Source organism: Callospermophilus lateralis, chromosome 16 (genome assembly GCF_048772815.1).
Source record: "Callospermophilus lateralis isolate mCalLat2 chromosome 16, mCalLat2.hap1, whole genome shotgun sequence".
Lineage (NCBI taxonomy): Eukaryota > Metazoa > Chordata > Mammalia > Rodentia > Sciuridae > Callospermophilus > Callospermophilus lateralis.
This window is the reverse complement of record NC_135320.1, coordinates 86882286-86954374: the sequence shown is the minus strand read 5'-3', so window position 1 is coordinate 86954374 and position 72089 is coordinate 86882286.

The window sequence follows — 72089 nt, the reverse complement described above, 5'->3', positions numbered from 1 at the left end:
ACAGATGGAGCCCTCCATATTCCTTCTAGGAGATGTACCGTCACCCAGACACACAGTACTGGTGGGATTGTGGGTCCAGGTGCCATTCCTATCATGGCCAGGGGGTGGGATTATGATCCAAGGGGCAGTTGATTGTCCTGCTAATACTAGGACATCAGATTGTAATGCCAGGAAGAGGACACTTACAATTAACATTATAGCTGTTATTTAACCTCTGCTCTGGACAGTCAACAGCTGTCCTGGCTTTCATCCTTTTGCTCATTCATTCATTTGCTAACACCTCCACAGCCCTTCCCAAATTCCAGCTGCTGTTTAGCTGCCTTGTATCTTCTATCACCTTGTATCTTTTCTTCATTCCTTCCTTGTTAGAACTGACCCTCTCTTCCCCTTACAATTTCCCAAGCTGGTGTCTTGTCACCAGCAACTAAACAATCACATTTAAAGGTAAATAAACTGGCACTGAAATTGATCTGTGCACCTCTTTTTATCCCTACCATTTCAATCATCTTGAAACAGAGACACAAAGGATAGGGGAAAAAGTCAGACACTGGTGCAGATGAACCACAGATTGGCAGAGCTAGCTGAGCCCAGGAAGGGAGCTGGGCTCTACAACCACTGTTTACCCAGTGTGCGCAGCTGGTCTGCACTGGTATGGGCCACAGGGCAGAGCCTTGACCCTGCATCAGCTGGACGAAACTCAAACCAATTTGGTTAATTCTGAGACAATAGACCTGGGAGTAAGAACTCAGCTCAGTAAAATAAATGAGTACAAAGGGACCGAGGATTTGACTAAGCCTGGGTCCTGGTACCTGAGTCTACCAGGAAACTCACTTCGTTTCCCTCGCTGCAGAATGAAAGCAGTTGGGGTCTTCACTATGGCCTATGATACTATGATTTCATGATTTTTATTTCAAGAAAAAGTAGATACATTAGAGAAGTGAGGGCCAATGTGACTCACTGTGGATCTGGACATTTATTTAGTATCTTATGTTTTACAAACCCCTCCTCATGAACCACATTATGATGGCCTTGTGACCCTCTGGGGTCCCCAGATCATGGAGCAAATTGATTGTAGTTGATGAAATAATAGACCATAGTAAGCTTTCAAGGAGTGTTTCTTTTCTTTCAAGTGCACAGTATCTGAGAAGAAGAGCAGGAGTTCTGGGGAAGAAGTGTGGAGGGGCTTGCCTACAAAGCGCAGATCTTTATACCTATGTCAAGGCCCACAGAGGGGCATGTACCACAGGAAGCACTGGAAGACCTAGAGGGCAGGATACACAACCCCAGTGGATGCTGACCACCGTTGCTCTTAGCAACCCTTAGGTTGTCATGTAGGGTTCCAAACACAGTGTAGCCCTGGTGACAGGAATGAGCCAACAGCATGGGTTCCCCTGGCTATAGCAAATGTAGCACCAGCTGCTACTGAATTCTTCATCTTTCAGAGACCAAGGTTGAGCCCCAGGAATGGTGCAGTGATGAGGGGTCCCAGTGAGGTACTTGGGACAAGTTGATTATACACCTTATGGATCATTGCAATAGTTTTCCTTTTACACTGAGTGGAGTAGAAAGCCTTTTGGGGTTTGGAGCAAGGAAGTTAACAATCTGATGTGTTTTGGAGGGATGCATCTTAGCTGATTTGTTAAGTGTAGATTATAGGAAATAGCTTTGAATGAAGAAAAGTAGTGAAGAGGTTCCTGACATGATTTGGGTAGATATTTAGGGTTGTGAATTAGTGGTGGAAATGGTAATATCATATTCTGTGTATATTTTGAAGATAAAGAGGAATTGTTGTCAGATAAGTTTGGGGATTTGAAAATTAGAGATAAATTAGTGATGATTTGATTTTTATTCCTGGCTTGATTTCATAGAAGAATGTAATTCTCATCAAACTGGATGGGAATCTAAAGAAGAGACAGCTTTAAAGAATAAAGTTTAAAGTTTAATTTTAGGCAGATTAAGTGTGTGATGCCTCTTCGACATGGTTGGAGATGCCGAGTGGCCAGTGGATGTATGATCAGTAATTCAGGGCAAGGTCTAAAATGAGGATATGATTTTAAAATACCCAAATCCATGATAATGACATTAGGAGTAATAATATAATTTTTAAATTCAAATGGATAAGAACACTGGGAGATGTGATACTCCAATACTTTAAGATTATGAAATAAGAGGAAACCCAGGGTGTAAAAATAGAGTGTCCAGGGAGGTAGAAGGTAAGCCAGGGAAATGTGATGTTGGGGAAATTAAATGCAAGCATTATTTTAAAGGGCCAGATATTGCTGAGAGGGCAACTAATGTGAAGACTGAGCCCTTAGCTGATGGGTTTAACAAAGTGGAAATCACTGGGAACATTGAGAAGAACAGGTTGGTAGAGAAGGGGAAAAGGCTGATTGGAGTAGATTAGGAAAGTATGAGAGGAAATAACATCTTACTGCAAAGCAGAAGAGATGGGGTGAGTTGCAGGTTGATAAGAACAGCACTGAGGGTTTCTACTTCAAGACAGGGGAGATGAGAGAATGCTTTCATATGATAGATATGATTCATTAGGATCATTGGAAAATGGGAAAAAATACTGAGGATGAGTAGATGATAATTGCTGGAACAACGCCTTCAAATAAGTAATGTGAAACTTTTCTGTTTTTTAATGCATCAAATTCGATGAATGGTGCTTCTGTGGCACATCAAATTCTCCTGTGTTGGCTACACAGTGTCTCCCACTATGCACCATTTTTGCAGTTTGATTTTTTAACAACTGATCCAGAGATGAAGCCCATCATGTGGTTTCTGTGCTTTCTTTGACCAGTGGTACACAGCGGAAGTCACACTCAGAGAGTCCCAGACAGTCCTTAATTAGACTGGCAGTATCCACACCCTGGCTCTTGGAACATTTGTTCTTAGGAAGTTCCAGCTCAGAACCCATCCTTTCTATGGCCAGAAGCTCCAGCGCATCCAAGCTGACCATTCAGCAGACCTTGCTTAGTTGAAGCCAGCACAGAACAAATGACATTCCAGGTTCAGCCACGAAGCCATCAGAAGACTCCAGCTAGTATATAAGCAACAAGGCATAAAAGGCCCAATGCAAACCAAATTTGCCAGAGCTCAGGTGGCCTACCTGATCATGAGAAAGACAAAAATCATGATTTTAAGCCACTAGGTTTGGGGTGCTTTGTACACAACGATAGTTGATGGCACTGAAGGTGAAAGGAGATACTGGGGCAACAGGAACTTCAGTCAGGCAGATGTGGATTCAGGACTGGGTGGAAGGTCTGCAGACTGGCCACTAGTGTGGCCTGGAAGGCAGTGAGATGATTGCAGTAGTGGCTGGGACAGCACAGTATTGGGTCCTGGAAGGTGGAGAAATACTCTGCTCATGCCATCATGAAGCACACACCATAGGAACAGTGTGAAAGACCAGGAGACAGGAAGCATCAAGTCTTTGAGTCACACATAAGGCACAGGCAAACAGGAGTTAAAAAGAGCTGTTCAGTTTTCAAACAGTATTTAAAAGGAACCTAAAGGTCCCAGGACATGCCAAATTCAAAAAATAAAACTGTTTTCTTAACTAGCTCTTTGCAGAGCACAAAATACTACAAAGACAGAAACGGCTGCTAGCAGAGATCCTCTCAAGTGTATGGCTACAAAATCCTTGTCAGCATTAAAAGAAAGTACAGAAATTATTCACAGGACCCTCAACCAAAAATAAATCCTTCTAATAATTTAAAGTCATTTTTTATAGCACGCCAATTTTAAGACCGAGGCAGGAAGAGGAGTCTAACAAGGGAGTATTTGTGTGGATAAACTCTTTCTAAGAGAATGAACTAGAATAAATTCATTGTGAACACACAATGTTGATGAGACATATCCTCATTATACCATCATAAACTCTCTTGAGATGACCAATTCACAGAAGTAACCCAGAATGGAAAGAAGCTTCTAGACCTTGGACATCATCTGACAGGCAAGAGGCTGGAAAAAATGCTCAGCTGAGTTCAAGGCTATTTCTTGTGGAGGATGCATGGGTGGCTCAGAAAGTGGAGCCAAGGCCCGTAGAGCAACCTGGGCACTGGGTCTAGTCTCCCATCAAATCCCTGACAACAGGTGTCCAGCTAGATTTCAGAACTGCCATGGACCAGTGATTGCCAACCTCCCCGTGCAGATCCTCTTCACAGGACGTTGGGGAAGGTGTTCTCCCTGCCCCTGAGGGTTAGATGACGTCCGCCTGTGCTTCTCAGTTCTTCAGATGTAGAGAAGCTGTGCTCCCAAAGTTGATTTAATACCCTCCCCTAGTGACTTGTGAATCAGCTGGTACTGATGAGACCCTGTACTTCAGGGTAATGGGACGACCTGGGACCTGGATTCCTTGGAGAAGCAGCAAGCACAGTTTGCATGTGGAAGACCCGTGAGTGGTAGAGGACGGTGGTGTTTTCTCCCCAAGGTGCCAGCAGCATGTCCCACCCTGTGCTGTCACAACATGGTGTCCATGTGCTGTCTCATGGAGTCTGAATTAGCTGGAGGGTTGTTTTGGCCAACAAAACTCAGGAGGGCAGCAGTAGATCAGTCCCAGTGGACTCCCTTAAGAGGCCTAGCATCTTGCACCCCCTTCCTCATGGAACGCTCTCTGCTGGGCCACATTCTTCCTGGACCCAGACATCATGCTGTAAGAAGCCCCAGTTGCTTGGAAATGCCTTGCACAGGTATCTGACGCTGCCATCCACAAGAACCAACGTGGTAATAACTCCCCTGGGCATCGGTCCAGTTTAGATCCTCAGAGGACTCTGCATGGCTTCCGTCTCACTGTCATCCCATGAGAGTCCCTGGGAGGATCCTCCAGTCAAGCCCAGTCAATGTGCGATGGTGATGGAAAAGCAATGTTGTGTCAGCCAATAAGTTTAGGGTAGTAGGTATACTTCTTCTTGATGACAGAAGGGAGACTTCAGCTGTTGATGACAGAAGACGGAGATTTAGCTTCCTTGCTATAAGCAGAAGTTCATTAATAGGAATTAACTCAGTATAATAATTCAGTACAGTCCACAAATGGAACCTATTGTTGTCCCACAGCACAGTAGGAGATAACTGAACAGTCGCCCCACTGTGTCACACAGGCGGTTGGTGAGTGAACAGATGTTCCTGTCCTGACACAAAGCAATAGGTTTATTCTTTCCTCTTCAGTTCAGGTAAAGTTGAGTTGAAAGAAAACCAAGTGTGATATTGGAAAAGCCTTAGTGATGTACATTTCTTTTTTAATATCTAGCTTCTGCTCAATGAAAAATTTCCCATTCTAGCAATTAAAAAAAAAGAGAAATGGGAATAAAGTTCTCCCATGTCTCTTGAAGGTGCCACACCTCATGACTTACTCAGCAGTGCGTCACCATCACTTATGATGGGTTCTTTAATGAGGTATCCAATATCATGCACTCTGTGGTACTCTCAGGACACGTGGGGAATGTTACATTCAATGGAAAATAAACACTGGAAAAAAAATAAATCGACTTAATACCAGAAAGGAAACTTTCAGTTGTGTGCTGTATTTATTACAGATTGAGATTCAGGTTTCTTGTTATAAGTATGGCTTATTTATAAAAAGTAAAAAGTTCACTCAAATATTTATAGTAATTTAATGCAATTTGCAAATAAGACCTTTGGTGGACAGTTCCGTCCACCCATTAACTCTTCACAGTCAAGTACTTATCACCCTAGATCAAACACCGAGTGTGTGATGAGTTTCCCATCCATACCCTGCACCGCAGAGCAAGATTCAAGTTCTGAAAAGCACTAGTGCAAACAATCAAATTGATCCTTTCTATTTGCAGCTGTTTTTTGCTCAAGCTCAGGGGAAGTGTCTTCATTGCTTGCACATCTGCATGCTGACAACCTGCATAAGCTCATGTAGACCAGGGTCCACATGTGCGAGGGGCCTCCTACCACCTCTCCAAGCTGATTCAGTATGCCCTCACTTCTGGGCAAAAGTGTCTGATGAAACCACACTGGTTAAACCTGGGGCTCCTGGTTACTGTCAGTAATTATGGTGGAGATTGAGCTCAGCTCTGCGGTATTGGGATGCTCCCTAGCATGCAAGCCACTGGGGGGCAGCAGAGGGCCGTGTTCCTGAGCAGGCAGCCGGCAGCGCTGTCCTGAATTTCCACTCTCATTTATCTTTGTCCCTGTTGGTGTCTGGATATCAGGATGGAGCAATTCCTTGTCTGATCCAGTCTGTAATTCTCAGGATTTCTCCTTTTACCTCAATCTAGTCTGTTTTTGAATAGACTTGTCCCGTTTTGTTTCTCCATTCATTCTTGATGTACCTACCTTCTGTGTTCTGGGCACTAGAACACAGAATGTGAATGTGACTAGAATGTGACCAGAAAACACATTTGACTGAGTCCTTTCCTGTAAATCCCTGCTAGGCTAGTTGCGAAGACTATGTGACTTATAGGAAAGGCACGTGTAGAAGATCAAGTCCCACTGTGCCCAGCCATGCCTGATGGCATCCCTGAGCGTGTCATCTCTCAGAAGTCTGAACTCTGGAACATCCAAGGTCCGTACACTGCCTACTTCCTGCCTGCATGTGCTCTCATCAGCATCCAGCAGTGGCCACGGCCAGGTTTCTACGGCTTCTGAGGCCAGGGTGTGGGATGCTTACCATACTTGTTCATCAACAGTAGGAGCTTCTCTCTGCTTTTAGTTGTCGGACTCTCTAAAGTGCCCACTGTGTGCTGGACCTGGATCCAGGTGCTGACCGAGGCAACGGAGGACCTGCCCTGATGACAGCTGGATTCTAGATTTATGAGGACAATACCAAGTGCAGGTGAGTGGATCAGGTGACATGTGCTGTGAACAGAGCAGAGTTAGGAAGACAGAGCAGAGAGGAAACTTCCAATCATTGTAGCTAAAATTTTACAAGCTTATCTGAATCCACAATTCATTATAATCAACAGAGTGGTGCATCAATAGGGCTGGGTTTCCCTGCTACCCCCAAACCACAGGGTAAATATGTGAGTCTTTCCAAACAGGACAGCGTGCAGGTGAGTGGGGGATGCTCCAACAGACTTTGAAATTGACTTTCCAAGCAGTAGGAATTCACTATATAGAGATTGAAGCAAGGTGGAGGTGTGGTCTCTGAGTAGCTGGGCTGGCAGGGACGTGTGAGAGCCCAGTGTCCCTGCACAATGGCTGTAGTCTGATAGGGAGGGGATGGAAGCCCACCCTGTGAGAGCCAGCCATGTGTGCCATTCACAGTGGGCACTGTGTTGCCTGTTTCACACCCCAACTCATTGGAAGCTGCTCATGGCTTCATAAGGTGGATGTTGTCTAAATTTCAGGCGCATTTGATTTTATGTGTAATAAAATATAAAAGATATTGTCTATCCCTCCTTAACAGGAATGTCTGCTAATGCCTTCTTCAGAGGAAGATGTATCGTGAGCTTGGCTGTATCATGCTGTCCAGGTAATGATGGCCCATGTGGCATGATTGGTATTCCTCAATATTTCTGTAGGCTCCTTGCAGTCTCTCTTGCCCACCTAAAATCAGGGAACCTTTTAGATAACACCCACCTGGCCTGGTTGGTGCCACTCCAGAGTCCCCTGACATATCCCCTGGCTCAGTCTCCACTTGCAGCTAATCTTCAAAGCTTCCTCTGATGCTTTTCCGCAAAGAGAATTTTAAGGAAGGAGCACGCTTGGTTTCATTGTGCAGAGCATGGAGCATGTGCTTCAGCAGGGGGAAGAGGAGACGTCTTTCAGAGAGCATCCAGCCAGGTAGAACAGGACACAAGAGGACATGGCCAAGCGTCACTGGCCTGGTGACTTCCTGATGCACACACTTGTTGATCATATGTGTGTTCCTTCATGAGGTGGCATTTGTGTAGCCCCCAGGGACACCGAGACAAAGGGACATATCATATTTTCTGTCTTGAAGAATTCAAAATCTACCTGCAGAAATAGCAGGTAAATAGATAATTATGAATTCTGCTGGATAACATTTTTTAAAATTTAGCATTTATGTAAAATTTGATTATGTTGCTTTGGGAAATTTATTTTGCATCTTTGTGCCTCAGTTTGCTTTACTACAACAATGGAGAAAACAGTAGTGGCTATTTCAAAAGATTATTATTAACATTAAACAAGATAATACAAATGAAGTATTGGACTGACTTTATTACACAGCTGGGGCAAAAGGACTATGATGATTATTATTGATGGTTTGTTCTCTCTCTCTCACACACACACAAGCTCCAGAAATCTAGAATTATGGAAGATACAAAAGAGCAACTTCATGGTGACCATTTTCTCTGAGGAAAAAGGGAGGGGAAGAGGCTTGGGAGGAATTCCAATTAAAATATATCTGTAATATTTATTTTTTAATGAAAAGTTCTGCAGTAAATGAGGTCATGTCGTCAACAGCTGCTAACCTGACATGACAGGTGCAAGAGTGTTAATTAAAGAATTATATCTGTCCCGTTCTGCATGTTTAAATTTTCTTTAAGTTTTAAAAAATACACAAAAGAATGATGCTGGGATGTTGTAGTTGTGGTGCTTCATAGCCAGGTCAGCCTGGATTACAGCTGGGCTGACCCAATGCAGATATAGGAAATGCGTGTCTGGAAGAAGGGAGCAACTCACTATTTAAATCCTCCTCCATGCAGTGTACGGTGCTGGTCTCTTTTTTGTTTGAACTTAGCTTTAATAAAAACTATTGCAAAGGTGGAAAAACGTGCACAGCTCAAGTGTCTATTCAACCAGTTCTTGTGGCATGGACTTTATAGCCAGCCAGGGGTGATCAGATGAGGGAGATTTTGCACCTTAGGGCAAAGTTGAGACTCTTGGTTTTCGCCGTCAAGGGGAAGGATGCTACTGACCTCTAGTAAGAAGAGGTCAGAGGTGCTGCTCCATTCCAGCACCACACAGGCCAACCCACTCTGTAGGACTGTCCAGCCCCAAAGCCAATAGTTCTGGAGTTGAGAAACTCTAATATCCAGCAGCACCCAGTCAAGATTTGGATGCCAGGGACTCAACAACAGCCCACATTTCTCTTCCAAAGCACCAAACCTCTCCTCACTGTCCTCCTCCGCCCACTCCCAGGCTGACTTCACTGTGGATTCCATTCTTACTTTTCTTTGGTGTTCCCCTACCTTAGTCTATACACCTACCTGTCTAGATCTGATCTAGACTCTTCTGCCAACACATCAGGTGGTCTTGGACCAGCCCCTTCAGCTCTCCATGGGATTGGCTTCATCTGTGAAGTTGGGACACGGACAGTGCTCACCTCTTGGCACCAGTGTCATCTGTGCAGCCCCGCCAGTGGCAGACCCATGGGAGGCTCCTGTCTTCCCTGAGAGTGTGCTACCAGGGATGTCTACCAGGAGAGAGAACCATAGCTCCACGTGTGGGCTACTGGTCCGGCTTGCCGTTATCAGTGCTGAGAGAACTGTCTCTCTACAGTTTCAGAACACGAGCCGGCCCGTTGGAAGGACCCGGAAGACCCAGCCGGCCTGGTGCACACTGTAGCATGCTGGCTGTGGTCCTACTGCTGAGCCTGTCTCCCTGCTTGCACTCCCGGGGGGCGGTCAGCCTCCCTGACCAGCATTGCCTCTCTCTCCTATGCCATGATGGATGTGGGCTTTTCAATTCATTGGGCTTTTTTGTCAGAAAGAGGGCAGATGACAAATTGGATCAACTGAAAGAGGCTCTCCATCATGCAGGAGATTTTGACCCCAAGGTGGCCCCTCCACACCTCCTCTTGGTCTGCTGCAGCGGGTGCTTTCTTCTTGCACTTTCCCTCAAGGGCTACAAAGACACGTGGGGCATCGTCTGTCCTTAATACCAGAACCTCTTTCCACTTTTCGATGTTACTGCCCTGCCTCTGCCTGCTGGTGGGAGTACATGAGCTTTCTCTCAGACCTCTAAGCCATCAACTTTATGCAAATAGAAAACACGTTTTATGAAAAGGGATTGGCGGTGACCAGGGTCATGTTTTATGAGGTGACTCCCCAAGTGACATGCAATGGGAATGCCTTGGGTGACTGGCCTTTTTCTCCTGGGAAACTCAATCCTCTGCCCTCGCCTCCATAGTCCTCACCCAGATGATGCCTGCTCACTGCCTAGAGGCTCTCCTGGGGCCTCTCCAGGTGTAAAATACAGTGGGAAGGAGGCTGTGGCTCCTGTGGGTGGCACCTGCTCACCACGTGTGGCTGAGTGCTTTCCTGGAAACCACACTTTCCCCAGGGGAACTGTGGCACCTGTTGGCATGTCCCTTTCCCAGCAGTGACCCCTACTAGTGGACAGCTGTGCGGAGTATACAGAAGTCCTTGTCCTTGCCTCACATTCAGACAACAATACAGCCCATCCTGGCTGCTCAACGCCCCCATGATCAGCATTGGTCTCTGTAGCCACGGCTCATGGTTCCATTTCTGCTTCCTTTCCTCATGTCAGTGCTCTGGGGAGCTCTTCACTTCCTCCATGCAGACCCAGCTACCAGGGGAACTCATAGAATCAGTCAAGGAAGCAGATCAAAATGGAACTTGGAACTGGATCATCTGGGGCAGGAAGTGCAGATCATATTGCAGTGATGGGGGAGTACGACTGGCCCCTGAGATTCAGGATCTTTCCTATAACTGCCACCCGTGTGAACTGAGGTGGGGAAACACTAAAACACTAAGAGGGGATGTACCAGCAGGTGGGACATCTCAGGGGTTGGAGAGATGGGGGTGTGGAAATGAACAATTAAGCATGTGAAACTCTAGTTAGAGACATGAAAGCCTGAGCCGATTAGCCACTAATTGAACATTGAAAGTGAGATGTCTTCCTTGGAAATCTACATAGACACTTATTCTCTAAGTTTAAGGGCAGGAAAGTGGGGAGGTCCAGGGGTTCATTGTAAGGGTGACTGTCCTCCAGAATGACTATATTCTCAATTTCAGCAGAACTGTGAGGTTAAAGTCAAGGTCCTCACTGAAAAGAAGAAGGACTCTGAGACTCGGGGTGGTAACATTTAGATCAACACAGTGAAAGCTGAAACCATGGATGCCTGTGAACTCTCTTGTCCTGAGACAGGACCCAGCCCTTTCTGCTCTGTTATTGCTTGAAGGCATGCAGATGCTTCATCTTGAAGACAGTATGTAGCTCCCCCAGGGCACAGCTTGTCAATTCTGGGAATAAACCCAAAAGCAAAAATCAAATCATAGTGCACACACCTGGTGAAAGTGCTGGGTCCATTGTCCAGGTGGAGATCAACCCAGAGGGGCCATAAGGCATAGCCGGCATGTGCCTGCAGGACCTGGGAGAACACATCTGGATGTCTGGAGGCACTGCATGGAGGTGGGCAGGAGCTGCAGGCCTGATAAGGGAGAGTTTGGCCACGTGGGGGCATGTCTGTGGAACAGAATGCTCATGGGCTGCAAGGGTCCTCTGAGATGCTATGCGTGGGTGTCACAACTGCCACTATAGGGATCAATGCTGAAACCCAGCATGGTGCCATCCCTTAGGGACACCAGGCAGCTACTTGTTAGAAAGTGGGTGAGGTCAGAGTTGGGAGTGTCACAGGTTTCTTGTGGAATAATTGAAGGGAAAGTTTAAGGAACAGGGTTGTGGAGAAGCCATGCATCTGTGGGCAGGGCCGGCTGTTGGACATTCCTGCTGCAGGTGGACTGCAAAGAAGCCTTCCCTGGGAATCACCCTCACCTGAGGTTGCTCTTTATTAAGCTCCTCCCTCTTTAGAGACAATCTGTTCCAAATGATTGCTCCAGCAATGGAGGAAATAAATCCTAGCTCCCATGTCTTAACCTGGGAAAATCTGAAGGTTGGTCCCATCTGCAGGGCCTCCCTGAGATCATCTAAGATCTATTTATCATCAAAGTTCCCTTCAGCCTTTCCTTCTTCTCAGTCCTCCTTCCTCCATTCCTCTACCTGTCTGGGTCCTAAGAGCTCTCCTGCCTTCTCTCCTGTTCACTAAGCTCCACCTCAGAGCCTCTGCCCTGAATGCACATTAAGCTCAGGGAATCTAGACCTAGGCTGTCAGGGACCAGTTCAGCTCTGCCACTTACTGAGAGACAGGGGCAGTGATGACCCCTGGCTACCTCTTGTCCCTCATCTCCTAGATGGAGATAATTTACCTTACTTATTGCATCACTATCAAAATCAGGGGACATGTGACTAAGAAGGTAGGAGAGTCCCTGCCACACACTGTGCCCGATGAAACTGTTCTCTGTTTTTATTATTGTTATTGTCATGGCTCTGGGACAGACTCTGTTAATAATGGAGCTGGATCAATTCACAATATGTAAGTTGTGGAGCCAACCTAGGTGCTATTAAAGAGATGAATGGATCAAGACAATGTGGTATGTATACACAATGGAATAATAGCCATAAAGCAGAATGGAATTATGGCATTTGCAGGTAAATGGATAAGTGAAATAAGCTAATACCTCCAAACCAAAGGCCAAATGTTCTTGCTGATATATGGATGCTAACACAAAGTAAGGCAGGGAGAATAGAAGTCCATTTGATTAGACCAAGGGGAATGAAGGGAAAGGAGGGGTGGGAATAGGAAAGAAAGTAGAATGAGTTGGACATACTTTACTGTGTCCATTGATGAACCATGGCCAGTATAACTCCACAACATGTACAACCACCATAATGGGAAGTTATACTCCATGTATGCATGATATGTCAAAATGTGCTCTATTGTCATATATAACTAAAACAAACAAATAAATTTTTTTAGAAAGCAGAGAACTGGACAGTCAGACTTGGTTTGCTGCTAGGAATGCTTCATTAGCCTCACACTGTGAACTGGAGATAGTAAAGGTGCTTGCAGAATAAATTATATGAGGGTAATTCATTGGGTGGTTTTGTTTGTTTGTTTGTTTGCTTGCTTGCTTGTTTTAAGGAAAACAATTCTTGACCAATGACCTAGCCCACTAGCCCATTCTGGCTATAAGAAGAATAGTAAAAGCTAGCACACATGGAATGATTATTATAAGCCAGGCAGCATGCACCTGATTTAACTCTTATAATATCTCCATTTGATATATAATCTGCCCCAAATTCTCCTTGCTGCATACTGAAATTGAAATCCACACGTTGTAAACCAGTTACATCATTGGTGCTCTATGGTTCTGCTTCTAGAAACCTGTCAATGAGGGATGCCCACTCCTCCCTCTCCACACACCCCCTGCACATGTGTGAAGGGTTTTCCTGTCTTCCTGCTGCTTTCGTATCACCTGGTCTACCCCAAATCATAGATCTGCACTCTTTCTTCCCATGGAATTTTATCTAGTTTCCTCTTCCAGGGTAAAGTCTCCGTAATATTTGGTGTTGGGTGTCCAGTTCTGCCCTGGCACAGAGTACACATTCTACAGTATTTGTTGAATTACTGTGAATTCAATAGAATTGCATTTTATTCCCCAGATGTAAACCTAATTCTTGTTTTATGTGCACTTCTGAGCTCTATTTAGGACATCCTACTGTGTCCTCTTCCTTATGAATGTCACTCACAGTAGTACCTATTCTTATTAATTTGTCTCACATAGACTGGGGTCATGGTTAAGCCCCTTCCCCCAACCAACACCTACCACAGAAACTCTTTCTTTGAACTCAGGAGGCAGCCTTCCCACAATGCACCATCCAGAAGGGTTTCCATGGCAACCACCACCACTTCAAAGGAGCAGGACTGTCCCTCCTACATTTGACATTCTCCCTCCCAGTATGTCATTCAGGGGTCACCAAACAGTTGGAAAGAGTCTCAGGTCACCTTGCCAAATGGCTCACAGCTGGCAGAAGCAGGTGCACCTATTAAATAAATTACACCAGCTACATAGAAGCTGGTGCATAATCTTCTTGCAACTCCAAAGATAGGACTGCTGTCATCAGCTCTCCCAATGATGAAAGGCCCTGAGCCCAATGAAAAGGGGCATGGTGCATGGGTGGTGCTCAATACCTATTAGCCAATGGACCAGTGCATGTGTACATCTTTTTCTTGTTTCAATTGTTCAGTTCTTTGGGATATATTCTCTATCTGAGTCAATGGGTGTGGTTTGAATGCAACATATGACAACATGAGATACAGCCTCAAGTTCTTAAAGTCAAGATTGAGCTCCTAAGGCATAGCTACCTCTCATAACCTGTTAAAGGAAGAGAGTTATTTTGAATGTGTTAATCCTTTCATTAGGACATTCCTCACTCAGGAAGGCAATAACCCCACATTGTTCATAACATTAAACACTGAAGACTCGAGAGCTAAAGGTTGACAGTCCCTGAAGACTCATGCACCACGGGTTGCAGGGCAGTTCTTCTGGTGTTGGCTAATCCAGTTCCCTCATCTGTTACACATGCCCTTTGCTAGTGCTGGCTGAACAGGTTGGAATATGGAGACCTAGGCTCCGAGCTAATGTGTGCTGGTCTTGGTTTTTCTAGTCACTTTCTAGCCCTCCAGCCAACTGCCCTAGGCTTGTTCTCTAGCACGATTGGGGTTGTAATGAACAGATGTAGACATGTGCATGCACTTTCTTAAGCTTTTGCTCATTTGCGTTTGCTGCAAGCCCCACAGCCAGTTCAGAGGCAGGGTAAGAGACACTCTCAAAAGACAAGAACATGAAGAGCTAAGCTAAATGAGGGATCCGTGCAATCAAGCTATCACCATGTGGCTGTCCACAGAGCCACGCTATATTCCAAGCTCTTGGGATGAGATTAAGTACTTGGAATTTATGGCCCAGAATCTGGTGCATTGTTATACTGTGGTGAGCTTTTGCTTTACTTTGTTTAATTCCATGAGTAATTGAGAATTGTTTTTCAGTACTGGGAATTAAACCCAGGGGTGCTTTGCCACTGAGCTACTACTTCCCCAGTCCTTTCTATATTTCATTTTGAGACAACATTTCCTAAATTGCTGAGGCTGGCCTTGAACTTTCAGTATTCATGCCTCCGACTTCAAAGACACTGGGATCTAGTGTCTAGCAAGAATGATGTTTAGTATCAAATAGTTGGAACAGGCTTCTTTACAACAAATTTTATCCAGCTTTATTCACTGCTTGTTTGCTTTACATTGCAAATAACAGAGATGTACATTGAGATTTTTCACTACGTTGAGATTTATTAATTTTAATTCTTATATTATGTTTTGGGGCTACCTTATTAGGAGTTTGCAGGTTTAGAATTAAATTTAACCATCTGTATTAATAACAATTCTTTGGATCTTAAAAGCTGTTTCCTATAACATTTATAAAATAAGCCAGGCATATTCCATTATTATTGGCCTGGCATACTTTTCCCAGTTTTAACATTCAGTATGTGTAGGTTGTATCTATTATAAATAGAAAGTAGCCTTGGTTATATTTTAAATAGTATTTGAAAATATTTTAAGTGAAGAGTTTGGCCTACTTATATTATTTAGAACATTTAGGTTTATTTTCACTTTATTTTTCTACTCTATTAATAACTTCTATGCTTCTTTTTTCTTAAGCTTCAAATACCCCCTTTTCCTTCTTTTGAACTGATTTATTTTATTTACTTTCTGATTGCTTTCATTGTTTTTATTTTGTCATCGTAAATTTTAAGTTAGTACAACTTATTTATGTTCTTTCAAATATTGCCATTGGATTTTTACATTTGGTGATTAATCTTACTTTTCAAACAAGAGAAAATTTATTACTTTTATCCTGATTTCCATGTGATAGAGTTCTTGAAAATTTTTGTTTGCACTTATTTTAAAAATAATAAAATTGAAAATATTATTATTGTGTGTTTTTTATTTAGATATTGTTTTTTATTTAGATATGTTTAGACACGCTTTCAAACTTCTTGCTGTTTCAATTTTTGCTTTTGACTCTTTTGGAGTTTTTTCATTATTCAAAAATAAATACTTCAGAAATATTTTAGAGAAATATTTCTATGAAGGATAGACTCTGGTTTTCTTTTTTTGCTTGTGTACTTTAAAATGCCTTTATTATTCAGACAGTGTTTTATTGAATAATTTCATACATCTAGCTATTTTCTTACTTCTTTGAAGACAGTGTTTCATGTTCTTTTTAATTTTCTGGTAAAAAGTTGGTCTCAGTATCGTTCCTACTAAATGATTTGTCTCTCCTCTTGCCATTCCTTAGTTGGTCTCTTTGTTCTTGTTCTTCCTCTGCCTCCTGACAACAGGTCGAGGGTTGGATTTCTTTCATTTAACCTACTTGGCACACCTTATAAAAGCCTGAGCATTTATCTAAAAATATAGCTGTACATATTGCATGTTTTCTGTTATTTCTGCTTTGAGAAGGCTAAGTATATTAGATTTACATGAGATAATCCATATCCTCAATGTCTACTGATTCCCTTTTATAATTTCTGTCTCCTCCTATCATTATTAAGCATTCTTTAGCATTTCCTTTGGGCTATGTTCTTTATTCTAATCCTACCTTCTCCTGTATTTAATTTGCTGTGTAGCTCCCTCCACTGGGTTTTCTGGGTGGCCCACTCATTGAAGTCCACATTGAGAACAGCAATCTGCTTTGCCCCATCTACCTAATGAAATGTTAGTCTCACCCAGAGACACCTTCTTAGGTGGACTATAATAATGCTTAATCAAATATCTGGGCCCTCTATGGCACAGTCACATTGACACATGAGATTTATCATTATAGGCACACGCTACTCCAGTATTACCTCATGTCCACTAATTATCTCTATAATGACTGTTTCCAAACAAGGTCATATTCCGAGGTGCCAGAGGTCAGGACTTCAACAAAACAAGGAATTTGGGGGAGAGGGAGCAAAAACAACCTATGACAGAAATTTAAAAAGAAGAAGAAGAAAATTTTCAGTTCTATTTTTTATTTTTAAAAGAATTTATAAGTTATTTTATATTTTTTATGTGTCACTTCTAATATCTGAAGGCATAGGAATCAGTAGAGCTTTCTTTAATTGTCCTTATTTCTTTCAATACTTTTCTTGCATATTTGGTGATTTGTTTTTGTTATTGTTTCTAAAATTGTGCTTTAAATTTCTAAATTTAAATTAAATTTTAAACTAAATTTAAGTTAAATCTAATTTTAAAATTAAATTTCTAAAACGTAACCTATGAGATTCTTGAAGGCCTGCATTTGGGGTGCTTTTCCTACAGAGAGGATTTGCGTTTGCTTCAGGGACTGCTTCCTGGGACACCCTTAGGGTCAGTTTAATCCACATCCCCAGGGTTCTTGAGCAATACCAAAGTCAGCCTCTGTGCCCTCTCTTGCTGTCCGGGCAGAATTCCACTCACGCTTCTGTTGGTCTCAGATGTCTAGAAGTGGACCTCTCTGCAGTGGTGCTCGGTAAGAGTGCTTGAGAATCCTGCACGATTTCTCTCCTGAGTGGGACCTTCAGTTCAGAATGGCAAGAACAACAGAGCATTGTGTTTTCTTTTCTTCCCCATTGTGGCTTGGGTATTGTGTTTCCCCCAAAAAGCTCCTGTGTGAGGCAGTGAGAGAAAGTTTACAAGTGAACTGATTGGGTTGTGAGAGCCTGAGCCTAATCAGTGCCTTAATTCCCTGATAGGGATTAAGGGGATGATAACTGTAGACAGTTGGGTGGGTGTGGCTGGAGGGGGCATGCCTCTGGGGGTTATGTTTTGTTCTTGGTGAGCTAAGCTCCTTCTTTGCTTCCTGGTTTCATGTTTTGAGCTGCTTTCCTCCTCCATGCCCTCCGCCATGATGTTCTGCCTCACCTTTGGCCCAGAACAATGGAGCCCGCTGTTGATGGACTGAGACCTCTGAAACCATGAGTAAAATAAACTTTTCCTCATCTAACATCATTCTTGTCAGATCTTTTGGTCACAGTAGCAATCATGCCGTCTAAAACCCTCCCACTGGTCCCCTTTCCCTGAGAGGTTTCACAGGTCTGTTTGGAAGTCCTGGGCAAGGCACAGGCATACAATGACTTCTTTTGAGGGAACTGGCCTTAGGGTGGGGAATGGCTTTCTATTTTGTTTTTATCAGCTCACTTCTCACACCTTCAGCCTCACCCTTCAAAGAAGGCATGTTGGAGGTGTGACTCAACTGGGCTCAAACACAGCAGGATACAAGGCACTTCACAAGGTGGCTTGGGTCCTACTTACTTATCCCTTAATCCAGTGAATATTTTCTTGAGTTCCATATTGACTTCAAATCCTTTTTTTTTTTTTTTTTTTTTTTTAGGTGAACACATTTGGAAATCACGCCTGACTTTTAAGGATTGTAATGTGGTGTTTCTATTAGGATGTGTGATATTTTCTTTTTTGAAAAACACCTTTTGATTCCAGTGAGTAGAGAGGGAATGGATGGAAACACCAATGAGCTGTGCCTGTAAAAAGGCCAGCAAGTATGGAAATCTCACCCCAGGGGAGCTCCCACTGCACAGCAACAACATCAGGGAGAGAGAATTGAGGAGGAGAACAGGTGTCAGAGGGTAATAGGGAAGGTTTGCTGAAGCTTCTGTGAAAAGAACTCCAAAAATAGAAATCCACCTACTTCACGAGAAGTATTTGGGTGAATTTGGGAGGATAGACATGAATAAACAGTCCACATAACTCGTTACTTCTCAGACTACAGATATAGCATACCCTCTGCTACATCAATGTGCTTAGAGGTAGTGGGTATGATCTATAAAGTTTAGATAATCTCAGAAATTGAATATTTCGGATAAGAACTGACCATTTTGTATCAACAACTAGTACAATTCCATAAATCAGGCAATGCCCCCAGCTGTGTTAAGTCTCTGGTTCTGGTCTCAAGGAGCTAGGAATCACACAGTGATCATCAGAAGAATTAGAGATGGCATCCAATTGTAAAATACCGTCCATTACAATTAAATATGTATTAAGATAAATTTACAGGTAACCAATTTTAATTCCAACCAGCTAAGAGGTTAGGTAGGATGTAGCAAAAGCAGAAGCACCATACTACCAGGACTTGTCTCTCAGTGCCCTTAAACACACTCTACTCTTTTGCAGGTTAATCCCACACTGAATCTTCTAACTCAGAGGTGACATGTCCTTTCCCTTCACAGTATATCTATTATGGGCCTAGGAAATTAGAATCACTTTTACCTGTCTGCTTATTATGTACTAAGGACAAGTTAGATCTATAAATTAATGTCCCCCCCAAGATCAAGTGTCCCCCTGTGGCAGTAAACTTGTTTTGTTTTTTCTATTGGAGATGGAAGGAGTGTGAATGAACAGGATTCTGAGAACATGAGTATAAAGTTTCCTGTTTTATTTTGTGACTTTCCAATTCTCTGCCCTACATCTAGTTTCCTCCAATTTTTTTTCCCATCTCAGACTCATATTATTAGACCTATTCATACAATTTTAATTTGTTAAAACAAAGCACAGCTGGTTCAAAAAAAAATGTTCTGAGAAAGTAGCTTGCCTATAAATCCATTTGCTTCGCAATAATTAATCTGAACACACTCCAAATATATGCTTTAATAACTTTTCAGATCCCAATTAGGGGCAAATAAATGACTTCCATTTATGACAGAACCAGTCCGATTAGGGTTCTTGTTTGGTACACTAGAAGCCTGCAAAATATCTACCCTGGGGGCAGCACACAAATTCCAAAACTTCAAATTTCCTTAACCACAAATGCATATTTATAAATTGCAACAGACTTTCCTAATTAATTTTTCATCATGCTAATGATTTTGCTCTGTAACAACTGGTTATATTGGAATCCCAGCCAGATCTAGAGCCACTGGCAGTCATTGGCAGTTTGGAGAAAAATGAAAGGAAACTACAAAGGAAGTTACTTTCAGGGCCATGGTTCTAGCTAGGTAACTACTGATTCCACCAAACGCCCATCATGCCAATTAAATCCATAACCATCTTTTCTCAAGACTCACTACATTGGCCATTTTGCAGCTAGATTTCCTTGCCACTGAAATGTTTTCTGCTGAAGAAAATGAATTTTGCAAATAGATGTCAATGCTGGGTGTGGGAGAATATCAAACCACTGCAGATTTTGAGAAAGAAAAATGATGACGACGGATGATTCAGCCAAATACTAAGTCATGAAATAAACACTGCACTGAGAGGAAAATGATCCAGGTTCCTGTGTACTTCTGCCTCTAAGGTTACAGAGTGACCCAGAGCTGGTCCACAGGAGGTGCTAGAGTAAGCCTGAGGAAAGGGGCAGGGGCTGGAAGGAAGGGAGAAAGGGAGGAAGCAATGACCAGCTCAGCAATGGCAGAGCTGAGTGGATGAGGAGGGGTGGGCGCTGCAGTCTGGCTGGACACAATTCAGGAGCCACTTATCAAGCAGAAACAAACTTTATTTTTAGAACACACACGCCACACCACTTGAGCTCTTCAGGAATTCCCTCAGAGCCCAACTGCCACTACCGGCTTCCCACAAGCCTCTCAACCCCCCCCCCCCACTGCTCCTGCTCTTGAGGCTGATTGGCTGGGTCGTGTGGGCGGAGCCAAAAAAAGTCCCCCAGTGAGCAGCTCCATGGTCTGAAAGGGCGGGGAAACAGCCCAATGAGCATCACCTCAGAGGAGCCAATCAGCTGGCAGCTAGAAGTTTGCTGGGGCTGCTGTGAACCAATCATCAGCTGGCAGCTGGAAGTTTGCTGGCAGCTGGAAGTTTGCTGGGGCCCCTTCAGCTGTGGCTCTCAACAGGTGGGCAGAGGGCTGAGCTGGGTTCCTGCTGAAGAGAAGGGGCAGTGGTGAGTGGGGAAGGTAGAGCTTCTCTGGGTCTTACTGTCATCCACTGGGATGGAGCCCTCAGTTTTTGTTAGATGCTGAGTGAAATAATTCATACACAGAAAAACAAGTACTGCATGATCTGTCATATGTAGAAGCTAAGAAAAAAGTCAAGCCACATATAGAGTAGTGGTGACCAGAAATTGGGAAAGGGAGGGTGGATAGAGGGAGGCTGGATATGATCATTGCACATATTGAGGAATCACACCAAACCCTATTAACATGTACAGTTAACACAAATCAATCAAAAACCCAACAAAATTTTAAAAAGGCTCTTGGAATGCCTGGTGCTTATTCCTTTGGTTAGTTAGGGAGATAAGTTAGCAGTACCCAAAGGGGTTCTAACTGAAAGTCTCCACATTTTCATGCATCCATAACTAAAAGAAGAGTCTGGAGCTGAGGGGAGGATGCTGAATTTCTAAGCCATGACTCCTCTGAGTTGAAGTAGGGTCTTCTAATCTCTGTCACTTGTGTCGTGTTTCTTTACAAGATGTTGGATAGAAGTACAAAGACAAAAAAGCAAGCAAGAAATAAACACATCCTGGCTTGTCGATGAAAGTCACGGATTTTAGGTGGAAATTGTGCTTTGGAAATCCCTTCTAATTGAACGATGGCACCTGGGTGGAGGCTTGGAAATCAGAAAGTCCACTGCCATTTCCCAAAAGGGCATTGCAGAGCAGAATCTGAAGGTTGAGATTCAGTAAGTCGAACTGGAGATTAATAGACATGGGACATGTTTCCCAAGTCATCTGTTTATTTGGAGGCAGGTCTGATCAGGAGGACTTCAACTTGAGGCTTGGGGGAATCATGGAATAGGAAAAGAAACAAGCAAACAGATTTTAAGTGATTTGGTGAATGTGTAAGTTAATATTTTCTGAGTGTGTGCTTTAGGACCTGATTTGGTTTGTTTAAGGAGAAAAGACATCGATTTCATGGTTAAGAGAACTCCTCACGGTACCCAGAGACAGGGCTGCCACTGAGCTTTAGACAACCACTAAAATGAAGGACTAGCCCCACCCCCTCACCATCAGGGAGTTTTTCTTTGAGATCAGCCAGTGGCAAAGGCAGTGACCATCATTCATGTAGTCCTAAGGATCACTTGGTAGGACATTGCAACTGTCTGCAATCAGTTAGTCCAATTTCTGATTGACTGGGTCAGGAATCTGTTTCCAGGTTGTCCACTGTGGCAGTTGGCAGCAGGTGAGAAAAAAAGGCACATTTTCCCATGGTTCCTTTCATGTAAACCACAAGGACTGGAGTGTGGCAGTGACCTCTGGGAAGTCATGGGCAGGTCTACAAAGCAGTGGGTGCTCTCTACACACAGAGTCAATGTCACAGGATGAGGACCTTGTATACCAGAGACAAGTGTTAGTCAAAAGATATAAAGTGTCGATTACACAAGAGGAGGAAGTCCTAGGGTTCTTAAAGTACGGCTCTTTTTAACAGTATGCTGTGCCTATGGCTAGCAAAACTGTGTAGTGTACTCAAAAATTGCCTGAGAGGGTAGACCGTAACTAAGTGATCTTGTACCACACACAATAATAATGATAAACCAAGAGAGCAGGAGGGCCCGTCTGGAGGAGATGGTTGTGTTCACGCAGGATTATGGGGATAGTTTCATGGATGTCCTCTTCGAGCCTGTTGAGTCATTTATATTATATGTCTTAAAAGTAATTCAACCTGTAAGTCTAATCACTTCAAAAGGGTCACAATTCTTTTTAGATATGTACAGATTTTTGCATGTCAATTATACTTCCATAAAGTGGGTTAAAAATGAAAGGCTACAGGGCTTAATAATCATTGTTATTTGAAGAGAGCAGTAATTTGGTGTGTATATTGGAGCCACTTTGGAAACGTGGGTGGTGGACTCTGAGCTGGCTCTCTGGAGCTGAATTCTCAGCTGCAACCTAGCAGCTGGATTTGATTTCCTTTCCTTACATCCTGCACAGTTCAGGGCTTAGAGGGAGTGTCCCCAACCTCCTGTCTTTCACCTCTGCTTCCTGATGACTTTTCTTTCTCTGATCCTCAAAACAAAACTGGGAGAAAAGATACACCTTAGAGGGTGTGATGATGAGACCCAGGTCGTGAATTAAGTTATTTAATTAGTGGGAGCTCAGTGCTTACTAGGGATTAAATACACAGCATGAGCAATCATGAGCAGCCTTAGAATTGTTCTCTCTCTCTCTCTCTCTCTCTCTCTCTGTGTGTGTGTGTGTTTATATATATATTCTCTCTCTCTCTCTCTCTCTCTCTCTATATATATATATATATATATATATATATATATATATATATATATATATATGGCTTCAAAGTTACATAACATAGAGGTCTGGTCACATCAAAAGAGCCACAAAGACCGTTGCTTGAATGTGCCTCATGTGTTTGGAGTAATTCTCACCGAAGCAAGCTGGTTTTATATTCAGGACAAGCATTTTCAATTTTAATATGTTTGCTTACATGAGATGCAGATTGTAATTTAATGGCAGCCTGTTTAATTATGCCTTCATTTGTATAAACTGTAATGTTGCTGCTGAATAAATGAAATAAAAATCTCTTTAATTTCCTTCTTAATATTTAATTTAAATCAATGATAAACAGTGGCCGTCTCTTTGAAACAATGTTAATTAATATTCAGAAGACTAAATTTGCTTTTGGATGTATGGGACGTGCAGCATGTTTGTTTCATAATTGAACCAGAAATAAGATTGATAGAGTTAAATAACTTCTAAGGATGAAAAAATACTGTATAATTCTCCTCAATGTATTTGTGGCAATAGGAAAACATACAATATGAGCTTTATAGTTTCAAATGGCTCATACAATTGTTACCCAATATCTAGTTCAGGCTTTAGTTTTTGAAATATTTTATACATATACTCCTAATTATTTCAATTTTGAAAGATCAATTTTTCTCTCAAGTGTATGTATCTGACTGATTTGCACTTTCTATTAAAGAAGTAATCAGGTGAAGAGTGGAGTATAGACAACGATTTTGTTAAACTGCATGTACCAGGCATTATATCTATTTCCAGGGATATAGGTGGATAAAACCAGAAAACAAGCTTTGGAAAAATGCATCTTTTAACAAACGTGTAGCCAAACAATAGACAGCTTTAATCCTTAACAAAATGGGAAGCGGCTTCCTAGAGAGTAATGCAAAGTTAGGGGCAGGGACGGGCCTGGGGCACAGTCCATGTGTCCAAGTCAGCCTGATCAAGGCCACCAGTGGTTCACCCTGTCCCAGTCAGCACCATTAAGGCCATCAGTGGTCCACACTGTCTCAGTCAGCATCGACAAGGTCTTTAGTGGCACTGTCTTCCTTGCTACTATTCGTTGGGTACTGAGATGTCACTCTGTGGCAAACTGTGTTTTAGGGACTCGCATGAGCTCACTTAGTTCCTATGTGACCTGGCATGGAAGCTAAGGTCAGAGATCCCTAAGAATACAGAGCTAGCAGGCAGTGCACACAGGTCCCAGCACAATTGACGCCCACTCCCTTCCATTGAAAGCTTTACGAAGTGAGGGTGGGATGTGCAGTGACAAGGTATAGGCTACTAGGTTTTAAAGGGGCAGATGTGACAGGAGCTTACTGCTGAAGGCCACACCATGAACACAGGTGGACAGTGTACAACAGAAGCCAAAGGGGAACTACCAACATGGGTCAGGAATAGCTCCGTGCACAGCGAGAGCAGTACAAGAGGGGTCCTCAGAAGGTGTCCAGTGTGAAGCCATGAAGTTGGAAGACATCTAGGGTCAGCATGGCACTGGCAGGACCTATCTGTTTGAGAGAAGCACTCACTGAGTCTTGGCTGGGCAAGGAGTCGGAGACCACCTAGGGAAGAGGATGGCATGCTTATAGTCCCCAAGGAGGGTTTGGGCCTGCAAGAAAGGAGTCAGCAGGGGATTGAGTAGGGCCATCCTGAGAGTGGTCAGAACAAACTGCACTGGCTATGCCGGTGAGGAGATGGTGGCAGCACTGGATATGAGCTCACCATAGATCATCTGGTGCATTAAGCCAGGGTCTGATAGCAGAGGAGACCTAAGTGAGTGACATGTGACCTGCAACTGGGCTCAGCCACTTTGAGCATCCGAGAATTGAGATCACCTGAGAAGTAAGGAACAGCCTGGGGAACAGTCCATGTGTCCAGGTCAGCATGATCAAGGCCATCAGTGGTCCACACTGTCCCTGTCAACATGATCAACCCTGTCAGGTTCTTATCTGTAACTGAATACCAGAGCATGCTGGGAGATTTGCTCCGCGTGGCCCCTGGTAACCCTGCACATACACATCGCCACACAGGCAACGGCTTCACCTGCACTCGCTCTCAGACTCAGGAGCACATTTTGAGGTCCTCCTAGGCCCATAGAGGACAGGGTGCTTGCATAGAGCTGCCACAAGCATGTCCTCTGTCACTCCGTTTGTCTTTCCCCAGGAAAGTGTCATATCACAGTTTCTTACCCACCCATACAGGGTTCTCATGAAGTAGAATCAGTGGCAGAACACAGAGCCACTCAGCCACAATCCAGAAAAGACTCCTCAGAAATGGGGTGTGCTGGTTTCTTAGGGCTGCCATGACAGATGACTGTGAATTCAGTGGCTTTAAGTAGTAGGATCTACTCCCTTATCGGCTGGAGGAGTCAGCATTGCTGACCTCCTGCAGAGACTCTGGAGGGTGCTCCTTCCTCAGCACTTCCAGCTCCTGCATGGATCAGTGTCCTCACTCCTATCTCTGTTTCAGCCTTCAAGTCGTCTTTGCCTCTGCATATCGTTCTGTGACCTCTTCTAGGGCTGTAAGGACACTAATCGTTGGAATTAGGTTCCCCTAGAAAGCCATGATCATTTGAGCTCAAAATCTTTCACTAATTACATATGCAAAGACCCTATTTCCAAACAAGGTCACACTCTCATGTCCTAGAGAGATACACGGATTTTGGGAAAAACTACTCAGCCCACTACATAGGGCACCTTGTGTTTTGTGTGGCAGCTGCCCCACCCCTCTTGTTTCTGTGTGTAATTTGATGCACAGGACAAAGTCCTCAAGGAGCTGACACTTTTGCTTGATCTTTTGTTCAGTATGTTTAATCTAAAGGGGTTCCATGTGGTTTTCCTTGCAAATCCAGTCAGGTCCTGTTCTTGGCCTGACCTTATCTTGTGTGTGTACTTGACTATCACCCAACAAGAAATTCAAACACAAACCCAACGAACTCCTCCCTCCAAAGCCCAGTTTCAAACAACCGCCCTGTTCCACCAGCTCTGTCACTTTTCCGTCTCTGATCTGAGCCATGCTCCTACTCTCCACTGTTCTTTCGTTGTCCCACATCTTTTCACAAGAACTAAATGTGGCGATGAGCTTGCCACATAGAAGACATGCAATAAAAGCTGTTTTCTTTCCGTAACTGTCTGACCCAGCCATGGATCTTCCCGGTAGTTGCTATTCATTATGTTTGTAGATGAGTTGTTGAAACAATCAAGACTTCCATATCCTTTTTGGAAGCAATCACCATAAATTAGCTTTATAATTCTCAAAATAGCTAAATGTCAACAGCAAGTTTATTCTATTTTTTTCTCCTGTAATTACCCTGTATTTTCCTCCTATTTGAAAGTACTTTCCTTTTTTTTTTTTTTTTCCTCCTTGGAATTCTGGATAAAATACTGCAGCTCACCGAGTTGTCTCCTTGTCCTCCTTTTTCTTGTTTTCATTTTTCCCTTTCTTTCCCACTTGAAAAATAAAAATTATTAATGAGCATATAGGACATCAAAACCACCTCCCACCCACAGCACTGGCCCCCTCTAGAAGGCAGGATGTCCATCCATTTGAGAGCATCAGGAGTGCACTTACAAGCATGTGTGTGGAGCTCTCAGATGGTCAGCAGCTGAACTGGGTGCTCTGCATTGGGCACCAAGTGTGGGATTTTTTGACCCGGGCAGCCTGCTCTGCCTTTGGTCTTCTTTCCTGCCATTTTTACTTCTCAAACCAGCCTTCAAGGAGTACTTTAATAATTCTGGAATTTTTTTTCTTCTTGAAGAATGATTTAACCTTCTAAGATCAAGCTTAAATGCCATCTGAGTCTGATGCCTGTCCAGCAGAATAAACCACCCACCACCAGGGTTCCATTGCGTGCCTTGGACACTTCTGTTTCACAGAGACATTGCTGACTGCATCATGTTCTCTGTCATGTGTAGCTCAGAAGCCGGGGTTCCTTAATGGCACATGCTCCACTTCCAAGAAGTATCTGTCTTTTCCTTCTCATGCCAGACCAGCTCACAGAGCATAACCCTAGACTTCAAGGAGGGCCATGAGCATCTCTCCATCAACTCACAGAGGAAATGAAGAAGGATTGCTAAAGGAATTGCCAACAGTCTCAGAAACTTTCTGTAGAGAGATACCTGTCCCCAAAGAGGAATAGCAGTCTGCTTTGGGATAAGTCATCTGACTTATTGGACTGAAACACATCTGTGATGAAGCACTGAGATACATTCTCAAGGCAGGTCTGATGTCAGGGTCAGGGAGGAAGAGCAGGACCCTGGAGAGTGTGTGCTCAAGGAGTGCCTGGGAGCAGCATCTCTAGCACAGGCTGTCACTAGGCTCCCTGGGAAGCCCTGGTGTGGTTTTAGGTGGTATTATTTTAGTGATTGTTTGAGAATATTCTTTGCCTGGAAAACCAAATGAAATCATTGCACTAATACAGGGTTTGGCTGACCTTGGGTGGGCTAGAACAGAAGCTTTCTCTGGGTGGTTTCTGCATTCATATTCACAGTTGGGAAATAACGGTGGCATAGCCCACCGCATAGTTTAAACATGACCTCTGCCAAAACAGGGTAGCATGGAGAAGAGAGTCTCAGGTCAGAAGAAAGGATCAGGCAGGGGCTCTGCAGGGCCAGGGTCGCTTCCACATAGGATGCTGGCCTCAAGTGCACTGCAGTACTCAGTTCTGCGCAGGGGATCAGGTTGCATTTTTGAGATCCTGCCTGCTCCCAGGGTTACTTGATACCTGGCTATGGGCCTCAGGGGAAAGAGGAATTCTAAGCCCCAGATCCTAAGGAAATGGAATGGCTGAAACACAACTGGTGTAGGGGTGACTTCTCTCCTTGTTGTGCGAGGGGCTTTCTTTAGAGTAAAACCAGCCTTCCTCTGTTGTTTCAAGAAAAGAACAGGTGTTCTGATTGGGGAGTTCCAGTAAAAGGCCTCAGCCTTTTGCTTCTCTGGGCTGTCAGCTCCTCTGCAGCAGGAAGCACAAATTTACCTGTGGTCAGCTGTTTGTCAGCTGACGCATGAGAGGAAATGCAGGTCCCCAAGCACCAGTAGTACCAGTAACTTGAATTAAGGGGTACACTTTAAGTTGTCCTCTTAGCTAGCAGTCCTAAACCCCAATCTCCAATAATGCTTGATCAATAATAAAGATGATATTTTGATCCCTGCCTATTTGAAAATATCTTTCACTTCTTCTAAGAAAAGGACCATCACTGTTTGGGCCTCTAAAGTCATAATGTCTATTACCATTCACCCCAAAGTTATCGCTGTCAACTTATTCTCTTCATTTACTCTTCCCATTGCCTATGTACAAGGTCATCTCTCACAACAGATTCTTAAGACTTGTCATCAACTCATTGAAAATTGAAAGTCACAGCTTCTTGGATCCTCCCTTCTTCAGCCTTTAACTGGTATTGAAGTAACTACCTTATGATGATCCCTGGGATCGAACACCACATGCAAAGTCTTATGCAGACCCTGATGGACAGAAGGCTCATGTGGAATGAGGGATTCCTTCCCTCTTGATTTCTTTCTTCCTTCTCTCTGCTACTGAAGATCCCATCCCGGGTCGAGTGTAGGCATTTAATTATGGAACAAACACAGAATCTAATGTGACTCTGAAATAGAGGTTGGGGACATTTGTATTTAAGGGGTATGTGGTAATATTTTAGGTTATGTGGCCAGTTAGACTCTACCCAAATATTTAAATGTCTTTTGTAACATAAAAACAGCTGAGAACAATGCAGGAACAAATCAATGTGGTTGTGCTTCAAATCAACTTTATGAAAAAAGCTGTCAGCTCACATATGCTGAACCCTGCTGTGCAGTGCTGTCAAAAGGTTACTTTGGTTCCCCAAAGCTGCCTCCTGAAGTATCCATGAGAGGGCAGAGGATGGGAATCAAGCAAGAGCCACCTGCCATTGGCAAGGATGAAGTCTTACAGCAGTCCCAGAGCAATCTAATTTTATTGAATTTATTTTAGTTTGTCCAGGTGTGATGGAAATATTTTTCAAAAGTAAATAAGAATAATATCTAATAATATTTTTCTAATATGTCATTAATGCTTCTAATAACTTAATTAAGGATATCTTTCCCTATTCTACTGGGGGCTTTTGGATACCAATTTTACTTTGGCAAAATCTGGAGGGGTTCACCCTTGGCGGCTTTGGGGCATATGAAGTAGAATATTGTACAAAGTGGCCTTTAGGAGAATGCTCCCTGCATCTGAAGGAATTGAGGTAGCTCACGTGGAAATTGCCTGGTGAACCCAGACCTGCAGCTCCAAGCCCTGCCTGCTGTCACCTTTAGCACCAAGATCCTTCTCAATGTTCTTTGACGTTTTCTGAAACATAACCTCTGAATTGACCTCCAGTTTTTTTTTTTTTAAAGAGAGAGTGAGAGAGGAGAGAGAGAGAGAGAGAGAGAGAGAGAGAGAGAGAGAGAGAGAGAGAGAGAATTTTTTAATATTTATTTTTTAGTTCTTGGCGGACACAACATCTTTGTTTGTATGTGGTGCTGAGAATCGAACCCAGGCCGCACGCATGCCAGGCGAGCTCGCTACCACTTGAGCCACATCCCCAGCCCCAACCTCTAGTTTTTAAGGATGCCTGTTATTAGGAAAAAATCATGTCAGGATTTGAAGACTCTCAAAACTTCTACTGCAATGAACCCCTAGAGAGAAAAGTAAATTTTCCTTTCCATTTTAATATGTTTTGGGAGAAAGGAAGTCATTGTGACAGTACTCAGGATTTGAAGTTAGAGAGTCCTAAATTTGAACCCTGAAACCACCCTTTGGCAGCACTGTTCAGTCTTTTAAACTCTAACATAAGTTCCTTTACCTTTAAATTGGGGGTTAAAAAAAATCTATTTTTAGTTTTTATGCAATAAGTGATAATCCATTTGTAATGACCACTACATAATAGGTGCTTGATAAATTGCAGTTATTAAAAATATTTTAATATTTCTAATAAAGCAAATTAGAATCATCTGTATTGTTTAGTCTGAGCTGGAGCACGAGTGAATTTGTTTCCATGCAACATGTCAAAACTCTTTCCGTGGAGTGATTGATGCTGCATTTGCTTCAATACTGCCAATCATAGACTACTTACGTGTGTACAAATATGCATATGCATATATATGTATTAGATGTATGCGGTTACATATATATGTGTGTATGTTCATATATATATGCATATATATGGTAGGTTTACTAAAATTAACCTGATTCTATTGTAATTTCAGGATTATTGCACAATCACCAGTAGGGTTTCCAGCAATTTCCACTGCAGACACTAGAAAAATGACTGAGTAGGTACTGAAAAATAAAAACGTCAGCAATTGATCCATTTTTATGAACATTCACTGGGAGGGAAGATGACGACCTTCCAGTATCTACCTGGAAAATTAGTATGAGCCTGCAAAGTCTCCCTCAACTCATTCTTCTCGCTTTACCCATTGCTGGACTTCATTCATCTTCGTCACAGCTGTGTGTCTTTTGCCCTCTGTGCTCCCACCTCTGCCTTAACTAAGTTCTCATCATCTTTATCTGGAAAATGATGACCGTCTCCTATCTGGATTTCTCTTTGCCATTTTGTGCCATCTGATCTGTTGACAGGTTGTTTTAAAATGCAAACTCGATTCTGTGGCTCCTCCTTTGAATGCTTTGTGTCTCTCTGTAGGGCACTTGACAGCAGGCAGTCACTCTCTCCTGTGGCACCACAATCTACAGTTTTGCCACCTCCCCTCTCTAGTTCAGGCTGACTTCCTCTTACCACCCCCCCACACTGGGAGTCCTCAGTCCCTCTGAGAAACAGCTGATGCTCCTCCTGGACAGCCCTGGTGCATTTCCCTACTGTCTGCCCTGACTGCCCTCCCTCCTCATAACACTCACTCCCCTTCCTTTGTGGTTCTGTAAAACAGACTTCTCCCTTTATTACCTGAGGTTCTCTATAGCACAGCAGTCCACACTGGGTCACGGCTCTTCTTGTCTCCCCCCACCCCCGCTGTGGCTCTTTCAGGGGATGGACTGTGTGATGAGCTTTATAACTCCAGTTCTCTTTCTTTCCTGCTGCAACTTGACCTCTTTTCAGTCTTAAGATGTACTTCTTCAGCTTGTTCTCACAGAAGCCCGGCATTTCTTTATCAAATCCTGACCTTCAGCAGAGACAACCAGCCTCCTGTCCCCCCAAGGAAGACAATCTAAGAGGACTGCCCCATGAGTCCCCTGAATTCCTGTCTTCAGGCTGCTGTATGTTTCCCCCCCTGGAGGGGCTTCCTGTCCTCACTGCCCAGGGTGGCCAGCTGTTTACAAATGCACCTCCTAAAAGAAGCTTCCTAATTCCCACCTCTAGCCATGGTGTGTGCTTAGGAAGTTCTGTTCTTTCAAATGAAGATGAACCTTTTATTGTAAATCTGTACGATATCAATGTCCAAAACAATCATTCAAATAGGGCATTATGTAAAAATGTGAATGTGTAACCGATGTGATTCTGCAATTTGTATTTGGGGTAAAAATGGGAGTTCATAACCCACTTGAATCAAATGTATGAAAGATGATATGTCATGAGCTTTGTAATGTTTTGAACAACCAATAAAAAAAAAGAGAGAAATACAAAAAACAAACAAACAAAAAAAAAACAACCTAACTCAAAACCACACACCTCCCACAACAGTAGTATGAAGTCTGAAACAATAAAAAGGGAGGGGAAATAAATGGCTAAATACCCCAGTCAGGAAGCTTCTAAACTTGAAGACAAAGGAGGATGGACATTTTGGAACCTGAGGTAGGAATGAGAAAGTGTGAATGCCTGCCGCACTCAGGGCTGGGAGCTGCTGCACTCCCCTCGTACCTTGCCACCCGGGCAGCCTTAGGTCACTGCCTGGCAGGTGAGTGGCCTGCTTCTTCCGTGGGTCCCGCAGGATGAGGTTGTGTCTGCCCTGCCTTATTCAACTGGGGGTTCTAAGACCCAACCCTACCCAGTTCCAGACTCAGCCTGGCCTTTGCATCCATGAAATGAAGGTCAAAAGTGCCTGTCTCCTTTCCCAGAATTCCTCTTGCTCCCTGGACAAGAACTAGGAACCTCCAAACAAACCTTAGTGACGCAGAAATGGCTTGTACAACTTTACCAATCTAGATAAAAATAAAGGTTGCTAACTTAAACAGGAAAGGGCTTTCTGAAAGTAAGTCAGAGAACTGACTGAAACCAGGGAAAATTGGGACAATCAAGCTGGTGCAAAGGACCAAAAATTTCAACTGATAAGGAACCAAGAACATAGCCAAGATCCAAATGCAGGGTGAATTGATTAGGAGCTTACATCTGTGGGTTTGCCTCTATCTGTGAATTACTTTCTGTTCCTTTTCTCTCGTTATTTCCAAATGAAGAATAAAAGGTGGGGCCGTTTATTAACAGAACCTTGGCCACATGACTGAGGGCTGTGCCCTAGCTTACAGCGGACAGGAAACTTGGTCATCCTGTTGGACTCTCTGCCATCCACTGGGACTCAGACTCTGATACTAAGCAGAATTTCTGTGCTGGCTATAAAATACGGAGCAGGAAACAGTAAAATATCTTTTGTTTCTGCCTGGTGTAGTTCTGTCCCCTTTGCTTCCAGCCCAACTTTGGAGGACCATGCATGTCTTCCAGAGATTCTTGGACTGCTCCATAAGGTTCTCTTGCTTTAGATACATGAAAGATGGCAGTGTCAGAAAGATGAGGCTTGTCCTGTGTGGCCTGCAGGAGTAGAACCAAGAATATTGGGAAGCTCTTCCCAATGAAAGGAGCCCCACAGCAGCAGCAAGAGAGTCGCCCGAAGGTGAAGCGGAGTGCTGGCCTGGAGACCGCAAGCTGAGGCTGCAGCATGGCCGAGCAGAAGACCCTAGACCCACAGAGCACAAGCCAGGAGCCCAAATGCCAACTTACATCAACTCAGTTCAAAAATGAAATCCCCCAGAAGTACCAGCTGTTTCCAGTGCTCCGTAGCCACAGGTGTGTATACCCTGCTCTCCTGCATTTCCTTACAGCATGTTCCCGTGGCCAGGGCTACTGTGGAGTCTGCAGCATAGCCACACTGCAGTGAGGCCGTCCTGACACCCGGCAGTCAGAGCAGCACCAGGGAAACAGCAGAACTTAGGGCGGATAGCATAGGGACTGTTCAGGAGAGGACAAAGGAACAGAGCAGGTGCCAACCAGCAATGCTCCCTGCAGAAGGACACTGACTGTGCCCCAAAACAGGAATAGCAAGCTAGAAGGACAGACAAGAAACATGTTGATCTGCGAAGTCCCTGTCATAGATACTCAGCTGCACTACAGCACAGGAACACACACGTGACTGTGTTCCAAGAAGCTGTGTTTACACACACCAGCATGAGTGTATAAATGTTAACATAATTTTTGCATGTTGCACAAGGCTTTTCTTTTGATTTTTCTTCAAACATTTAAAATGTGAAAAATTCACATGTAAAAGGCTTCTCTTGTTTGGAATGATTAAGAAAAAAAAATGTTCCCATCCACTGACCAATCCTCTGCAATTGTTACAATTGCCTAAACATCTGGCATCTAAGCTGTGGTTACTTACTGCAGTAAAGCTGCATATCAATGCAATGACTACCCACTGCCCTAAGCTGTATTCCACCACAGATGTGCTTGAAAATCAACATGGCTTAATAATTACCAGCACAGACTAAGCAACTGAACAGACGTACTAATGAATATTAGCCTTTCCAATTATTAGTGATTAATTTGATCAATTTACTGATTGATTTTGGTTTTTGTTTTGCTGTCACTATTGCTATTTTTAATTGTCAAATTTCACAATATCACAAAATGACTCCTAAGGTTATTCTGAGAATTAAATGTGATATTCTGGGTAGAGCCTTTAGGAAATAGATGTCAGCTAAGTATTACAAATAGAACATGCACACCACTGTCACCCATATCATAGAATACAATAATCAGTGAAAATGGTTGAATTTCTGTCAAGTTTACAAAGGAAATGAGACAATATTGGTATAGGACACTTAGAAGAAATAAGCTCTATCAAAACCAGGTACTTTGTAGAACTTTGTTTCTTATGCCAAGATTCCTTCCCAAAAGGGATAATTTTGAGGGTGATCCCAACTGCTAAATGTCACATAACACCAGGAAACTTAACTCTTAAGGGAACATTTGATTGCAACAGCATTTCCTTCGATTGGCGGAAACTATGATTGCTTTCCTGCAAATGAAGCTCTAATTGGACCCACTCTGAGCTGATGAGCAGATCACGGGGCTACATCTCGTGTCTCACAGGAAGATTGGGTCGTGCTTGGCGAAGAGTCAAGGTTGGTCTGTGGCCTGGCTGTGTTCCCACCGGCCCACTCTCATGAGGGGCCGGGGAATGGAAGGAATGCTGTTTACCGTTTCCTAATCTAAGGCAAAACTCCTTCAAATTATTCAAATTACAAAAGAAAAGCCCTTTGTTGTTCTTCCTGCATTTGTCCATCTCCTTTTGGGTATTAAATATTAAAGTGTCCGTTTTCATTCTTAATAAAACATTTTTGTATAAGCATGCAAATATAAATTAGACCACACCAAAATTAATCACAATAAATTTTGCAATTTAAAATTAGCCAGTTTCTTGTTATTTTTATAATTTTATTTATAAAAGTATAGACATAAATAAATGTGCAAATGTAAATTCATAATTTCATATTCTGGAGAGAAATATGCACTGTGACCTCTATACATGACCCAGCATAGGCCCAACTCCCAAGGGGTTCACTGTCTACAGTGAAAAAACAACACGAACAAAATGACTTTAGGGACGAGTGAGCAAGTGTGGCATCAAGTTAGGGCCCTCTGCTGCCTCTGAGTAACATTTGACAGCTCAGGGCCATGGGGTACCCTTTCCTGGTTCCAGTCCCTCCCTGTGGTGACTGGGGTGCATCTAGCCCCAACTGCCCAGGCCCTGCCCAAGGTCTTAGCACAGTGGAGGAAGAAACACTTCTCTCTGCAGAAGCTCAGTGCATTTATCTATATTTTCCCTCATTCTAGGGAAAAGGAAAAGGAAAGGCAGAAGGGAAAGAAAACCCAGTATTGGGAAGGAAGGAAAGAGGAATGGCAAGGAAATGCACGTGGGCGTGACTGCATTCCAGGGACAGGGACGTTTACCTGCCAAGAAGGCAGCTACTCTACAGGCTGCAATTGGTGACTCCCCAATCCAACCCCCTGTCTCCAGCCAAAGGACGGGGCATCGCAGCACTTTTGCCACCCTCTGCCAGGTCCTCCATACTTTCATGTACATCATCTTGTTCAATTCTCAAAAGAGCCCTGTGAAAAGATCCCACTTTCCTCTTCACTAATGAAGAAGCTGAGCCTTGGAGACATTAAGGTCCAGGAAGCTCTTTCAGTAAGAGAGACTGCATCTGCGGATGCTTTATTACATCTCCAGGCACGGTATGCTCTCTAGCTTTCTGAAGACGTGGCAGGTCCTCCACACAATAGTGTAGAAAGTGGGCATCTCAGAAAAATCAATCAACATACTCGGGCTCTTCAGTGAACTGAGCCAGAGTTGGAAGGAGGACAGAGGCTGCACTCCTGCTCCCATCTCTGCCCATGCTCTGCTCCTTCTCTCTCAGACTTTGCCACATGCCTCAGCGTGTCCGTGTGAGCCACCTTCCCAGACAGGCTACCTGATTGCATTATTTGATATTATTTAAAATGTGAAGTTTTAATCTAACTTTTTAAGCTAAGGAAAACACATTTTTTCCCTGAGCTGTTTAAATCAAGTGACTGCTTTGAATATTGCAAGAAGCTGGCCTCGTGCCAGACAGAACAATGCAATACTAATTTGGTGGGTTTTCAAGTTTTCTTATGTAGATCACTGGGGGGAAGATGCTGTATTTTTCTTTTCTTTTCAAGCATGAACTGCATATTTGCCTCCTGAAACTATGGTTTTTAGCAATTTGAGATCAGTTCATCTCCAAATAAACCTAATTTTCAGTATCATCCAACAGTCACAATCCATTCGTTCTGACCATTAAATCAAATGCCCAAGAACAATGAGCTTCACTGTGGAGCATAGGAAAGTGCCCGCCTGATCGGAAGGGGGTACTGCTATGCAGCAGCTGGGTCTTCCCTTCAGTTTGTAGGTAGGGGTGAGGATGAAAGGAATCGAGACAAAGTAGATGAGGACAGGCCCAACTGAGAAAGAGGCACATTTGATCTTCAGTGCAGCCCTGTTTTCCAGACAGTTAGGATCAATTTGATCCCTTCAATTAAATCCAGTGCTGTTCTGGAGTAGACATGGGGGAGGAAATGATAAACCACAGGGTAGGAGAGCACATTGACTTTGATGTCCGAGCTGGTTCTACTCCCAGTCTAGCTTATATAAGCTATGCAAACGTAAGATATTTATTTAATCTCATTTGACTTGAACGTTTTCATCTGTAAAATGGGAATATGATCTTGTAGGTACTGGAGTAGAATTTCAGGCAAGCAATGTATGTAAAATGACTAGGGCACAGAGAACATAAGAAATACTACCCTACTCCATCCTCTTGTTCTCAAAGAAGCAGATTATGGAGAAACCTCTTGTAGATTGAACACACACATACACATACACACAAATGCACACACAAAGACACAGCTAAGTGTTCATCTGAGGATAGCTGCCTGAGTTGCATGAGTGTTGGAGAAGTGCTGATCCTTCTTCTGGGACAAAAGGGAAATTTTCATACAGAGAATTAATGGCCTCTGAATTGGGCAAAGCAAGGACCAGTCGAACTTGAATGATTCAGGAAACAGGAAGAGAGGCTGTAAGCTAACATTGGGGCCTAAGGCACATGCAGGCAGGTGGCTAGAGTTAGGCTGTGAGGAGGAGGCAGTAAGGGAGGTGGCTGAGGAGCAGGTGTGTGCAGGACACGGGGGAGATTGGAGGCAGTGCTAACCAGGAATTTTCTCTATTTTCTGCATCTTGTGTATTGGGTAGTGTGGAGTCGATCTGGAAGGCAATGGATGAAGGCAGAAGACTGGATGATAGTGAGAGCTGTCGTGTAAGAGAGTTCTTATAAAATCCATTCAGTAGGTGGCCATCAGATGCCCATGCACTGTGCTGAGTACTAGTGATGAGCAAGAGAGGCCCCTGAAGTCATGGAGTCTGAGCCCTTCAGAGTGACAAACAATAGAGAGGTAAATGGATAGACTATGTCAGGTAGCAGAACATGCCCTGCACAGAGTGAGCACAGCAGGTGTTTCAGGTGTGTGTGGAGTGGGAGTGGACCCTTCTACAGATGGAGGAGAAGGCCGGTACTTGTGAGAAGGAGCCTGGTGAGCTGAGCCCCAGTAGTCTGAAGGGAGCAGCACATGGAGAGCCCATGTGGCAGACCTCCACCTTTGCAGACTTCAAGGTTCAGAGAGGCTGTGTGGCAGGAGGACAGTTTAAGGCCCAGAATGCAGGGAGGCTGGGGTACAGAGCCTGGGATGAAATGGTCAGGCAAGCTGGGTCTCGGGAGCCATTGAGACCAAGGTGAGTTTCCTTTTTAGTATGATGTGGAGAAGGGGCCACTTCCAGAGGTGGGTGTCCTGGGGATCACGCTGACAGATACGGCAAAGAGATCGCAGAGGGGCAAGGACTGCAGTCGTTGGTTAGACATGACAGACTCTGCTAGCAGTAATGGTGAGAGGAAAGACCCTTCTGGTGTATGTTTTAAGACAGAGCCCATGTGCCTTAGGACGGAGTAAATGGAGATTGGGTTGGGGGCAGCAAGGAGGGCTTAAGGGTGGAGGGAAGAGGATGGCTAAGGTGTGGGTGTCTGCGACCATGTCCCTGACACTTCTGTACCGAGACTGAGAGAGACTGACTGATTCCATCTGATCAACCCTTTTCCCAGGGTAGTTATAATACAAAAGCAGTCCCATCTTCCTCCTTGAATCACCTCTGAGTATGAGATTACGTCTTCCCACATAATAGATGAGGCAATCATGTCATCAAGAGGGCAAATAGCTTTCTCCAAGTTCTTTGCCAGTGAGTGGAAGGGCCTGGGAAGAACAGTCTCTTACACTGGGCCCACCGCTCAACTTACTTCAAAACAGTGTTGTTTGATAAACTCAGAGAACTGAAATCCATTGCCTGAACTATCTCAATTCCCAAAAGAGGTTAAATAATGCAAAGACCTGGGGCTTCAGGCCAGTAAAATCTGAGATCAAGCCCAGATCTGTCAATAACTATCTTAGAAAAAGCTTAGTTTTTAAGAATTTAAAATTTAAGAGTTTAAAATATAGTGGTCTGAGGATATAGCTCAGTTGGTAGAGTGCTTGCCTCACATGCACAAGGGTCTGGGTTTAATTCCCAGCACCACAAAAAGAAAAAAAAAAAAAGAAGAAGAAGAAGAAAAGAAAAAAAAAATTAAAAAAAGGTTTTACCCAATTTTATCTGTAAAGTGGTGATTAAAATGCTCAATTTTAAAGGTTTAGAATTCAGTAAATTCCATACAAAAACCACCTGGTTCAGTGAGTGACATTTCTTATAGTTCCCCCCCTCTTTTTCAAGGAACAAATGAAATAAAATTAGTAGCTCAGTAGTATTACGGCTTTATATAGCTGATGTCAGCATAGCCAAAATTCTGATCTCAATTATCATGACTGATGGATCATATAATGGTAATAATAATAATGTTAATGATAACGGTGCTAAAATTGTAAAATAAAAATCTTTAATCAAGTGAAGGATTTTTCCTTATGGAATTACAAATGTTTATTTTACTACATACAATTCAACATTTCTTTGCATTTCATCTCCTACAGATGTCATAACAATTTCAGCTAACAATTTTAAGGTCATTTATATACCTAGTCTTGTGTTTAATTCAGCTTATATTTTATTTCTCCTTCAATACGCCTATGAATTCCTGTATGTTGCTCATTTTACAGATGATGAAGTTGAAGCACAGAGAAGGCAGGTGGCTTATTCAAAGTCATCTCTTTGGTGCAGAGGCTTGTATTCTTGAGTTTCAGAGTGTGCCTAATGAGAATGGATTAGTTCTGTTTCATGTCCATTATGTGCCATATCTTATGTGCAATCAATCCTCAGTCAAGTGTTCTAAGCTGTCCAAGTGCCCTCTAATCTCCAAAAGAAGTCCCTTGTTGCAAGTGGGTTCTTGGGTCACAGTGCCCAAATATCAAGGCAGTAATTGAGTGAACATGCCTTATCAGTAGAGGATTCAGATCTGATGTCTTCTGAGCAAAACAGAAGACATCGACTTTTCACAGTGCAACAGGTAACAGATAAATACATTTTAAATCAATACTTAATCATTGATGATAGTCAACATTTCTGTTTTGTTTTTTTTCCTCTCTCAAATTAGAGATATTAAGAGTAAAAATAGACAAAAACAATTGAATGCTTTTCTCTGCTTTGATAAATGATCCATATGAACATAAAACTAATTTCTCTAGTAGTGATATAAGCACTATTTATTCAACATGCATTTGACAAGTGCTTAAGAGATACAGATCACATGGTCTGACAACTCTAATATCAAGTGTCTTCTGTTTCCAAGAGGAGTTGGTTCTAAATGAGTGGATATTTGCAGAAATCCATAGATTTGTAAATGGGATGAGATGTATTTCCCAAAGATCAAAAATACTTTTACTATAAGCTTTGCAGTGAATCGCATTAGGCCAAAATATTAGAGATATTTCCTATTGATTATCTCTATTACAAAATTAGTTCTTCTTGTCCCAAATACTGGTCTGGTCTTGGGTTCTTTAACAAATCATTATAATTAGTTCTATCCAAGAAAATTTCCAACATATGCCTATTTTCTTGCTACAAGCACTATCATTGTTCCAATGTCTATATACTCTTTTTTGGATGCTAATCTTCCCCCACATCCCTGATCTGGCATAGTGAGGAAAGCAACACTGGTCCCCAGTGTGTGTTCAGGCAGTCTCAGATGATTCACATGCATTATCTTGTTTGGTTGTAAAGGAGACCCTGCAGGTAACTGTATTATCATGTTGATAGATTAAAACAGCATACAAATAAATGAGCATTTAAGGCTTAAAAATGTTACAAGACTTCTGCATGGCCAGGTGTCCTCAAGAGTCACAGCTAAAGGTTTCTGTTGGGCTGTCTGCCTCTATTTCTCAGCAAGGAAGCCTGTAGTATTTATGGTAGAAATGGTTTAAGAAAGAAATTTTTCATTATTTCAAATGAAGGCACTTGTAATTTTATAGGTCCCATTTAAGATATGGCCATGAGTCAACTGAGCAGTGGAAAGTCCATGGATTTGGGAGTGACATAGACCTGGGAGCAAATGCCCATTATCCTTCCTAAGCTATGTAATCTCAGGCAGTCATTAGCTTTTAGTGCCCTGTTCTTCCTCTTTCAAGATGGCCAGTGGTGTCTATTTGGGGATTCATAGGAGGGTGTAGTAGCTTAACTACAGGGAGCTCCCAGGGAAGCATCAGGGCTGCAGTCACTCTCAATCCCCTGAACATGAGTGTTAAGAACCAGTTCAAATCCTCTTTGCTTCTCAATAAAAGTTTCTCTGATGGGAAAGAGTATTTAATTCTCATTCTTTTCTCTGACTTAAATAGAGCTGCTGATGGGCACTATACTTTTTAAACACATCTTCAATTACTTTGTATTTAACCCTTTACACAGTAAGAATCAGGAAGCCCTGGCCATAGGAATCACCTGTCTGACCAGCAATAGCTCAAGCTGCGTACCTCCTTGCTTTTGGAAACATTGTTCTGGAGGAAATTTGTTCCACTGTGAAAGCTCATGACAAACCATATGTTCACAAGGAGCACAGGGTGACGCTGTGGCCCTGAGGCTGGTGGAGCAGGTCAGGACCTCTCAAAAGGAAGCCTCCTCTTGATGATTCACAAGGGGACATGCCAGGGCCCTGCTTTCTCCTTTAGCAAGACCAGTTCTCCGCCACAGGAGTGGCCCACTACAAGAAGAAGACAATTAGGGAGACAGTTCCTGCAGAGGTCTTGCCCAAAGACTTGGAGTCTTTAATGCAGGTCAGTGTACTGAGGAGAAGAAGGATGACTTGGATTTGAGAGATGTTTGGGGTGCAGAGTAATCTCTCCTGAAATTTTTTTCTTGTATTTTTCCTCTTCCAGATAAAACCATTTCCTCTCTCCTCTCTATCATCCAGGACCATTATTCTCTTGCATGAGCTTCAGCCCTCCCTGAAGGGTCCATGCAGGACTCTACCACCTCACAGGGGAGATGGAGGACAGAGACAGTCTCATGCACGGCCCTGTCTCTCCAGTGGGCAATAATGAGAGAGTTTTATAATGTTTTATAAATGAAGTCAGAAAGAGCTTAAAGTAAGTCATGGCACTTTCTAATGTTTTCTCATCTTTTTTCTGCCTCTCTTGGGAGAAAAGAGATCTGCTGGCAGAAACCCAGAGCTTGGCCATGTTCTTTGAAATGGGTGCTCAAACATTTCACCGCTCAGTAAGTGTCCCATGGTGGTGTCTCCTTCCCTCATCTTCACAGTAAGCTCCTGGTCTGGAGTGTTGAGAACATGGTGCTCTGCCTCTGAAGGCAGCCAACTCTAATATATTTGGTCAGGGAGACACAAGTACTTCCTGCCATCCTGAGACTTGGTGCTCCAGAAAATTAGACACAAATTCAATAACGTAAAATAACTCTGCAAGGAAAATGATTTCTGTGGCTTCACCTGTGGACAGTGCATGGCCTCTGGCCCACATGGAGCTATTTATTTATTTACTTATTATCTTTCGACAGATCAGATCATTGCAGAGACACCCTTAGCACTCATCTGTAACCTTCCAAAAAGGCCATTTTCAGTCAATGGCAAAAGCTAGCTATGAAATTAAGAAATATTAAAAAGGAGGAAGGCTGGAGGAAAGCGGACAGGTAGTCAGAGTGCAGGATGCTGGGGTGAGCCTGATGCAGTCAATAAACTATTGGAATGACTCTGACACGAGGGGTGTCATCTCTAGGAGTGTCTCTGGGTTGTGTAGATGTGGAGGGGACAGTGAAAAAGAAACCATTAAAAGAGGATGAGGAGGAAAAAGAGAAGAGAGGGAAGGGAAGGAGAAGAGGATTGGGCAGGGGAGAGAAGACGGAAAACAAAGTGGAGAGAGGGAGGTTTTCCTCCTGGGTAAAGGAGGAGTTTTACATTCCACTCCAGTCTTCTACCCGCTGGTGTTTCTTGGCTAGATGATCTTAAGTCATGGCAATCTCTGGCTCTCAAGTACATTTCTTTTTTTTTTTTTTTGCAAAATGAGATAATGCATGCAAGTTCTCTCTGCTCCAGTGAGTCATCACAAATAGCAAGTAATTGAGTGAATGTCAAGTTGTTTTACAGCTCACGCTATCACACTGTAGAGATTCAAAAGGACTGCAGCTATTTGTAGCTAGCACGGCTCCTCTCCCCTGGGCTCACTGATGTTCCCACATTGGGGAATATATATGTATACACACACACACAAACACACAAACACATATCTTAATTTATATTTAGATATCCTATGTATATTTGAGCTTTTTAAAAATCTTCCTGCCTTGTTTTGGGGTATATAGTTGTGATTACCTTTACTTAGATGAAACATAAACACACCATTAATATGTTGGTGTTCTGCAACACAGATAGTGCTCTTTAGAAACAGTTTATAGATAGCTAAATAATTTATAGATGATTACTCTGCACAGCTTATATAAAATTCTGCCAACAAAGTTGATAACAGACAGCAGTTATTCAAACATGGCTTATTTTATGAAATCATGATATATTAATATATTGCAAGCAAAATGACTTTGTATGTTAGAGTAAGTGAACTTTTCTGCTCTTTATCTATATGCAGCATATATTTTATTTCCTGTCACAAAGTGAGAGGTCCCCAGGATCTCTATGCTGTGACATCCAGTATCCCTTGAGCTTGGTTCTTTCCTACCAGTGTTGCTGCTTGTGTCCAGCCTGCAAGTTCTAAGATCATTTTACTTAGGCCATATCTAAGTGGTAAGAATGCAGCTGGAATCCTGTTCCTGCTGGACAAACATCAGCCTGTCTGCTATAAAATTAGTAGGTTTCCCTAACCCAGTGTTCCTCAGCTGTGAAGCAAACCCACTGCAAGTGCACTGCTCAGCTGGACTGTCCCATGCTTCCCTCCCCAGGGGACTTGGGAGCAATGGGAGCCAAGGACAATATGAGATGATACTTTTGCTTGCTCTACTACAGGTGATGAGCTTCTCTGTATCTAAAAGAAACTTCTTTCAACATACCTGGAGAAGTAACAGGCTGACTCTAGTAAACAGGACAAAATGACATTTCAAAGCCAATCTTCTGTTGGGATGAAGGAATACAGGGGGACTTTTGGCCTAGCCACAAGGCATGGACAAAGTTAGCATTCATCTTGGAGGACACTGCTCAGCTAAGAGGCATGCTCAGCACGGGGCAGAGCTGAGGTGTGGGCTAGACTGACAGAAGTGCTGAGTGGCCTGTTTTCAAACACACACCGTGGTCTTCAAATATCTTAATTGCTATGTTCTAATATCCTCCATCATTGTGAACTGAAGACAGTAACTGTATGAACCATGTGAACATCATAGCTTCCTTTGATTTTCGTAGCTCCCGGGATCACTTTTTCACTGAGAACAGCAGTAGAATCTCTAAAGTCCAGAAAGCCTGGAGGGGGCTCCTGGAAGCTCCGGAGGAAGGTGGGAAGGAGGAGAGCAGGGAAATGGCCTGGAGGTCAGCTCCCCTGCGTCTTCTGGCTTGTGCTGGTGAATGTGACCTGATGGAGTTTCCAAGTTAGCCCTGAGGTCATGGGGACCACAGCATTGGCCTGGAGTGATGCATTAGCATTTTATTCTTACAATTTCTCTACAGATAACCTTTGACATCATTGTCACTCTCTTACATGTCTAAAGACCAAGGAATCTAGTGATAGAATCCTGGATTTTGGCTGAATCGTGTTATTTGATGACTAATAACTCAGGAAAACTTATCTTTCCCCTTTAAATCTCTTTTTTAAAAACCTGCGAATGAGGAAAATAATACTCAAAGGATGTCTTGGAAGCTGGGAGGTGACGCACCCCAAACCCCGACGTGGATGTGCTCCAAGCTGGAGAAGGTCTGTCTTGCAGTTAAGGTTGGCCCGGGTCACATTGTTGAATGCTCTGTTCGTCTCCAGCCTTACTTCCTGAGCTCCTACACTTCAGATACTCTTACTAACTTCCAACTAACAGTGACTTAAATGCTTCTGGAGAGCAATCTGCCCATACGCATGGCAGCTGCCCCCGCAGCCGAAGCAAGAATTGTTGGAAGTTGGCTCATAAAAGACTCCATTGCTTTACCCTCAGGTATAATAGCTCTAAGATGATTCCCACAGTTTCTCCCAAGGAGTAAGCTCCAGTAACCTATAGTGACTTAGTAAGTGTTAGCTTTTCATCACTGTGACCAAAATACTTGACAAGAGCAACTTAAACTATGAAAAGTATTTGCTGGGCTCATAGTTTCAGAGGTTCAGCCCACGGTCAGCAAGATACAGTCCTCTGGGCTTGAGGTGAGGCAGAAAACCATGGTGGAAGAAAGCTGCTCAGGTCATGGTGGCCAGGAATAGGGGGAGGGAGAGGAGGAGCCACAGGAAGATGAACCCTTCCAGGACACATCCCTAGTGACCCACCTCCTCCAGCTATGTCCCTTCTACCTAGAGTTGCCACCCAGTACAATAGTACTTTTATATTTATTAACCTGTGAAATGGATTGATCCACTGATTAGGTCATAGCTTTCATAATCTAATCTTTTCACCTCTGAACATTCCTGCATTAACACAGGAGCTTTTGAGGGCACATCACATCCAAATCATAAGAGTGACACTTGCTTCTACTGCCTCTCTATTCAACTTCCAAATAAACTCCTTGCACCTGGGTCTCTGCCTGGATATCTACTGGGAGAATCCAAACTCTTGTGCTCCTTTGTATTTTTTTTTCTTCCACAACAACATACTTTTAATAGCAAGTAGGTCCAAAACAGAAATTTGACCCCCTCCACCAAACTTGGAGATGTCCTTTTTCTCTATCCCCAAGTATGTCAACAGTCACTTGCATGACAAGGCTGGAGTCCCAAAGAGATGGCTGTGTTCTGTCAGCAGGAACAGCCAACCTTCAAGTTGGACCAGGAGACAGAATGTTCTAGCAGAGTTGGTTCTGGATCCTTTTGGATTTATGTCATACATCTGTTGCATTAAAGAACAAAGGGTAGTTTCTAAGAATGGAAAGTAATATCTGGGAGGATTTATAGACTGGGATTCATTTTTGGTAACCTGCTCTCCCTGGTGTTTCTTGAGTTTCATTGTTTCCTTTAAGTGCAGAAGGAAACTTCATTGAGAAGCAGTGAGGGACTGCTTCTGCCATTGCTACCTCTTTTCTTGTTTTATGATGTTGGTATCAGAAATTGGGAAAGGATTCTCTGAATGAAAGAGAGTCTAACTAATCATGCAGAGGTAAAAGTCCTGGTGACTTAGGAGCATATCAGGCTTAAAGCACTAGATGTCAAAGCAAAAATTATTGGTAGAGTTAGATTGTAGCAGGTTATCAATAGAATGAATAAGGACATGGAGCAACTCAAATAGTAAACTTTAATTTGAAGATGCTTAACATAGTTCATTGATCTGTCATCTAATTTGACTTTGGGAATCAGATGATATTCAAGATCAAGAATTAATCAAAGGGACATATTTTCACAAAGTTGAATTCTTGACAGCCCAGTATGCTTCTCAGTTCTCTCTAATTTCAATACTGTCACATTTCAATTGCAAACTGTATTACCAAAACCTAATGTGTTTGATGCTCATCTTGCATGTGCTATTTCCTCTTTTGATAGATGGTTCATTATTTTAAAAGCATCGTTATAAGACTTCTCTGTCATGCTTCAATTCTCCTAGAATACCTAGACATCATGCAACTCTGCCACTTGAGATTGTCCCTGTCTACATACTTCCTCATAATGTGCTGTAACTGACCCTGAGCAAAGATGAGCCTGAACCTCTGGGATCTTGAAGCCACTAGGCTTAGCACAAAAGCAACTGTGCCAATGGGGGTTTCATAGCTCATTGCACTCCTTCACAGTTTACCTTGCAATCAGAAATTCCCTTTTTATCTCTTATTTATCCAGTAATTACATCCTTGAAAACTAAATATACTCATTATAAATGTAAGCCAGGAGATACCTTCAAGTAATATATATATTTTTAATATCAGAAAAATCCTTCAATGGCTGTTTTAATGGACTCTCCCAATGACACCATGCTGTGCCCTAATTTTAAAAATCAAATAAAGCCCAGTGAACCCAAATGAACATCTCCAGCCCCTGCATTACCTTAAAGTTTAGCACAGAGAAAATGCTCAATAAGTAGTTGTTGAATAAAGGGATAAATGGACGAATGTGAACAGTGAACCACTTGGGGTAAAGATGTGAATAAAAAAATCAAGGAACAATTCAAATTGTTAGAAATGTGTGCTCACGGCAGTTACATCTGACTTCTACATTCCCTACGCACTCTCTTTCATCCCATGTTTCTCTGTAATCCTCTGATGACCAAGGATATTTCAGATTGACACTTGGACTCAAAGCTTCTGTCACATGTCATTCTGATGGACCTTTCTGAAGAGTAAGGAATGTGGTCTCCTATGAAAAGCCTGTCGTTTCCCAGGGTGGCAGGTAACCTCCTGACTAACTGTGAAGTGAAGAACCTCTGAGAGTCCTCCTGGCGTGCTAAGTGATCTTCTCCAGAGATCAGGAGAGTAAACGCACACCTCTGCACACCACTCTGCCAGGTAACAATGAGGAGGTAGCCGTGAGCAGGAGAGGGATCTTGGACTTAGGTCAATGTCACACCCTCCAGACATTTGGTGAGCAATGCAAAGCATGGTCCAATCAACACATCTGCACCTTAACAAAGTGAAAGATGGAAACCAAGATGTGCCACAGGAGGGGCAGCGTGGGCACTAGCACCTTGGCATGCATTAAAAGTCACCAAGTGCCTGTAACAAACACCCCCAAAGTAAGATGGAGTTTGTACATTTGGATATTATTTCAAAAAACTGCCTAACCTCCCTTTCTTCAGCTAGAACTGTATTAAGTTGGAGTCGCTGAGGGGACCTAAGTTGTGTTCAGAGGCTGGCTGATTAATTTCTCAGGTTCCTATGTCACGTCACTCATCTCCACATTTTGTTGCTTGGGGGCATGAGGTATTGCAAATGATGTGCTGATCCAGGAAGTTGCCTCTATCTTGATACTTTTACAGAACCTTTTCCAGATGCTTCAGCCTTGACCAAGGCTAGAGAAATAGTTTTTGAATGATAACTATAATTCTATCTTCTCTGGCCATGTCATCGATGCCCTATATGAAATAGCAGAGGCGTGCCAGAGAAATAGCCAGGTTTCAAGTCCACGTTTCTGTCTTTTTCATTCTTCCAGTTCCATCCTTCTTTGTGCTTTGTTTTCTTTTTCCAGATACAATATTTGTATCTTATTTTTCTTCCTTCCACCTTCTTTCCTGCCTGACTTCTTTTCTTCTTATTGTCACAAATTCACTCACTTTTAATTACTCTGTATTTGCAGCATGTTGCATCATTAGCCTTACTTTCCTACTGTTGTGTTTATAGCTCTAAATTTGTGATTCTTAACTCACATTCCTTTAGCCATTTCTCTTTGTACCTTCCTCCTCAGGGAGCTTCCTTATCCCTGATCTTGGTCAAGGTAAGAATCAGCTCTGGGTTTGGACTTTAACCATCTCAGCTCACATGTCAGAACCTTTGACTGTCAGAAGAGTCACTCAAGACCTGGTCCTCTCTCCACCTCTGAGCCCAGCATCTTTACCCTCTCTGAGCCACAGGAAGGAGGTGTCCTCTTGCTCTTGCCCAGAGGAAGGGTGTGAGCTCAGGCTTCCACGTCCTCATTCACGATTCTCATCTTCACCGTGATTCTGGTTTTCCTTTAATTTTGATTTCCTTACTCTCTATATACTATTTTATTCTCTCTGACTTTTCTTTTATCCATAGTTGTTATTTACATATTTTGCTTTTTTGTGACTTTCTTTTTTTACATATTTTCTTTAGTTGTCAATGGATCTTTTATTTTATTTATATATTCATATGAGGCGCTGAGAGATCCAACCCAGGCCCTCATGAGCCACAACTCCAGCCCTTTTTGTGACTTTGAATCACTGTGTCTTTGTTTCTTTCCTCCTGCATTGCATTCCTCTATTTCTTTCTTTTCTTTCTTAATCACATTTTTTTGTGTGTGCGTGATTCATTTTTCTCAAAGCATCTTCTTTCTTCCTCATCGCCTCCTTTCTCCCTTTCTCTCCTCCACATTCCTCCTCTCTGCCTTTCTCATTTGGGCCTTGGTCCACCCTTTCTCCTCTCCTCCCTATCTTATTTTTTAGTGTTGTTTCAATCAGTTTGAATGTCTCTTTTGTTTCCTATTGTGCATGGGTTTCTGTAGACTCTCTGCTTCCTTTCTTTTTACTTTACCTCAACTAGTTATAATTTTAAGTTTCACCCAACCCTAGGCACTTCTCTCGATTCTCCTGCAGACATGGAAGGGGATCTGCTTCCCCCTGCTCTCTGTACAGGACGTGTGTTCAACAGGAGGGAGAGAAGCCAGGGCAGTGTCTGGCCACCCTCCCTTCTTGGTCAGAATAAGCAGGCAGAGGAACAGACCCTCAGTCCCCAGGCCTTAGGCAACTGAGGGTTGGAGAAGAGATGTTCGTTCTGCTGTGTTTCAAACTGCTGCTGCTGCCTTAGTGAAAGGGAGGAGGGAGGAAGGAAGAACCCCTTCGTGGAAGACCTTCCACTTCCCACTGAACCTGGGTGTGTGGTGCGTTTCTCCTGTGGTAGGAGGCCCCTCACTGACAGAGACACCTGAGGAGGGAGCAGGAGGACATCACCCTCATTCCTGAAACCTGGAAGGTTTTGAAGGTGGGGGAGGGCAGAAAGTTTTAAAGCTTAGAATTCCAAAGACAGAGCCCTGGGCAGAGCCAAGGACACAGCCCAGGGGCAGGGGAAAAATCACTACCATCTGGAGGTCATAAGAACTCGTCTGGATTAGATCCTGGTGGTGACCACTTTCAGGTGCAGAGGGCCTAAGAGTTTATAGGCAACACTGATGCAAATTACATTTAATTCATCAAAATTGCTTAAATCTATAGCTACTGCAGCAGACACTTTTCAAAAGAATACTATGCAGAGTACAGTGGTCATCAAAAGAGAAAAGGAAGGACAAATCCTTGTCCTCAGGAGCTGCATTCCAGTTGGGGGAGGAGAGAACAGGAACAACTGCAAACTGTGATGTCACAGGGAAGCGGGCGATGTGATGAGGGGCAACAGGACATGCAGGTGGAGAGAGCTGTGTGCTCCTTCCTCAGGGCAGCCAGTGAAGCCATCTGATAGGTGCCACTGAGGTCTGTAGGCAGGAGATGAACCACATCGTGTCTCTCTGCGTGTCTCAGGGTGTGTATTCTGAGGTGGGGGAGCAAGGTTGGGGGCTTAAAACCAGACACGGGACAGCAGGGGTCAGTGTTGCCTAGGAGAGTGAGAACATGGGGGAGCTGCAGGGTAAGAGGTGGAGGATCCTGTGCCTGACCACAGGGGCCTGAGTCCCTGCAACAACTTCAGCTGGGATGAAAACATTATTAGAAGAGTTGGCGTAAAAGTGAGGTAAGATATGACCTTCATAAATCAGGGAATGTCATAGGGCCATTAGGGGTGGGACAGCGGGGAGGCAGAAGAGGAAGCAGGTATCCCAGGGAAGAGGCTATTGAATAGATAGATTCAGATAACAGACAGCAACTGAAACTCAGGTGCTTAGCATGAAGACAGAATTGAGAACAGGTTAGATTCTGGGTGTGGTTTGAAGGTGGAGTGGCAAGGATTTGTTAGTAGATTGAATAAGGCGTGGAGTTAGGGGACAAAGAAAGGAATCTGGGGTGATTTTAAGATTTGGGGGCTGAGCATGAAGGAGATGGAGTTCCCAATAGTGGAAATGGTGAATGGAGCAGGGTAGGAGGAGTCAAGCAGTACTGGATCCAGATCCCACAGGGCCTGACATTTGTACAAATTGGCAGCTTCTCTTAAAAAAAAAAAAAAAAAAAAAAAAAAAAAAGAACTCTCAATTAGCTTCTGGGGATTGGAAGAAACCAGTGCAGCTGAGGACCCAAAGCTCAGTCTCAGCCTCGTTATCTCCACACTAGAAGTGCCTCCTCGGCAGCAGTGGTCTCAGGTCTGGGCCCTGTGATCCGACATTAGTATTAATTGTCCAAGTACAGATGCTGCCCGGCAGTGCTTCACGGGATTAGGTTAGTGAATGTTCTCATCTTCTGAGTGTCTTAAATTGTGGCAATGAACGGAGCATGCATGAGGAAGAAGCCAGAGTGGAGAGTCATCAGCCTTTCCAGGTTTAGATGTCAGGAAAATGAAGAAGTGCAGCCATTGAGGAAGCCGGGGAATGGATAACCTCCGTTTTTGATAAACCCAAAGATCAGATCTGAGCTCTGAGAAGGATGTGGCCACTAACAGAAAGGAGGTAAGTCCTCGCTGGTGGGCATCATTGTTCCTTGGACTCATTGGCACCCCGCACCTCCTTGGAGTGCTTCATCTTCAGAAACACTTTATTGGCCATTTGCTTTCTTTAGAGCATTGGTTCTGCCTCCTCTAAAATCATCCGGTGTTGGAGGGGCCCGTGTCAGATCTGAGCCTCTGCCTTTTCACCATTCCTCTCTTGGGTGAAACTGTCCAGTCCTGCAGATTAAGGTCGTATCTGCATTGGCTCCAGACTCCCAGGTCTCTCTATGGCCCAGGCCACTCTCCTGAAGCTCATTTACACAACCACTTTCCTGATGAATGTGCAATGGATAAATTCGCTTCAAACTTCAAAGGCTCAAGGTAGAATGTCTGATTTCCCTCCCTAACACTCTTCTTTTCCCTTCTTCTATGGTGAACTGCTTTAGCATTCACCTAGTTACCCAGAGAAAAAGTCCGGGAGACTTTCTTGAGCATTCTCTGTGCTGCACTTCAAACACCAACCTGCCAGCAAGTCCAACCTGTCTGTCTTTCCAACGCTCCTGTCGATCTGCTGCTCCACCTCAACATCTGATACAGGGTGTCCTGCTTCCACCTTCCACCTGAGCTGCCTTGAACGCCGTGCTCCATCAGAAGCCCTGGGGATGACCCAGGCTATGCCACACTCCTGGCCACCCCCCAGCTGCTTTCATTCATTATATCTTCAAATGACTAGTCTGGCCGGGAATCCATAGCCTAATCTGCGATCCCTCTCACTTCCCTTGGTTTCTTCCAGACAGTACAGCTGCCTGCCTTCCACTACCTGGCTTTATTCTCTATGTTTAATAAGTCTTGCAGTCTTTTTTCTTGTCTTGTCATTCTTGTCTGAAAGGCTTTGCTTCCAGATTCCAGAGAGGATAAACCAGGTTGAGCAGGAGTCTCACACACCATCCTATCTACTGTGGCTTTTCCTTCTTGTCCCCATCCATCTGTCCAGCCATTCTGTTGACAGCCCCTTTTCCATTGCTGTCCTTTAGTAATGGGCTTCTCATTTGCTTGCTTATGTCAGACCCATGCTCCTCTCCCTCTGAGATAAGTTCCATGGAGATGATGCATGTCTGCTTTCCTCTGTGCAGAGATAAACTTCTGTCGAACACAAAATAAGTATTAAAAATGGTTATTTAAGAAGTGGTCAGCTATTTCACAGAGGGCTTGGAAGGAATCTGAACTGCATATTTAACACTTGTTAATGTCATGGATGATTTATAAGGGGCTGGAGTTACACTGACACAGAACCAGTTGCTCACCTCCATTATCTTAAGAGTTAAAACTGAAGAAACACCCACCTAAACTGGCCAGAACAATCCAGTGCATTAACTGCAGAAGAAAAAAAGAAAAGGTGGGTATGGAAGCACCGAATGATTATTCAATCTTGGAAATCCTGGGGAAGTTTCAGGCTGCTTTGGAGTTGAGACCCCAGGATAAGCATACATCTAAGAAAAAGGTGCTTCACTGATTCAAAGGAAGAACTGATCTGAGAACAGATGGCACAGAGTCCTGGGTGTGACAGGGCAGTTGACACATACCCACACATTTCTCATGGTGTCTGAAGAGGGGCCCCCATCAGAGGTCAGTTCCAAGGAGATGCGCCTAACCTGTCAGGCTAACCAGGAGAGTGGGGAAATGAAATCGTAACAGAAGAGAGCCGAGTCCAGAGATGCAGGCAACTCAGGCAGGTGCAAAAGGGAAGATCAGTAGGAGGGAAGGGGAAGCCTGTAAAGGAGAGCAGAGACAGGTGAGACAGGAGTGGCGCAGGGTTTAGGGCAAAGCTTTCAATGCACATCAAAGTGTCCCTTCTACTCATGGGCATATCTCCATGGCAGGTGACAGTTATCTGCTTTGAGGAACCTCTCTAAGGATCTGCAGGAATCAGGAGGCTAAAGTGACTTTATTATAGTGGGCTCAGCAAAACCAAACTGGAATTCATAGTATTATAAGGAGCAGAGCAAGCCACGTCTGGGGGTTTAGTCCTGGTTTTGCCTCAGTTGGGAACTTCAAAATCTCAATTGTGCCCCTGGCAGCTTTCTGAGCTTGTCTAGCATGAGATTTGTAGACAGCCATGTTACTACAATTGGAGGAAGAATTTATAGAATTTGTGACAGGTAAGCACTTCAGAAACACTTTATATCATCTAGTTATTTTGGGGCTGTTCTTTACAGCAGAAGGGGTGCAAGAGCTAATAATCAGAAACAAGGTCTGGAAGTCAGGGAGAAGGAGGTATAAGTACCAGGGGTGGGGACTGCTAGCCTATCTCTGATTGAGTCCATGATCTGGGACTCATACCCAGGTCCTCACTGGATCCCAGTCCTGAGCATGAAATGAAGCTCAGGCACACATATGCTCCAAGCTCCTTTCTGATAGTCTAGTAACCAAAGTAAAATGTCCAGTTGTTACTGGAACATGAGCCTGTGATTGATTCCCCACCTACTGGGGAAGAGCTGCCTCCTTCCTTGCCAGACAGGAAGAGCTCCGTGTCCAGGCTCTCAGAGGTGTTGCAGTTTGTCACTAGGCAAACTGTTCCGATCACAGTATCCCAAAAGCTTTTCAAAATGTTTTGCTTTGTTTCTCCACTGATTCCTACGTCCTTCAGTTTCTAGTTGGGGCAAGATAAGACATTAATGGGTCAAAACTAAGAAAATTACCTACAGTGTTAAGGACAGGGTATCACCATAAGTAGCCTTCTCCAGGAAGTCTGGCAAGAGTAATTGACAACAAGAAGCATTTAGCATCACCTTCTAGGTGTCTATCTCTAAGCCAGACACAAGAGTGACAACATGAGCTACCATGGAAGAGGCAAACCAGCAGAGAAGAGCCTGATAAGTATGAAGAGAAACGTCAGCATAATCTAGGTGGATTCGAAGTAGTCCTTAGTTTAGTTTGAGGTTTATATTGTCTGTCAAAGTATCTCCAAAGAATCATGACAGACATGTGGATTAGATGAGGAAGTTTACAGAAGTGCTATAAAAATGTGTGATTTGGGCCTGGGGATGTGGCTCAAGCGGCAGCGCGCTAGCCTGGCATGCATGCGGCCCGGGTTCGATCCTCAGACCACATACAAAGATGTTGTGTCCGCCGATAACTAAAAAATAAATATTAAAAATTCTCTCTCTCTCTCTCTCTCTCTCTTAAAAAAATGTGTGATTTGGGACATAGTCCTAATCAATTGCTTTGATATAAAATTTACAAATTTCCTCAAAACATGTGAAGTATGTGAACACATTGCCAAAGCCCTTCTAAGATGTTGAAATGTGCACTTGCAGAAGAGGTGATCTAGAACCTCAGTTTTATTACCTCCTTTATAGTTTTCAAGGTTCAGTGCAAAAGGGCTGTATAACTTAAAGGGCTAAAGCAAAACTAAAATATGCGGCCTCTGACTCTAAAAGCATCAAAGCAACTGTGATTGCACCCAAACGGCTACATCAGAAAAGACCCATGTAGACATTAAATCTGTGTCCATGGGTAATGACAGATGCATGTGGTATGAATTTTACAGTGGATAGATTCTTCTTTTGGGTAGCCATCAATGACAAACTTTCCAAATCAGATACAGGAGTGGAAAAGCATTTGGAGTTTGGCATGCACTTAACATGACCTTGATGTTCTTCATCATCTGGCTTTGAACCCTTCCTCTCCAACCCCCTCTGTCACAGCTATAAGGAGACTAGAATATGACAAGCACTAATCCAAGTTAGGACCTGTGGGGACTTAAGAATGTTGGGTCCTCAGTGACAAGGCAGGGGACAGCAGGAATCCTCCAGTCAGTTAACCACAGGTACTCCATCAGTGGTGGGAAGTCTAGGAAGAATCCCAGGTGGAAGAAATCAGAAACAGGTTATATACCAGCCAAACATCTGCTACAAAGTCGCCTGGGTCACATTCCTTATAAACAAGTTTTTGGAGTGTTCAGCACCTAAAATGGAAACTTCTGAAATACTTCCTGAACCGCAGCTGATTGGATTAAAAATGTGGCCAGGTAAATGGATGTTAGTCAATCCAGTTTTAGAGAGCTGGTTAACGCAAAGCCAGGAGATGAGGCATGGACTGCAAGCATTAAACCAGAATAACCCTGTGGATGAGTGATGAGTCTGGGGGATCGGCTCTTCCTCCCAAGAGACCTGCGGGAAGAAAGATCATTGCAGACCTTGATTTGAATCCCGACTTAACAAATTTTACCCTGTGAAATATGTGCTAAATAATCTTTCTGTAAGCTTGGGGTATTTTATTTATAAAGCAATGACAACAAGCTGGCTTATCCTTTCTGGGTTAGGTTTACCCCTAAGCAAAACTTTGAACTAAAGCTCAAGTTACACTTTCTTTGGAACACAGGTTAAGCATAGGACCAGAGCCGTGGGGAAGAAAAGACCCAGTCAAAGATGCATTGTGGGGCTCAGGGATGGATTTTCCAGCCCATGTTACCTCTCCGAGGGCCTTAATAGTTGCTTTACAAGTACACTCTTGCCATGCTGTCTGAGTGTTTACCCTCCTCCTCATCCATACAAAAAAAAATCTTAACCCTCAAAGCAATGGTAATTAAGAAGGGGACACCTTGAATATTGTTAAGCCACAGGGCTCCACCCTCAGGAATGGGACTAGTTCCTTTATAAAAGGACCAGTTTGCCCTCTGCCAGATGAGAACACAGGGTTGGTGCCAGCTCTGAAGGTCCTCACCAGACACCAGATCTGTGGGTGACTTACTTTCCCATTTCCCATCCTGCAGAACAGTGAGCAACAAAGTTCTCTTCTTTATACATTACCCAGCCCGAGGGGTTGTAGACCAGCAGGCATGATCAGACAAAACCCCATCGACAAGGTTGCTTAACCAACAGAGATTTGCTGCTCACAGTTTGGAGGCTGAGAGGTTGAACTTCCAGCTGCTGACCAATTTGTTGGCTGAGAGGGTTCTCCTCTGGATTTCAGCTGGCTTCTTGCTTTGTCCTCACATGACAGATAGAGAGGAAAAGAGAGACAGATGGCATGTCTTCATAAACACACCCCTTCATGAGGGTTCCACTATCTCAACCTCATCTAAACCTGATTATCTCCGGGGACCCCACCTCATCTAAACCTGGTTATCTGTCTCCCGGGACCCCACCTCACATTGCCATGACTTTGGGAGTTAGGCCTCCAATATAGGAGTTTAAGGGACATCAACATTCAGTCCATAGTAGCCCCTGATCATCCCTGCCCAAAGCTTGCTCCTTGGGATGCTGACTGTCCTGCATTTCCAGTCTCATGCAGAGGAGCTCCTGTGGATCCCTAGGGTGTCCCCTACAGCAGTGTCAACCAGGAACCCAGGAGATCCACAGGACTGGAAGGGATCTGAGGCAGGGCTCCATCAATATGATTTTCTGCAGATGTAGATGAAATCAGGGAAAGGCAAGGCTGAGGCCCAAAATGCTACACAACTTAGATGTGGGTTTATCTGAGTATTAATTTCCAAAAACAGAGACACAGAGCAAGAACAGCCCTTAGAACCTGTCCTCAGGTCTTTACAGATGACGGAGCCAGAGCCGGATATAATTACAAGACCTACACAGTTTATCTTTCTTTAAAATGTTTTTAAAGAAAGCAGATTGACACATATGCTGAGTCTTAATAATTTTCCAATAGCTGTCACCCCAGGAGCCTGTATTAATGCCATATCATAGACAGCTCATCCTCATGAACATTCCACCTCAGCAAGATGCCTTCAATCCAATCAGTCTGTGCCTTTTAATGAAATTTTTCAATGAAAATTACTGGGGTTTAATTGAATTCAATTAGGCAACAATAAATAAAAATCAATTTCAAATGATTAGCTTCAACATTCATCAATAGAATTAAATTAAAATGAGCATTGAGAGCATGTACCTGGATGGCTGACATGTTTCTAAAATTTACTTTGGGTCAGAAAGGAATCAGGTTGTTGACAGGTGCTTTGTAGGTTACATATTGACTCCTGATGGGCCATGTCATTATTGGAGACAGAGAAGAATTTATGAAAACAAAATGCACACAGATGGCACTGTGAAATTTTAAACAGTGTCACAATAAGATGGTTCATCTTCCCAATACACAGAACAAGTAAATCAGATTGACTTTATCTCCCAAGGTGAGACTGACTCTGAGTTGATTTTAGGTGACTTTGCTATGGCTCTCAAGGGTGTGGAGGCCCCATCTCATGGCACAGTAACAACTCCACTTCCTGCAAACCTTAGGAGCTATCTCCCTGATTCTGCTTGTGTTCTCCTGCTCTCTCTTCTCAACAGAACACCAAGGTGCTCCCTTCTACAGCACGGCCATTGCTGTAGTCGGCTTTCACCACTGTGATGAAAACACCTGGTGAGAACAACCTCAAGGACGAAGTCTATTTGGACTTGTGGTTTCAGAGGTTCAGTCCACGGATGGCTGACGGTTGCTCTGGGCCTGAGGTGAAGCAGAACATCATATTGGGGGGGTATGGTGAAGGAAAGCTACTCAGCTAATGATGACAGCTGGGAAGCAGAGAGAGAGAAAGAGAGACCAAGCAGCTAGGGATAGGAGATCTAGTCCAAAGCTACTCCCCAATTCACCTGCCAATGGTTACCACCCAGTAGTTCATTTGAATTTATAATATATGAAATTAATCTACTGAGAGAGGGAACCTGGAGAGGCAAGCAGACAGTTCTGCATGAAGAAACCTTCCTTGAACATTCTTATAGATGACAGTCAACTTCTCTACCTTGGAGACTTTCTATGTCGACATGCTGAGATGGTAAATAGAAACTTTTTGCAGAGCTCTGCTGTGACATACTGCATAGTTATTTTTTTTTATGCATAGTTATTTTTTATTGCTCTGCTGATTCACTCATTGTTTTCTTTCCTCCCATTGGACCTTGAATCCCTGGGGAAGTGAGTGCTTCTCTTTGGCTTGTGACTGAATGTCTAAATCAGTGATCTGCATTAGAACAGTTCTTCACACAGGGTTCTTGAACTTTTATGTATGAAGGTTTAGAAAGAGAAATCGGGGGATGGGTGGGACACATGTCCATTCATTTTTTCAGATAAAGTAAAGCAACATTGACAGAATGCATCAGCACTCTTCAGGAATCTGAAGACAGAAGTCCCCACATTCCCAACTCTCCAGCAAGCACCGCCCCCAGGTGCCCTAGCTGCAGTGTTCTGGAGTCAGCCCTGCTCCTGCCTCCTGCCCTGCCTTCAAAGGACAAACCACTTCGCTGAATCAAAGGGACCTTAATAACTGTTCTAGTTTGTTTTCTGTTGCCACAGAACACGTGAGGCTGGGAGAATGATACGGCCTGCGGCTTATTTTCCCGCACACAGTTTTGGAGCCAGTCCAAGAGTGTGGTTTCAGCATCTATTGGGCTTCTGCGAGGGCCTCGTGCTGTTTCAACTCATGGCATAAAGTGGAAGGGAGGTTGATAGACGCGGAAGAGACAAAACAGGAGGGGCAGCGCCACCCCACGGCACCCTCTCCAGTTACCTCATGCAGGTCCAGCCCAGGGGAAGCTCACTCCAGAGAGATGGTGAAGGCGGAGCCTCCAAGACCCAGACACTTCCCCTTAGGCCCCGCCCCCTGACGTAGCTCCACTGGGACCAGCCGCGAATCCTGCGGGACATACTCAACCACAGCCATGGCTCTACAGAGAAATGAGTCTCAAACTTGTGAATTTTAATCACTTGGGAATTTTGTTTAAAATGCTAATTCCCAGGTTCCACCTCAAGAACTTCTGTTACCCAGATCCACTGTGGGTCTTGGAAAGTACCCAATTTTTTAAGCTCCCCTAAATGATTCTGGAATGGATGGTCAACAGACAACATTTCAGGAAGTGCTGATGTGGCCCATTATCCCACTCCCTGCTAGATCCCCTCTGTACCTTGCCTTTGGCAACCCAGCTTCTTTCAGGGGAAGCAGTCTCACCAAGCTCCGCTGTGGTCATTCTCAGGGTTGCTTTTTGTGATATTGACTCAGAAGTCGATGCCCAAATTCTTCCACATGCATTTTTATTTGCATATTTGCATGTTCTGCTAATTTCCAATTTCTTAATTAATATGTTTCAGAGAAAAGGTAGTGGGGGTTTAAAATAAAAACTAAGGGATGCATATTGGGGAGATGTTGGCCAAAGGGCACAAAATTTCCTTTAGAAGAAAGAAATTCAAGAATTCTCTTCCATAACAAGGTAAATATAGTTAATAACACTGTATTATATTCTTGAAAATTTCTAAGTGAGGCTAGTGAATGTATTCTCACCAAATGAAAGATGATTATGTACAGTGATGCACAAGTTAACTAGCTCAATTTAAAGAACAGTGTAGTGTACATGTATTTCAGAATATGTTTTGATGGGTTCATTCTCTAGCATTCCCCATCCTACAAGAGAAAAAAAAATAGATAAAATTAAAATGAGAACTGGGCATCAGAGGTTAAGAACAATAAAAGAATACATGGAGCCCAAGAACATGATTAATGAGGATTTTAGAGGAAGGTGTTTGTGATCATGCCTGAAAAGTAGCCTATTTTTCAGCTTGGAAAGTTGTAACTTTGAAAGATCTTCCTCATTAATTCCTTTGTTCATTCAAAGGATTCAAAATACAGTGAAATATTAAATGCAGCCACATCAATGTTTATAGCAGCTCAACTCACAATAGTTAATCTGTGGAACCAACCTAGGTGTTCTTCAACAGATGAATGGATAAAGAAAAAGTGGTATATATATTCAATGGAATATTACTCAGCTTTAAAGAAGAATAAAATTAAGGCATTTGTGGGTAAATGGATAGAGTTGGAGAATATAAATGTGAAATAAACCAATCCCAGAAAACTAAAGGCTGAATGTTTTCTCTAATATGCAGATGCTAATTCACAGTACAGGGGGATGGGGCACTAGAGAAGAATAAAGTTATCTTGTATTAGGTAGAGGAAAGTGAAAGGAGGGGAAAAGAGTGGATGTGGGCATAGGAAGGTTAGTAGAATGAAAGATATTTTTACATATATATATATATATATATATATATATATATATATATATATAACTGCATGAACAATGTGATTCTACATTATGTAAACTCAGAAAAAGGAGAAATTATATCCCATCTATGTGTAATATATCAAAATGCATAAATGCATTCTACTATCATTATAACTAATTAAAACAAGTGAAAAGTTGAAAATTAAAAAAGAACTCTATCCAGACAAGGTAGAGTAGACAGATTAGTTTCCCTCTAACATGCATTATTAAAAAAAAAATAGCTCTCTAGAACTATCCATGATGTGTAGGATTTTCTAAATGTTTTCTAATTCTTGAAGAAGAGAGTATTTAAGTAGAAGTTATAAGCACATATTCAAATAACATCTTTGTCTTCATTCTGCAGTGTGACCCAGGAAGCCATGTCATTGGTGGGTGTCTCTGAACACAGGACATGCTGACATATGTCTCTGAGTTTCAGATAAGGACAGATTAGATAGCTTTATTATTGACAAAGTGAAATGTGCTGTATGTGTGCAAGGTGACTTGAAAAAATATCATTTTTCTGTGATTGCTGAGACTTCAAAGTACTGGATGTGATATAAGAAATATATTATTAGAGAATAGTTATGAAGTCAAAGTAGCATTGAACTTTCTAACATCTGAATTGGCTGGTTAATGGGTTATGCTAACTCAAAAACAGATGAACACTTCATTATATGAATATATAAAATAGTTTAGACATGTTTGTCCAGATATACATAGTGTAGTCATTATTTCATATAATTCCATAATATATATTGCTTATAATTTTTTTGATATACCTTATTAGAGGTGATGTCATACTGGCTTTTAGACAGTAATATTTAATCAGCTTTTTTTTCTTCTTGAGATTGAACTCAGGGCTTTCTGCCACTCTAGAGGCAAGTGCTCTACCTCTGACCTACATCCCAGCTCTATGAGCTTAATGTTTTAAACAGTTAAGTTGAATATTTTAAGGAGGTAATAAATAGGTTTTGAACATGCGTTGAACACAATATGTTGATATCAAGCATATGGAGGCTTCTGGTATCATTGACTGGTTAATGTGGCTGATACTTTTTATTTGAAGAAAAAAGAAGGGGATTTTAGGCTCAAGAGGTAAACATGACTTTATGTGAAAAAGACATCTGAGCTCATATGAAAAATCGAAAGGAAAATGTGGTAACAACAGCTGAAATTCCAGGTAATTATCTGCAGGGCTTAAGGATGGGGCCACATATCAACACCACACATGTAAATATCCAAGCTCCTGCACTCTGCAGTGGGAAATAGTCTACAAGAGCCGAGGATGAGTACAGGTGATATGCTGAGAAAATGGATACTATGCACTGTGCTTGCTGCTATGGTTACAGATTGTGGATGGAGAAGTATGTCAGTCATCTGACACTGAATGGTAATGGAGATTTAATTGATGAGGTATGTGACATTTCATTTGCGAAGTAAGACTTTTGGATCTGGAACATCTGTGCATATATCACAATACTCTAATGTCATGCCAGATCACGGAAGCTATGACAGATCTAGAATGCCTTTATATATATATATATATTTTTTTTATTTAGAGAGGGATTTGCTAAGTTGCTTCTGGCCTAGCTAATTTGCTAAGGCTGGCTTTGGACTCACCATCCTTCTGCCTCAGCCTCCCACGCTGCTGGAATTACAGTCATGCACCACCGGTGGCATGAGGAAGTCTTAAATTATGAAAATTTACATTCCGAGCTGACTCTTCTTAAGCCTCTGCTGGAAACACAGTGTAAAGTGACATCTAAGGTCAGGGATTTATCATCCAGTGCCACTGTTCACCAGATGCTTATCACAAGGGAAACTTCCTTGTTCACTGAGGACTTTGGTTTCCTCACCTATCAAACTGATGGAATAGTGGAGTAATTTACTATGATGAAAAGATCATGGGAGTGGAGTAAGTAACAGGGGGTGTAAGACGACATGAAGGGCTTAAAGACAATGTTTTTCTAATTTTAGTAGAGAAGGGACACTTAAACCTGGTTTGAGTTAGTGGCATAACTCATGGATATTGAATGGAAACGTCCTTCTGAGAAATGTTGATGTGGGTCTGAGATAATTCTAGCAATGAGTGAGACATGTCTAGTCTTGGAGAAAGAGGGGAGATGTCAGAGGAAAGCTCTCCTAGGTAAATGGGGCAAGAATACAGGAGGGCAAATTCAGGTTGATTGGGAGGCCATGGATGAAAGTTTCAATACTTCTTTTTTTTTCTTCCATTATAACAATGACTGAGACAGAGAACATGGATCCAGATACAAAGACCTTTGTCAATGTAGCAAAAGGACAAAGGGTGAACGGTCATTTTTTGAATGGTGGGTTGTGGGAAGTGGCTGGGTGGCTGAAATGCAGTGGGAAGGAATGCTTGAGGTTTGAATGAGAGCTGGATGTGTGTCTCACCCTCTGGAGGAGGAAAAAAACAAACCCAGGATCTATTTGGCAGACAATGAGAGGTGGGTATTGATGCTGGGGTACAGTTCTGTGTCGTTCTCGAGTGATACTTGCCAAAGTGCAGACACAAAGTAGGTCGATTGTTGGGTTGGAGCTTCAGCATGGGAGAAGAGCAAGGAGATGAGGATTTGGAAAGGATTTGTTATAGAAAATAGACTCCTGTGTCTATGGATGGGTGAAGTTCAGGCAGGGTGAGATGAGACAGTGTGACAAAGCACTCATGTCTGTAAACCACAGGTCTTAGGAGACACAAAAAGTGTTGTCCTTGATTTTCAAAAGGTAGAGATCATTGTAGGGAGACAGTGGTTATAAAGTAGGCGGTTAGAGGAGAGATGGCCTCGTCATTGCTCCTCTTGTGATGATAAGATCTACGTTCATTTGACTAAAACAAGTCTCATGTAAATTTATAATTCACATAATACTCCTACACATGTACAATAGAAAGCATCCACCACTATTTGGATTGCTTAATTTCTATTGTCCATTCTTTAAATTCACTGACTGGTTGTTCCCTTACTCTGTCCAACATGCTTGTGATCCAATCCAATGAATTCTTCATTTCAAATATTGTACTAACTATAGTGAATGGTTCTAAAATTTGGCTTCTTTTTACTAATTTCTATTTGTGTCAAGATTTCTGACTCATTTATTCATCATGACCATATTTGTAATCTATGTCCTTAAAAATACCTGTCTTTGGGGTCTTGACACCATTTTATTTTCTTTTTTCTTTTTTTGGTGCTGTCATTGAAGGCAGGGTTGCCTAACCACTGAGTCACATCCCCAGACCTACTAATTATTGTATTTTTTACTTTTTTTATTTGTTCTTTTTAGATATATATGTCAGTAGAGTGTATTTGACATATTATACATACGTAGCAAAAGGACATATTATACATACATAGCAAAAGGAGTCTGACTTATTCCAATCAGAATCCCACTCTTGTGGTTGCACATAATGTGAAGATCCACTGTGGTGTATTCATATATGAGCATAAGAAAGTGATGTCCAGTTCATTCTACTCTCTTTCCTATTCCCATCCCTCCTTCCTTCCCTTCATTCCTCTTTGTTTATTCCACTGAACTTCTGGGTCTCACTAAGTTCCTAAGCCCTTGCTAAGTTACTGAGGCTGGCCTCAGGTGACTTTCAATCTTTCTGCCTCAGCCTCCCAAGCTGCAGGGGTCACAGGTGTAGCCATTACACCAAGCTTTAACATCCTTTCTTACTCATCCCAGTATCTAGAACTTATGAGGGCTTTTTATTGACTAATCCCCAGAATATATAAATGGCTTCTATATTTGGGGGAAAAACAACTTAATAAAATAATTGCTACTGATAGGAAGTAATGATGTAAGTATGAATGTCAGACACTCGTCATAATAAAAATGTACTAGAAATCAAGGGTATACAAATTACAGGATCTATTAGATACATTTTCAACCCATTAGATTAATGAAAAACATCAAAACAATCACATTTTTGAGGGGAAATACATGCACTAACACATGAAGATAGAAATATAAATTTCAGAAGTGATTTTATAAAGCAGTGTGGGAGCATATTTTAAATTCAAAATGTGCTTATCATTGAATCCGTAAGTCCTTGTTCATAGTAGCTGCACTTGACAAACGCCAAGACATCCCTCCTCCGACAGGCATCTCCACTCCCTGTGCTCTCATTGAGAGGGAAGAGATATAAAAAGGTTGAAAATTGTTCCTAGTTTCCTTTGAAGGGAAATAACACAATCCCTGAGAGAAGGATTGTTCTGTTGCACAAACTGTAATCTGCACTTGAAATGAAAGCCTGTGTGTCAGGCTCTGTCTTTCATGTTTATTTCCACTAGTCTGAGGTGTGCTGAGCCACTGTTAATAGACGGTGTCAGTTGCTCCTCTGAAGAATTTTATGCGGTCCACTGCCTCTCTGTGATCTGTTGTTGGCATGCATAATGCTACCTATTAGACTAATTAGTTGTGCTCCTTTGGTATAATTAATAAGCAATAACCATACTTTTGTTTGAGGATGCTAAAATTTTAATGTCCTCTTGTTATCTGTCTCACTTGAATACTGAGGAACCTAATGGCCCCACAGAGTCGTAAAGTAGTCAGGACCCTTTTTAACTTTATTGTTATTGCCAAAGCCAGCCTATTTTTGACTGTAGCATTAAACTATTTCACGTAATTGAGATAGTTCCAGGCGCTGGGTAAGAAGCAGTGAGTGCGTGAATGTGAGTGCAAGGTGATCACATCTGCCGCTGTGTCTTCACTGTTAGAATGCATGTTCAGGGATTAGGGATTGCCCCTGGCTCCAGTGTCTGCGGTTTTATAAGCTAACTCAGTAGACAAAGAATCCTGAAGTTTGGGTGGGTCTTCCCTAGCTGACTAATCAGGGTGGGGTGCTTCCTGATATGCCAGCTCCCTGGTCCCTTGAACACAGAGGTCCCATGCTCTCCCTCAATGTCTAACTCTGAGGACACCGTGTCATGTGCTGGCCCCATCCTGGGGCTCAAGGACATGTTCTTTCCCTCCATATGGCTTGCCAAGATATTCACAGATGCTAACTTGGAGTTTATATCGAAAGCTTTCTAGTTCAATTTTTCATTGAATGCCTGAATCACAGACCCTGTTGGGGTTCAAGATTGTTATCTCTTCTGATTTTTTCAGCTTAGAATCCGACATCTCAAGTGTTAGAGAATTTTTTGTGTTACTTTAGTCCAATCTAATTTTTGTGCCGCTTGGATCATTAAAAAATATTTTTGATATATATATTTTTAGTTGTTGATGAACCTTTATTTATTTATATGTGGCGCTGAAAATCGAACCCAGTGCCTCACACATGCTAGGCAAGCGCTCTACCGTTGATCCACAACCCCAGCCCACTAACGAATATTTTATTTACTACACTGTTCTTTGTTTGAGCTTGCAGAAGTGTGGAGGCATTACCAAAAGCCTGCCTGCTCTTTCACAGGGGAATGTCCCTTTATCACTTGAATGTGGGTTTCCCATCCCTGATGGTGCTCCTGTTCACCACACAGTATAATCTGGGTTCCCTCAGGGCTCTTTCTGTCTGATTCTGTATTATCTGTGAGTCTGTGTTGCTTTTAAAGTCTGTGGCCTAAAATGGAATTAATCTGCCTTGACAGCACCTTGAACAGAGGGAGGGATTTTTAAACTGTGATGATCACATCCCTACAGAGGAGGTTATTGAGGTTTAACGATCACATCCCTATCCTTTATTTTCAATGGAAACAAAGTTCACATGAGAATCAAAGGAAAAAAAAAATCAATATATAGACCCTGTCACACGGGCAGTGGTCTGGCAAGGGAATCTCCTCACCTGTTCCCCAAGGAGGGTTTTTGAGTATCATTCATTTTGAGAACAGGGGTGAGCACTTGTTGGGTGTTAGGGGTGTCTTCCCTGAAGAATTCACGTTATCTGGGCCTTAAAAATTAGATTCCTCTATAAACAGTGATTGTAAAGGGCAGGGAGCTTGGGGGAAATGTCAGTACAAAAGATAAAAATGGAAAGGCTACTTTGAATTATCCCAAGAGACAAATAATCAAAGGATGCATCATGACACATGGAGACTCCTTGTGTTTCAGAAGGTTGCAGGCTACCAGTAAAGGAGGCACAGGGAGGTCCAGCTGAGAGCAAAAACAGGGCAAAAAGGACTGGCCACTGCTCTTGTGTCGGCACTGAGCTACAGGCTGTTAAGTATTCCTTTGGGGAGCCACTTCCCCAAAATGAAAAACAATGCCCGTAGAGTCAAAATATATTGCATATTTATATTTTGCCAGCATTGTTCTAAGAGCAACCAGATTGTTTCTTATGCCCTGTTCAGACTCTAATAAGGAGGAATTATTTCTGCCACTACTTTATAGATAAGGGAAATTGGGGATTTAGGGAGGTGCGTAACTTACCAGGTCCTCATTGAAAGCAAGTGGCATAACATGGTGAGACCCAGATAGTGGGACCCCAAAGCATGCAGCCACTACAACATGACACTAATCCTGTGTTATGCACGGCCAATCAATAACCAGTGGTTTATGTGATTGCCATTAGCTTTCAATTTAGCTGAAATTAGTTTTGACATTGAATTATGGCTTTAGGCCAGCTGGGGGGTTTTATCCAAAAAAAATAAAAATAAAATTCCTCCAGATGCTGGCCAAGTGCTTTTATGTTGCCTGTCTTGCTCTCCTGGCTAAAGAACCTGGGTCCGCAGTTCTGTGGGAATCCTGAGTAGCATGTCCTGGGACCTTGTTGGAAATGCAGAGCCCTGGCCCCACCCACATGGGCTGAGTCAGATCTTTCACTTAATGAGGTCAGCAGGTGTTGCTTATGCCCACTGTTGGAGGAGCACTGCTCCAGAGCACACGTGGGAAGGCACAGACTGCCCGCTTCTGCTGATGCACAGGGACAGAGTGCTGCACCCTAGCTTCAGCTCACAGGCTTACATCCTAAGTAACAAGCCAGGCTACCAAGAAGCATAGAGCTAAAGACATCATGGTTTAATTTGACTTTACAGAACCAGTGCTGGCACTAAGACTGCAAGTACTGGACAAGCACAGGTGATCTTGTCATTCAGTGGTTATGCTCCAGTCCTTAGAGTGTGCTGGGATGGAGGGATGAGTTAGACTGCTCTCCGTCATCAAGGAGACATCAAGGAGACAAGTGGGAAGGCAACCCATACGATGGCAATGCCTGGTTTGCTTTTGCTCTCCGAGGATTCAGAGTGAAGATGGTAAAATAGAGAAGGCTCCCTCCTGTTCACAGGCATCAGGGGAGGTTTCAGAGAGATGCCGTTGGAACTTGAAGGTGAAGGATGAGGAGTCAGTGGTGACACCGGGAACGCCCAGCCTCACTGAAGTGCTGAGCTAGTCCTTCCTCTTCCTTCCTCCCTCCCACCCTCTTTCCCTTCCTCACCTCTCTCGCTCCCTCTCACCTTCCCTTCTTTCTTCCTTCCCTCCCTACTTCCTGTTTTGGTCCTTTTTTTTTTTTTTTGTCACTGTGACCAAAAGATATGACAAGAAAAGTTAGAGGGGACATGTTATTTCTGCTCATGGTTTCAGAGGTTCAGTCCCTGGCAGGCTGACTCTCCAGCCCTGGGCCTGAGGTGACACAGAACATCATGGCAGAAAAGTGTGGTGAAGGCAGGCTTCCCAGAACATGAGACCCAGGAAGCAGAGAGAGCCCTGCTCACTACGGACAAAATGTAAACCCCGAAGGCACACCCCTCCTGAGCCACCCCCTCCAGCCACACCCCACCTGCCCAGTTAGCACCCAGTTAATCCATATGGTTAGACTCATCCACTAATTAGGTTACAACTCTCACAATCTATCATTTCCCCTCTGAACGTTCTTGCACTGTCTCATGCATGAGATGACAGGGGACAGTTCCTATCGGAACCATCACAATTCATGCCAGTTCTCTTCCTTCTGCAGATTTTATTACATCCTGCAAGACTCATTCAATCGTGATATAGGCAAAATTGTATGGTAGATACCTGTATCAAGAGGAAGATAAAAACATTACATTTGCAACCTAATAAGGGTGACAATAAATAAAATATGAACACAGCAATGAATATACAATGATAAATTGTCACGTGTGATAAGAAGGAAACAAATAGTTTGCTACAAGGGAGAAAAGCTTCGGGTGCTTTTAGGTAGGATGGATGGTATGAGTGACATTTAAAGTGAGAAAATGAGATGTAAAGATCTAGCTACATGAAAAGTAGGGCAAAGAGTACCCTAGGAAAAGAAAAGGCAGACACCAATGCCCGAGATGGAAAAGAATCAGAAAACTGAAAAGATGCCTTGGGAGGCTATTGCACAGTGTTAGGAAGACAACTTTAGAAAGTCAGGCAGAGGACACCATATTTTGAATGATTTTCTGAAGTTTAAAGTATGGAAATCATTTGCATTTTGTTCTATGTTCAATATAGAACCATTGAAGAAGTTTAAGGGGGCAAAAAAAGCATTTTCTATTTTAAAATGGCCCCAAGTTTTCACTTTGCTGACTGGATAGGAGGGAAAGTCAGGGAGGAAATCAGGAATAGCATCCATAAGAGTCTCATTTGGTCTTGGAAACTACTATGTCTTCCCCTAGAGTTCACCCAGTCACTACACCAAGTAACCATAGTCCCTAGGACTGTGCCTCTACTATGAAACCTGGGTCTTCTCAGGTTGTGGGGCATGTACTCAGTACAGTGGTTCCCTGAGTCTGGGTCTGGCTTCCCCTCTCCTGCCCCAGAGAAAGTCTTTCTGTGCATGTCCTGATAGACCAGAGGATACAAGGACACCTGAATCTCCTAGCTACAGACCTTACCCAGAACTTCTCATCGCCACATTTCACCCAACTGCAGATGCTGGAGGATGATGTGAAATAGTGTTACCCAAGACGGCAAACCCTTAATATTGAACAACTATTTACCTGCTGATCTGACTCCCAAGAGAGCTATACAAAGAAACTGGTTTGGTCAAATGTGCAGTCCTTATGACCAGAGGTCTTTGGTCTCAACCCCTGTGTGAACCCCTGACTTGGTGGGCTGGAATGAAATTGTCTCTGTGAGTTTCGAAAACGTTTTCAGTGTAGTCTAGAGATGGCGACAGAATGCTCCATTTTCCTAAACTCAATGCTAGTTTCTTCTGACCTTTTCAGAAGGCTGGGAAAAGAATTGTTTCAATTAATTTGAGATTTCAGACTCCTACCACATGCAAAGCAAAATGGGGTAGAAAATAGAGTGATATAAACTCACTGATTTTTCTAGGTCATAAAAACAAAACATATTAACATGAATAGATACAGATACAAAGTTATTCTAGGCATATCAACACTATCTAGAATTATGGAGAAATTATGTTTAGCTTATGTTAGAACTGATTTGTTTAGCAAATGATTGTTAGAAGAATATATTCTATGTACTCATTTGATGGGAGACATGTTAAGTTTGAGGGCTGTGGTAAGTCTTGGACTAAATCTGAAGGTAAAACACACTTCCTGTCCTTGTCTTGTGCTCTGGTGGTGCGGAATAAAGGGAGGCTGGAGAAGCTTTGAGATAACACGGAAGCTGGTGCTGTCTGAACATTTCTTCTTCCATTAGAGAGAAGAGGAGCTTGTGTTTGTGAATTTTTTTCTTCTTTTACCCTATTCCACAACTTGCTCTCATCTGCTTCCTTTGTGAGAGAGGAACACTGCAGATGTGACTGATTGAAGAGGCACGTTTCTCTAATGCATGCCTTAAAAGCAGGAAACAGGCATTCTCCTCCTTGTTTTGCACCATTTACTTGTTCACTATAAGTGCTTCCTACCATCTATGATGTGCCAGACCCTAGGAACCCTGGAGATACTGCCAAGAACACAATCTTATGAGAGTGGATGAGTTCTCACCATGAGGGAGTGTAGGTAGAGAAATGGGCTCCAGATTGAATCTCAGAGTATTTACAGACTGAAAAAAAAAAATATCAGGCAAAAAGAAGAGAAGAACTGGCCAGAAAGGAGGACTTCAGAAGAATGTGTGTTCTGGGACTCGTGGGGAGAATATGTTTAAAGCAAGTGGCTTTTCCAGCTGTGCCTTGTGTAGCTGAATCACTGAGTGAGTCAGAACAGAGGAATGCCCCCCTGAGTTCCGACAAGTGGAGCACGCTGATTGTTTGGCCAGAATGGTGTAGTTGAAGGGATGGGAAAACACATTTGGCCAGAGGGGTTAAACAGAGGACAGAAGGCGAGGAAGTGGGACAGACACAGGTCTTGGGAGAAGTCTGGCTTTGAAGAGAAGCAGTGAAATGCAACTAGTCAGAGAGAGAATCTGAGCTCCAAATAGAATGTTGAACTGAGGGATAATGAGTGGATGTGGTGCTGCGTAGATGCACCAAGCTCCCTGCATATGAATCCTAGGGAGGGGAACACCTGTGACACAGGAGAGAGAACCACAAAAGGAAGACTTGAGTTCTATGGGGCGGAGGTAGTGTCCAGTGTCTGGGAGACCAGGCCTCCACGGAGGCTGGATTGCCTGTTGTTTAAGGAGGCTGGAATGACAGTGCAATGGAGTCCACAGGTGCCTCTGTCACGGCCTCTGAGGGTTGTGGTGAGGATGATGTCATCCTCTCCCGAGGGCAGATGGGCAGCTGTGCTGGGCAGAATAATGGGCCCTCCAAAACAAAAAATGTCTACATCCTACTCTTTCTATGTCCTTCTATTTTCTCTTTTAGGTGAGTTTCAGACTTACAGCAAACTTGAAAATACAAAAATGCCTTTCCACATCTCCCTGCCACATGCAGGAATGTACCTTTTTAGAAAAAAAATAGGGTGGACAGACTAGTTCCAAACTAGGTATTAGGCAATAATTAAGCTTCCTCCCTACCTAGGTACTCTTTTTCCCCAGTGTCAGAGTAGTGCAGTACAAAGGGGCTTGGTGAGGAGGAGGCTGTGGGGGCTCTCCTGTGCCTCAGGTCTACCAGGAGCCCGACACCTCCCTGTGCTCCAAATGCTTTCTATAGAAAGGGCGCAGGCTTATGTAGTTCACCAGGATTGGTTTCCACTGAACTGGAAGTTAGAACCCCAGAACTGTGGTGTTCGAAATAGAGATTTTAACTAAGAAAATCTGGACAGTGAATTGACTGGTCAAGGATTTGAGGATATTTATCCTTGACCAAATTCTGTCTTGCAAAACCAGCACAGCATGCAACTACTGCTCCACGAGGGCTTGGCCTTCCTGCCCTGGCTTAGGGTTTCCGTTCAGCTTGGCTTTATGATCCTGGCCCCATTTAATTTTGGAAGGCTCCTTTTCCTAAAGTGCTCATATGACTTCTGGTTTTGGAATCCTTTGCCTTTGAATGCCATTCATTCATTATAGTTACTAACTATTTATTTTTGTGAAGCATAATTCTAATTTATAAATACACTCGATTCTCTCCATGACTCCACAAGTTAGGCCTTCTCAATATTGCAATGTTAGGGATAAGGGGATCTCAAGAGGCTACGTCCTACAAGGTAACACTAATCCCAGTGTTCTGATTCCAGAGCTGATGCTTCATATGAACCACGGTGTTAACTGCAAAGGTCTAAAACTGTAGCATCTCTGAATCTTTAAAGGTGCACATGTATCACAGAGAGCGAGACTGGGATCACCTCAAGACCAAAGCACTTATTTACTCTCCAAGATCATTCTCTCTAAGTTTGTATTACTATCTTGAGGTTTTGGAGGAAAGAAAGATATAAGGTGTCATGAGCCACCCTAGGATTCTCAATGACTAAGGAGTTCAGTGATCATTATTCTGTTGTCTTTTGATTTTACTCCCTTACTTTCCAGGGATTTTCACAGGCATCTCCACAGATGAAGCTTCCACTATCTCGGGAGGCACATATGGTGGAGATGACTGTACCCATTAGACTGAGGAGCCCACTGATGCCAGGGACGTTATGGGGTATGGACGTCATGGTGATTATTTTTACAGAGATGACAAATAAGTAAATCTTGGGCTGCCACATGCTACCTTCATCACATCTCCTCCCCATGTCCCTGGCAGACATTAGTCGTTCATCAAAGAATTCCTCTGCTGAGCCCAGATGCAGCTTCCAAACTATGTATTGTGTTCCTGTTGAGTATCTTAGATGAACAATGTTATTTAAGCCTCATGCTAGTTCCATAAGTAGTAAAAGTACAACCTGGACCTTCTAGTCTTTGATTCCAGTGTTCTTTCGGAAGGAATGGCAAGGACGCACCTCTATTAGGAGGAAACATCCACTCAGGGGCTCAGGGGCTCCTATGGGCACCTGATGTGTGGAAGGCTCATCTACTACCAAAAAGTGTGCTTTAGTCAGCTTGTTTGCTGCAGTGACTAAAAGACCTGTCAAGAACAATTTTAAGGAGGAAAAGTTTATTTGGGGGCTCATAGTTTCAGAGGTCTTAGTCCATATAGAGCCAACCCCATTCCTCCAGTTTCTGGGTCAGGCTGAACGTCATGGCAGAAGATGGTGCTGGAGGGAAGCCGCTCACATGATGATGATCAGAAAGCAGAGAGAGAGGGAGACTAAGCTCAGCTCCCCAAAGGCAATGCCCCAGGGACCCACCTCCTCCAGACACACCCTAGAAGCC